A 62,602-nucleotide genomic window follows, 5' to 3' on the forward strand; every position below is an offset into this window, starting at 1 on the left:
AATTAATATCTCTTTCTCAACTATGACATCTCTCACAGAGTTAAGTTGCCATTTCCAATTAAGTATCACTGATGTATCTTGGTACCCTGAAAAACACTGGAAAGGTGTTGGCAGCAATGCCTGCCTATGCACCTACCTAAACAAGGTCTCTTGCATACTCCAAATCCTTCATCGTTAGATAATTTTTCTCCTTGAGTGGGTATTTCACATAAGGGCAGATGGCATTTAATACATTTTAAATTGCTACGAAGTTCTAAATTCACCTGAAGCAGAAATAGAATCACAGCAAACTTTTAATGAGTCCACAAGTGCCATCAGATTTCCTTTTCCTCCTCCACTGCCACCCTAAAACACACTCCGCTTGTTTCACACGCTGTCCTGTCTGTCACCACACTCACATCCTCTGGGTTTTTTCCCTACACAAATTTTATTTGGTGCATTGGTGCCAACCACATAGACCTATCCTGTCAGGAGGCATTGACACACTGACAACAGCATTTACCTGCTTGCTATATTCTCTAGGAGCAATAAAACCAAGGGGTTTTTTATTCTCTAGCAGTTGCTTTGTGTACTGAGTTTTCACAGCTGTCTCCCAAGATTTACTTTCTCATTTGAGTAAAAGTAAAAATTGCTTACTAGAGGAGTACTCTGCAGAATACCTCTGCTTGTATGCCCAAGATGCCCATGCAACACCTCTCATCTGAAATACTTTGTTATCTCATCCTTTCTGGCAAACAAACAAAGCTTGCAAACTGACAAGTGTCATCTTACCACCAGCCACGTGTGGGCTGTTTTTATGGAGTTTGCACCATAAGCCAAAGGCAGAATTACATCATATGGGTTGCAACCCCTCAGAGATTACTCTCCACTCCATTAACTTCATTAAAAATAGACCATCTGTGTGGCATAATTCTATTTATTCTTTCCAGCTTGCTACTCCATCAGGCTAAATTAAATGGGCACTGATAGAAAGAACTCTGACCACAAACAAGAGACGAAACCCTGGCTTCATGCAGAGCAGAGGATGGTGGACCAGGCGGGGAATGAGCCACAGTTCATCCTAAATTTCCCATTGTCACTTGCACTGCTTTGCTCTACTGCCCTGCCTACTCTGCATCTGGATCCCTAAGTTAACCAGAAAGGGAACTGCTCAAAGCTTTGGATCTGTGCTGTGTCCCACTGAGCTAAATAGGGTACAGAAATAACAGTGTTTGCCTCCACAGGAAGCTGGCTCTGGCTGGGATTCACAGGGATGTCTCTGCTAACAAAGCATTTTTGCCCTGCCAGTTTGCATCACAGCCACACGCCAACCTGCAAAACCAAAAACAAAATTTGACCAATTAAATTTTTCTCCAAATGCATCCTGTTTTGACTGCTTAGTTTTTCACATATTTAGGGTGGAAGCCAGGTCCTTCAATGCATAATGACAGAAACTGCATATGTTTGCTGAGAGTTTGAGGGTCCTTTGTGATTAGCTGTGATGCCACATTCAGCACATTTTTCATCCAATACTAATTTCTCTGCTGTCATCAAATTGTATTTTATGGCAGCTGCATTTCCCAAATTAAATATTTGGGCCACTTTCAATGCAAAATACCAGATGCACAGAGAAATAGTCTGAACTGCTTTAGATGAGGAAATAGAAAATGTTAATTCTATACTTAACACAGAAAGCAGCTTTCATACAAAAAACTACAGCTGCTCTTGGAGCACAGTGTTGATACTGATCAAGTGGAGAAACTACCTGGTCTTTGTATAAACTCAGTCCTTTCAAGAGGGAAAGCGCTTCTCCTCTCAGCTGGCTTTTCTTGCTCAGCTGATTTCCATTCCAATATTCTCTCTGTCCACAGGAGAACTTTTTTCAGTATTTTAAAAATGCGCTTTGGCTTGCTGCTGGTGGTATCACTCTATAGCTGCCCCAGGACCATTCAGACTAAAGAAAGAAAGAGAAATTATTACAGAAGTTTAGAAAGAGAGAAGGGAGTCAACAGAGGCAGAGGGCACTTTACGAAGAAGCTTCCCAAATTGTTTTGAGTCAAAACAAGTAGTGTTGGCTTGTTAGATGAAGCAGGTCAGATAGTGTGTCTTTCAAGCTTTTATGGAAGAAAGTGTAATTTAAGAGGATGTTTGCATGAAGGCAGGGTTGCCAAGAGATACAGTCAACAGGGAGAGAACTCTCCAGGAACATGTGGCGGAAACGACATGAACATGGTCAGAATACATAGGCAGTGGTTTGTTATCCAAACTGACAGGACTGCATCTGGAAGGCTGCAATGTTTAAAAACAAACAAACAAACAAAAACCAAACTACAAGAAATGTTTGTTTCTTTTAAAAAATGAGAAGTTGCTGCCTATGAGATGTGTAACAACGTCATCATATTCAAATGGCAAATAGCACATCAAATCAATTCTTCAAGGGCTGACTCAGATCAGTTAGTCCATATGATGAAAGGGAAACCTTTATTCCCATCAAGTTCAGTGCATCAACTCACTTTAAAACCAGCTTTGAATATTTATTGAATGCTGACACTGAAGCCCACCTGTATAGGCAAAGCTGAGTGTGACACCCCTAGCGCAGGAAATTTCAGGCTCAATAGCTGAGAGACTGGATTCAGCATTTCAGTGACAGAAAGATGAGGCTGGCACATGCCTTGAATGTGGAACCATTTGGGGTTTGATTCTTCTTATTTCAGCTCTCCCTTTCTGTGTTTTTTAATGACTTTTATGGGAAATAATGGTGATGAGCTTGAAGGGCTGATAACAGGGGCCTCTGGAGGAGAGGAATAAACACAAAGTCTAGAAATTACCAATCCAAATACTCTGATACCTTTAGGAATGCATAGGAGTAACACAAACATGGAATCCATACTCCACTGCAGTGTGATCCGAAGACGGCAGAGCAGACAGGAGCTGGGACAGTGACCACAGAGAAGCAGCACAGCCCTGCATTGCCACCTTCTCAGCTGTGCACCCACCAGCAGGTTGCCTGAACAAGCTCCAAACATTCCTCTGCTGAAGGAGCTTGATATTGTCAAACATGACAACTTGATAAGGCCTAAAACAGACAGGAGGAGGTATTTGACTATGTCTACAGACTAAATTAAGGGCTTTTGTGAGGTCTTCAAGAAGCTCTCAAAGCCAACCTAGTTTAAGATATGTTTACTATGAACACTCTAAGACGTGACTTATTAAGTACTGAAACAGCCTCCAAAACATTATGGCCAGCAGGAAAACCATTTGAATCAGAAGAGATGTTAATTAGGAAATTCAACAGCATAACAGACTCCAAGGAACCCCTAGAGAGGCAGGAGAAAGATCCCACTTTCCACATTTGCATTTCACATCTGGGAAATATGTATCATTACATCAACATTGGGAGAAATCCAGAAATAGCAGGAAGGAAAGAAACTTTGAGTTTGGAAAAAAAAGTGAAAGACAGGAGACTGTTTACATTTTGAACAAAGGGAGAGAAAAATGTCAGCATTGTCCTGCTGAGGACTGAGGATGAGGAGCTGAATTCCCAACTCCAAAAATATTTTCAGGTCCTATTCAGAAAGGGGGATGCAGGAATTTGGTGGTTGCTAGCCTAAAACATCTTCTCTGTTTTGGTACTCAAAACCTGCCTCTAGGACGTTCTGCAATAGCTGGGAAACAACTTTCATTTTTTAAACATCCAAAGAAAATATTTCCTTCTTCTATTTTTTTTTTCTAATCAGGAGCTTTGCTTCTGACATTGCAATCAATAACTAAAATTTCTTTCACGCTATTTTCATCTGCACTCTCACTAATGCGTCAAAAAGATTTCAAACATTAGGTACACTGTTATCCCAGAAGAAATGGAAAATAAATGGTATGTAGGCGAGTAGTCTGGCAAACTGCGACAGTTGAGGAATCCCTGAAGTTTGGTCACATCTCTTGGCAAGACATAGCAATAATTTTGATTGTATCCCAGTCACTCACAGATTGCACAAGAAACTTGGAGAGCTGGAAAGAAAAGGGTGGCAAATCAGTTCTCCTTATTTACCTGCCAGTAGGTTAAAAGAACAAAAATGTACATTATAAATAAATATCCACATATGGTCTAGGGCTTCCCATGATCAATATTTCTGGACACTTATGACAAACCTCTGCTAGCAACTAATGTATTTACCATTCAAAAAGCATTTAAGGACAGTGTTCCCCAGAAACTGAATAGATTCTAGTGACAATGAGAACTGTCAAAGAAAACAATGTTTAATAGTAAAAGGAGCCCAGATTATTCCCCATGTCTTGTTTATACATTAATTTTTCATCCTAGCCACTTAAATAGCACTACCCAACTTGCCAGTTGATGTAAAACATAAGCCTGATTCCTCATGCGTGTGTGGGTGTACATCCCCTGCACAGACCAGGCATACAACACATATTAAATAAATACAGTTGCTTCATTTTTCTCTGTTATTTATATAATGCTGTGAGACAGCATTCACACCAAAGCCCAGAAAATCATCTTACAATAAAACACCAAAAAAGGAAAAAGAAACCAACAGTTTTTCAGTGAAAACCGGTAATGTTGTCTAAAAGTAAATACTAAAGATTCTTCATTTACTGCCTTCTCACTTCATTATCTCATCAAACAGAACAAGCAAAAACTAATAAATATGACACAGAAATGAAATAAGAACAAAAAATGCTGTTCCTTTTTTTTAAGTCAAGTAAAAGCAGCAAGAATATCCTGGTTTGTGGATAACTTGTAGTTCTCCAACATTGAACTGCAGCTGAGAAATGACTATTCAGTAGCATTTGTATTGTATGCAAAGTAACCGATAGAGTTTTACTAATGAAGACTAAACTTATCCTAACTCACTGACAAAATACATTGCTGCACGCCCTCAAGCCAGTTCTACAATTCCCAGCTGCTTCAGGCTCTGGGGAAGAAATTTGCCACAAATTGCTGGCTAATCTTACCACTGAATAGCTCATCTTGCTGCTGAGGAGATGATCTGCTGCCTCAGGGGCTTGCACAGCTTAAAATGCTGCGGAGACAAAAGCGATGGATTTTGATCTTTCGGTGTAAGGAAAGATAAGTGCCTCCTGGCTACACCTGAATTCTGTGAGCTCCTCTGTCCTGCCATGGTGTCTGTGACCATGCCAGACAGGTGTCACCTGTGCAGCAGCCACTCTCTGGTACTGAAAAATGCTTCTTCCAAAAACAGGAGGATGAGGAACCTGAACACCGAAGATTTCATACTTAGAAAATCACAGCTTTCCCTGCATGTAGTTATACCCAGCATCCTACAAGCTGAGGAGGAACAGGGAGCCAATCCAGGAAAAGAGAGTCTTCACCTGGAGATGTATGTTCACCCAGAGCAGCCAACTCGGTGTACAGCCCCACTGGCAACAGCTCTTCCACTCCGCTGCAAGTGCAGAACACTTCCAGAGAGGAAAACAAAACCATCAGTTCAATAAGCTCAGTAGGAAGCACCTTCATTTCCAGTGAAGAAAAACAGAGTGATTAGTTTGGACAGCTACAGTTTTGGTTTTTAAAAATGACACCTTTCCAAATTTCTCCATCCCACAGGCTGGGAGCCCACTTCCTGCAGGCAAGCTGTAGCTTGCAGTTTTACTACTCACAGTCACATCAGTGTATGTCAATTAACACACTCAACAATATAGCTCATAAAATATGTATTTTGGTCTCATAAGGCTGCTGCAAAGAAAACCCTTTCCTCTTAGGAAAAAAAATGGAAAAAATGAAAATTTTAATTTTTTTTTAATCTGCTTTTAAAAATCTACATGAGACTCTACAAAGATAATCCAAACCGCAGATGTAGTACCCACCACAGGACAGTAAAGGTAAGAAACTTTTCTTCAATCCTGTGAAGTTTCTTGTTTTAGGTTGGAAGGAAGAAGGGATTTTTCTCTGTTGAATAAAGAGAGCAATAGCACATAATTTCACCTTCAAGTTCTGTGAACAAGAATGAGTACCATCATTCTCTAAATATGCACTTGTGCTAAATGGACAATATGCTCTGAGTGTTTTTTTACTAGTTACAATAGGATCATGATAGAGAAACAAAGTGTCTAAAGTGAGAATGAGAACAAGTCCTAAAACAATGCACAAAAGCATCAATGCTTTCCAGACTAAAATAAACTGTAGCAGATTATGAAAAGTTTACATTGAACTGACTTCTTAGTCTCACCATACTAATTAAAACAGTGCTACTTGTCTAATTGCTTCTGTCATTCATAATTTAACAGCAGGTCTACACTACATTCAAAAGTATAGTTAACATTTTATGTACATGTAAAACAGAGTCAAGTGCATGCATGTCACAGTTATGCTCTCTAGGATTAGAGGCACCCTCTTAGGGGTGGTTTAATCTTCCTGTTTAGAATTTTAGGCATTCACCTATCCAGCTAAATATAATCTGATTAATAAAACTCATATTCTTATGATGCCTAGGTCTATTTTCCAGAAAAATGGTCTTTTAAAATGCTCATACTCCAAGAGAGAATAGTGTAGGGAACGTATCCTGAAGTTGTACACATGGTTATACATCACGAAAGTAAAATCATTAGGTGCAAACTCAGTTACAACAGAAAGAGAGCATCATATCTTCGTGTATACAGCTAACTAACTGCACGTGCACACAACTGCAGTAAAATATCTGAGCATTCAGCTACATTTTTCAGGCAACTGCCATAATCACATGTCATCACCCTCTGACCACAGTTTGATAAGCAATTACTTCTTTCAGCAGCAGTGATGCCAGCAGAAACAGCCCTTACCTCCTACTCCCTGCCACATGTTCCCTCCTTTCAGGCCACCTTCTCAGCCCCGACACAGCAGCCCCACAGTCAGACAGATCAGAGTTAAAAGTAATCAATAAAAAAGAAGAAAAGGCACTTTTGAACCCACTGCAGTTCCCCGATGCAGTTCCCCATGAGCCCCACAAATGGCTGTGCTAGTCCAGCTCAGAGGGTGGCAGGGGGCTGCTTACGCAAGCACAGTTCACTCAGGAAACACATGCCAAATCTCTCCCTCAGGAAGCAATTGTGTTTGCACCAAAACATCTGAAAAATCTTCCCCCCCTGTGCCCAGTCTGTTGGACCTTGGCCTGGGAATATGGATCCGGAAGGGATCCCTGGGGGTGTCCTGGTCCCCTTCCTCACAGCTGCAGACAAGAACCAACTCAGCAGATCCGATCAGTCAGTGCTGTAGCAATGCAGCTGTCAGGTAAACGGTGCACAGCTTGAAGCTGAAGTCAATGTGCAAGCTGGGGCGAAAAGAAAGTTCCTGAGGTTTCCCCTCTTTACATATCAGCTGAATCAATTCTGATAAAGCTTTGTAAAATTAAATTACACACTGTGCCATATTATTTTTCATCATCACTTTCCAGCTTCAGGTTAAGGCAGTAGTTAATGATTGAATTTTAAAGGCATTAATGTAGAAACCCCTTAGGGAAGCCCAGAGAAACCTTTTGTTAAAACACAGCTTCAGTTACACTGCTGCAAAAGATGGAAAAGTAAACATTAAATATAATGCAACTGAAAAAATATAAAACAAGAACACAGTATGAGCTATGCAGCACTAAAAAAAAAATACAAAAAGACAGTAACAGCTAATGATTTGAGGTGAGCAATAACACAGCCCTAACTGAGGCATAATAGAATCACTCTGAGGAAACTGCAATTCTGTTTCACTTCATTAAGTTTCATGTTATCCTCCAATTTCCCAGCACTAACGGAAACGTTTCCTCATTGCCACTGTAGGAGCAGACCTACAACAACAGACTCAGCTGTCCCAACCAGCTTGTTAACTTAATGAAATCAATTCAGTCAGAATGCTATCACACAATCCTAAATTCATCCCAAATACCAACTTAACAGCTTACCTGTAGAGATATTAAACAGAACAGGTTGATAAATGAGTGGCAAATTATCAGAAAGTTCAAAATAAGGATAACACTCACTGTATCTTCTGGCTTTTTTTTTTTTTTTTCATTGAATAGATTCCCTGAATTTAGTCAGCCTGTGAGCACACAATTTCCTACAAGACATGTGCCACTTGGCCCGAGTCTATTACTGCACACCTGGTTGTCCTACAAGGGACTAAGAATTCCCCTGGAAATCAATTGCGTTAATATCTCAGAAGAAATATGAAGGCTGTTCAGGATAAGGATTGCTTTGATTAGTTAACTATCCCTGTGGAAGGCCACAGGCCAGCTCTCCAGCCCATCTGAGCAGCCTGTGTCTCGGGTTTTGGAGCTTTTGGAGAGCCAGCTGCTCACACACACTCTCACACACACACACAGAGGCACTCACACACAGACACATGCACAGACTCACACGCACAGAGGCACACAGACACATTCACAGAGGCACACACAGAGGCACACTCACAGAGGCACTCACACACAGACACACTCACACACACAGAGGCACACTCACAGAGGCACACACACAGACACACACAGACACACACAGACATACTCACAGAGGCACACACACACAGAGGCACACTCACACACAGAGGCACACACACACAGACACACTCACACACACAGAGGCACACTCACACACAGAGGCACTCACAGAGGCACACTCACACACAGACACACAGAGACACATTCACAGAGGCACACACAGAGGCACACACACAGAGGCACTCACAGAGGCACACTCACACACAGACACACTCACACACACAGAGGCACACACACACACAGAGGCACTCACAGAGGCACACTCACACACCCCCGTGCACGGGCATCCCGGCGACAGCCGCGGGTCCGCACACACGGGGACGACGGCAAGGTGCAGCACTGCCTCTCACACCTGCTTCTGAAACAGGTACATTTGTTCTGCTTATGCAACAGGAATAAAAGATACCTGAGTTTCCTCATACCATCTAGCAACTTGAACCGCTGTTTATCCTTAAGCGCTGTTTACCTGACTAACATCTCACCAGACCAACAACTTATACCTACGTATGCACGTATATACAGTTCCTTCATTAAACAGTGGCGTTTACATTCATTTTTACTGATTTTTCAATGTTTCCGCAGTTCTACCACGAGCCAGGCAGGGCAGGAAAGCGACCCGGCTACAGCCTCACCGCCGGGGAGCCGCGCTGCCCGCCCCGCTCCGCGCCCCGCTCCGGCCACCCCTCTGTCCCTGCTCGCTGCTCCCGGGCCCCGCAGCCCCGCACGCCCTACCTGCAGGCTGCAGCCCCTACCTGCAGGCTGCAGCCCCCACCTGCAGGCTCGGCAGGAGCCCCGCTGCCGCCGGTGCGCGCTGCCCCGCGGGGGCGGTGGCTCCGCGGGCCCGGGGAGGGGCGCGCCCGCCCCGCCAGCGCGGCCCCCGGCGCAGGAGGCAGGGCAGCGGCTCGGTTCGGCTCAGCTCCCCTCCCTGCCGGAGTTTGCCCGGCCGCCCCGGTCGCCCACCTGGCCGACTGGTTGCCGCTCCCCGCAGCGGGCCCCGGTGGGCTCGGCCGAGCGCTGCCCCTCGCCCGGCTCCGTCAAGCTGTCATGGGAGTCTCTCCTTCGTGGTACCTTCACCAACACGAAAAAGTGCGTCTCAGCAGTGCCACGGGAGCTTTCATCGCATTAAGAGGGATTTTTTTCTTCCCATGGAGGCAAAGTCAGTACTGGGATTTGTGGATCAGTGCTCTCAGGCATTTCATAAGATATTTTTAAACGGTTCCAAAGTCAGGCAACACTCAAGAGTGGAAATAACATCAGAACTTGTGCATAAGGGTGGCCCTCTGTCACATACACCAGCCCTTCCTCCCCATTAGGAATCATGCTGCAGTTTGGCAATCTTTAAATTTTCAAACAGTTCAAAACCCCAGACCAGACCAGGAGAAGGGCTCATGTAGATTTGGACCCTAGACTCTTGGAACAAGTTTCAAATTCCAGCAGCCTTCTGTTTATCCAAGAAAGATAAACTAAGTGGCCTGCTGAATACTGCATGTGTTTTCAGGCAAGATCTGGAAAGCAGCAGGTCTTTGCTCAGAAAGGACATTAAACATCCTGTGACACTTTCCATGAGAACAAAGATAAAATGGGATCTTTTCTTACCCTTCTTGTTGCCAGACAAGAGCTGCTTGGTCCTTGTCTTTCCCCTGGGACCTTGCTGCCTTCCAGTGCTTCTATAAAGAGCAAGTGCAAAGCTCCCAGCAGCATGCAAGCAGAGCCCTTGGAGGGTGGCAGAGAAGTGTTTGCCCTGCTGGTCTTCAGGAAAAGTTCAAGCATACATGATTTGCGTGAGCATGGCAGCTTCGGGGTAGATTATTAATTGGAAAAGACTTCCCTTTCTAGGTGACTCTAGAGTTGCTCTGTGCCATACAGCAGCACAAGAGAGCTAGGAGAGAATGATCTTTCCCCTCCTTCTGCACACTGTGGAATGAAGCTGCACACCACCTGTGCACATCTTCCCCAATACAGGTACACCTCCTCCTGTGGCGTGTGGCCCACAGTAGTTCAAGAGAAAAGGAGCTAGGTTTTCCCCACCATGCATGTGGTTAATAAAACTTGTCCTTGAACAAAAAAAGTGCAGCTCTTACTTTCTTGTTGAGTTTTTGATTTTTTTTCCCCTCATTTTTATAGTTCTTCAGTATTTTAGAAAGATTTTTAATCTTACGCGTATTAAACTGTGCTTCATGTTGGAAGATTTCCTTTACCAAAATACACTGCTAACATAATTGCAGCAGGCTTTATTTGAACTCCTTAACACTGCAAGATAAAATTCTGAACAGGATGGTCTGAGCATTAAGCTACCAGCCAAGAGACTGGGGATCTCAAAATTGCAGCAAACTTTCTCTGCAAGTCTGGTTGGCAGCACCTCTATGACTACTCCCCATCAGCAGGGGGAATGACAGTGGTTATCTGTATTGGCTACTGACATTTTGACACCTGGCTCAATGACAGGTAATGCTTCTCTGTGGTGTGGAAAGGATATTGAAGGATATTGTCAGAGCACTACAGCCCATTGTGCATTGTACATGCCAGGGAAACTCAGAGAGGCAACAATACCTCTCACACCCTGCTGACCTGCCCTTGGCGCTACAACTTTAAAACATTTTTGTGCTATTTAACTTTTATATAAATTCATTTTAAGCACTGAAGTATCAGAAGCTGGATATTGCCAAATCAAAATGCATGCCTTCATTTGGTTCTTGGATCAAAACTCTAACAGTAATAGAAATACCAGGGTTTGGGTTACACCCGTGTTTTACACATTCATGACAGGCTTCCTTTTGTCACAAATTCTTCTCATGCAAGTTTCAACTGCTGACACCAGATGGACAAACAACACAAAAGAAGTCACAAATAATGGCCTTAATCCTTCCAAAGTTGGAGGACTATGCGTGTTGCTTTCTCAAGAGCTGCAATCAAGATAGGACAGGAACACATGTCCTCACCTGGAGTGCCTGACCGGGCAAAGACAACACAGTTGGGGAAGGGCTTGTTTTGGTTTGGTTCCTGTGCAAACAAGAGTAATTCCTTTACACTCTTTCACACTTCGCAAACCACAAAAATAACAGAAAGTATACTACTATAGAATTCAACAGGTAAAAATAAATGTTTTTACAATTTGGAGGATGGTTAGGTGCCATGATACTGTTGATATATGGCCTTCCTATGCAATGAGTGTTCTTAAATTGAACCTTTATGTACAAATACCTGTTGGAAACTGAAAACCTCACTACCATTCTTCCACTGCCCTCTTCTCCCATCTGCCTGTTGCAGCCAGCCAACAGTACAGGGAAATGCTGTAACGGCATGCTCAGAGTAACATTTCCAGATCTGGTCACTAACACTTGGATCTACAACCTTTGGCATCCTATAGCCAAGGGAACACAGCTTCCCTGGCATCTCTAAAAATTAAGCCAAGGACTGAGGAAACTGTAGGTCCCTATGGCTCCTTCAGCCCCCTCTCTGCAGCTATAGTCCAAATTTTGCCAACTCCAAGGCAAGAAGGTAAAGCACCCACCACTTGAGAGCTGAGGCTCCTTTCTGGAGGTGAAGGCAAGCTCTGTTTCTTACCGACACAAGATTTTAGCAAGGGATCAAAAGACTGTGATAAATTCCTAAAAATATGTGGCTGTGTAAATCACGTATGTAACCTCAGATAGAAAAAAAGGGTATGTAATGGCCTCCTCACTTTTTCATGGGCACTAGCAATTCCTGGAACATAAGACCATCATTCGGCATCAGACCAAAAGATGCATTTAAAACCAGGCAGTTTCTAATGACACTCAAAACTAGATGAGGGTATATCTTGCTACCTACTGAGTGCATCATCTTCCAGAATATTGGGAAATTTTGGAAGAAGTATCCTCTCTTTCTTGATACAAATATAGGTAAATCAATACTCAATATTAGTTGAACAAGAGGATAATTCATCCTCCTTTTACTGATTAAAAACTTCCACATTTCAAATCTCCTGCGTTGGTCTCTTTATTCGTGTGTCATGGAAGTCCTTGGTCCAAGCACACACTGTAAGATTTTTGGACATATTTATATGCATTTATTTTACAAAGACCTGCATTCCAGCTAGCAAGTGCAACAATTTTTCACTGGAAAACACAGATTCATCACTACAAATGTCCTATGGAAAACACAGATTCATCACTCCAAATGTCCTATGGAAACATCATTTAACAAAACTTGGCTGCAAAAATGCAGCCAAAGATTTAAAAAAAAAAGTCCTTATATTTCAAATGACTTGCTTTGGGCAGCCTGCTAGTCTTCCTTGCTAGCAGGCTTTTTTTGGTGGAAAAAGTGAAATGAAATGTAGACATCTTGAAACTTCCCATCAGAATAAAAACTTAATTAGACATTGCACTTTTTCACAGCATGGGAATAATAAATTTGAATTAGTTGTACTTGGAAGCAAGCCTTTGCACAGCTATTCCAGTCTTTCTTCCATATTCACTGTGGACCAGAAGCTTGGACTACTTCAATCCATACAGAAATCTGACCCCAAATAGGGTAACCCCAAATATAGGCTGTAATGTCACTCCAGTCTGAGGAGACCTAACCATTTCCATCGTTCTACAGTTTTTCATAGCATTATGCTTTTGTTCTTCTGGATGAAAAGTATGGCTTGCTGTGCTCTGCAGAAGAAATGGTGTTAGCAGCTTTTCCTGCTCATCATCAACACCCTTGCCTGTCCCAGCTCTCAGGGAAACGCACAAGCTAAAGAAGGTTGAATTGGGGATCAAGGCCCGAAGGCAGTGCAGGTGGTCTTTATCCTATTCTCCAAATCAGCACACAAAACCAAGTAAAAGAAGATGGTAAACCACCACCAATTCTTCATACCTCCACAACACAGAAAACCAGTCATTTGACAAGAATTTGCTGTACCTCAGACAAAACTCTGGCTGGTGTTTGCTGACTGCTGGGGCTTTCAGAGAGAGTTCCTCATCCAGCCCAGGGTATGCTGTGCCTCTAGACAAGCTTTTGCTCCAGCTCACCTATAAAATGCACAGCTTAACACCTAGACCTACTTTCAATTCAGCTTTTACTACCTAATTGTTGTATTTGTTGTGTTCACGGGCTAGGGGGAAAGTTTCTTTGGTTTAAACTTTAATACACTCCTTTAAATAAAATATTCTCATTGATAGTATCTACAGCAAACATTTACAGAGTTAACAAACACAGAAACTATTGTCATTCCACACAGAAAGTTACAAGCACCAAAGATTTCTGTTTTATTTGGAGATGTACCAGATTAGTCCCAGGGGCACTTATGCAACACAGAATCTTACAGATAATTTTTTTTTTCACCCTATGCTTGGTGCAACATTTTTTTCCCTTCATTTGCTTGCTTTTTTCTCTCCAAGTTAAGCATGTACAGACAGAGGCCTAAACCAGAGCCAGCTAAAAGTCCATCAGAAACGATCTGCTCTGAGTAGAACAATATTTTGGTAAATATTACAACATTGATTATCCATGGCCTTGCATTTTGGTATCGGCTACGTGGCTGCAAGGCCGGCCAGGCTGCTGCGTGCCAGGGCTCTGTTCCTTCTCCCCACAGGGCAATAGTATTACCTAGCATCTCATTCCTCCAAGACTAGTGCTGCTAGCTTTATAACTGGTGACACAAACTTCATAGACAGATTTCTGATTCAATCCTGAATAATATTTTACTAAAGTGTTTTCTTGTTTGTGTTTTTAAAAAGTTCTCTGTTGTTCTGCCTTTCTTTCTGTGTGTCCCAAAGCTCCCCTTATTGAGTTGCCAGTCATACATCACTACTTCCCAGCACAGCAGGGGAAGTGGAATGGTCAGGGACTGAAAGGGAACTGACTCTCAATTACCGTCTCTCCTCCCATGGGTCTGCAAGGCAATAGGTTAGAAAAGGAAAAGCCAGTTCTTATACTTCTGTGAAAAAAATATTTCAATTGCCCAACAATGACCATACACAAGACAGACAAACTTCTATAGTGCCTTATGCCCATAGTCAATGGCCCCAACAGTGGTGTCAGTAACAGCTCTTCTGCTCCTAGCCTGATAAAGGGGCTTATAATTCCAGAGTTGGTGTCTTAGAACTTTATAGCAACGTACATAAAATGAAACTTTAAGCAAATTCCTGCAATGCTGTGAACCAGATGTTCATGAAAATCTCACATAGGCACTTTTATAATTGCCTTTCGGGTAGGAGAGCTGGAACAGAGAGAGACATTGCATGACACCTTAAGAAAATCAAGCTCCAAATGGAGGGGAAAAGACAGGAAATTGAAAAAAGAAGTCTTCTTGACTAAAACTAAGCTGACCTCTATGATTCTTCCCATGAATAAAAGGTGAATTAGTCTGCAGAGTTTGGTGCCTTTTCTGCTCTTTTTTTTTTTTTTTTGTTAATACAATTTCTTATGTGATGAGAGCAAGGAGTGGAGAGAAATTCAGTTCCTGAATGTTTTCTGCCCTAGCTGTAAAAGAGCAAGTGTGAAGTGTGTTATGGGTCAGCGAGCAGCTGAACAATCAGGAAGCAGCTTTAGCTTCCCTTGCACTGCTTTTCCCCCTCAAAGAAGAGGCAAACCAGTGATGCTTGGGGGCTGCTACACTGCACAGGCAACTCTGCTGGAGAGAAGTCTACAAACCTCCTATATTTGAAGAGAAAACTTATTTTCTAAGCTGAAAAAGAAGTGACAAACACTTGGAAATTTGGGAGCGTTTTTGGCTTATCTTGTAAATATTTCTGGATTCTTTTATGCACAGCCTTTTATAGCCAAGTGCAATATGCTGAAAGCTAGCTGGGTAACAGCATGCTCCATGTTTAGGACATAGGAACAGCATGTTTTTGTTCACTTATTCAAATAGCAGTAGGGGTGAGGTTGCTCAAAAAACAAAACAATTCTACCAAAAGGAACTAAAAAAATTTTTAAGTACACCCAGCATTTTGTAAATCATTTAGCCAGCCATCTTTGGAAATGCTAAATTCATTTTTTCATTTAGGGCTTTTTTTTTATTAATGTGCATTAGTTCACAGTTAATTTTAAAAATATAAAAAGAGTAAGAACAATTTTCAAAACAGGAGTGTTCTTACTGTTCAAATCAACACCAATAATAAGTTTTTATCTCCAGATGAAGCCTATCCAATCTTTTCAGAGGAGAAGCCTCTCACAGCTTCTGTTTCCTTGCCCACATTACACTACTGCATTTCACAAAACTGATGTTCACCGACCACATTTGGTGTGCTGCCTCCATTGCCTTCTGCTGACTATCAGGATACCAGTGGGGTAATTCCACTGGGAGGACAGAGGGGGCAGATGTAGATAACAATACCGCTATCCCAACTCAGTATAACATCTGCAGGTTGGTAATGATTTACTGCCTTACAGGAGAATTATTTCAATCGCAGCCTCCCAAATGATGCAGCTGTTATAAAAGCTTGTAGGAAAGAGCATTTTGGTCAGCATGTCTTTCCTTGGGCTTGAGACATTCATTTCTTCATCCTTACTGAAACACACGTATTTCAACTTCCACTCAACCCAGCATCTGCATTAGAAACTCCTACAAGCTGAGACCAGCTGTTTTATTTTCGTGCAACTTGCTAACATATTACTGCAAAACAAATCCTCTGAACAAGTCACAGCATACCAGTGGCCACACCATCTTGTTGGCTTGAAGAACTGATATATCTGTTGTGACAAAAGGCATTATCAAACCGGTGTCTGTCCACAATGAGACTCTGTCTTGCTCTAAGCACTGTTCCCTGACACTTTCAAAGATGCAAGAGAAAACGTGTATTTCCTTGCAAGGGAAAGGTCATCTCACAAAAGATTTTAAACCCAAAAAAGCCATTTGGAAAAAAAAAAAATCTAACATACTATATGAGAAAAGTGGTAACGTGGTTAGCTGAGACCACATCCTCATGGATGGGCATAAATGGAAATCTCAGTAACAGGTAAACTCAACCCTGTACCTGCACTGCTAAGGCTGCTTTAGTAGAGCAGCATCTGCTCAAGGGCAACTTCTGCTTCCTATTGACGCCATGATAATTTTTTGCCTTTTCTTTTATATCCTTCGTATACCTTTTTATAAGTTCTGTATTCTTAGTGCTTTTTGCCCACATTCTTGGACTTGTTTGTTCAGCTGGGAGACTAAACATTTTAGAAGCTTCATAGCTAGGGGTTAGTGTGCCCCAGACCCCAAGGTGCTCTCCAGAACACATTCTGTAAACCAAGATAGAACCATCCAGGGAAGGTTCCTTGGGGAGGGGGGCTCACTCAAGCCTCTCACTGGGGAATCTTTGATAGATCTGCTAATTAGTAAGACCTATAATGTTATACCAGATCTTTTGGAGGTGTGCATTGTGGTGTGCATTGGGGTGCATTCGACCTGGATGTAGTGCACCTAAGGATCCTTAAAATAAATACCAAGGTAAAATCCCTTTTTCCCTTCTAACCATGTTTGACTCTTGATTTTAAGACCAGGAAAAGGCATCAGTATTAAATGCCCAGATTCACTCAAACCTTTAGGTTTGAAAAGAGATGAATGGGTCACCCACCCAAAAACCTGGAAAACTATGAAGTTGTCAACTTGGAAAGACACTTCTGAAGGTGGAAGCGCCTTGATCATCACAACAAAATAAAGCAAAACCACTTAACAACAGGGAATGACACATGGTTTTAAGTAAAGCGTGATGCCAGTTCATGCTGTTTACCCTCCTTCATTCCAGGTACCAAGAGGTAGCGAGACACAAACCAGACCACGGTCCTTTTCATAGCCTCCATTTAATCCCAAATTCAAAGATACCTTTTGTACTTTAAAAACAGAACCCAGTAGAACTCCTCATTCGACTGGAAACAATCATGTATGTTTATTTTGTCATCAGTTCAACCCCATATGGTTCTCCCACCTCTAAAGTTCTGCTGTGTCCTGCCAAAAATCACTTGCAAGTATCTTGTGACAGTCTAACGGGAACAGAAGTGCTGATAACAGTGAAACACCAGGACAGCTGTGCTGAGGTTGGAATGAACTGCAAGCACCCTACTTGTCCTAGAAGTCAGATTCTTGTACTGGCCCCTGCACCCCATGCTAGCCTTCTCTATCAAACTTGACAAAGTAAATACTCTTAGTCGTCTCTCACTCCTCATCCAGCACTACAGATTTTCCCCCAGTACCTTAGTCCAAAAATCTTACTTTAAAACACGGACCCTTCTTCCTAGGGGATGCAATTAGACTTTTTTTTGTCAAAACCATTAAAAATTGGGGTTTCTTGGTGGTGGTGCGGAAAGAATGAAGAGAGTAGCATGTGATAAAAGAACAAATGTTCAAGTCCAAAAGCAGCACAGGACAAGACAATCAACAGCAATGAGTCCAATGCATTCTACTCCAACTTACCTGAATAATTACCTTACCATGTTTCAGAAAGAGAAGCTAGGTTAACAAGGCTTGGCCTGGTAAGAGGTCTCTTTAATTTATACCAAAACAAGTATTTTCAACACATACTAAACTGCAGACTCGCTGATCTCCCTTAGGGAAGGCTGCTTATTCAACCTCACCATTTCCAAAACAAAAAAGATCCAAGAATCTGGGTATTTCTAGGTTCTCATTAATACTCTTCGATAGTGCTGGAGTTGAACTTTGCCTGCACAAACTTCCAGTTTGTACGAGTTATAGTAGAGATTTATCTATGTACCTGAGCAAGGCTGTTTTCAGACTTTAGATACTTCTGGATGATGAAGTGGGGCACCTTGGGGAACCCCTTCCAACAGATGATTGTAGACAGCAACTGGATACCAAACCCAATCAGAAAAATTCAAGACAACACCAATGCTCTTAAAAATGCCCCAAAGCACTCCCCTATGGCAAAAATATTGTAACAGTGCCAGAAATCAACCACACTGTCATTCATCCATTACCTTAACTATGGAGGGGGAACATGGAGAGGAAAACAAGAGCTGGGATTAGTGGAGGTAGGCGAAGTAGCAAGTTACAGTACTAGCACATGGCTATGATGGTACTGATGGGGACACAGAAAAAAGCAGTCAATTGTAGATTTCAAGGCAACAAAGAAATAGTTTTGCAGTAGGGTTTTCTCCCTCAGGAAAGGAAGAATTAAACTTACAGTGTCATTTTCCTCTAGTTCCTCCTATTTTTTGACTTTCCACAACTCTTTATTCTGTTAAGTCTGCTAATATTTTTGCCAACCAGATGTACTCATTTATGTAGTATACAATTCAGAGTACTTTTTCCTCATTCTTTTAACTACAGCAATTCACCTATTAAGCATTTTAAATTTCACATCAGCATTTTTAAGGTAAAGTTTTATTTTGTGCTTCTCCTAGAATCGTGATCAACTTACCTGACAGTCCCTAGAATCTTACAGCTAACTTCAGGGCTACCACAATTGTGCTTTTCTTCTTCAACCACACAGCCTCAATTTGTGCATCTTTAAAGTCCTTATATATCTCTCTGAATCGCTTGCTAGGGTTTTTTTGAATGTGTGTGGGTTTTTTGTTTGCTGGGTTTTTTTTTTTTGTTTGGGTTTTTTGGTTGTTGTTTTGGGGTGTCTTGTTTGTTTTAGTTTTGTTTGGGGTTTTTTTGTTGTTGTTGTTTTTTTTTTTGAAGTAAAGGATTTTAATCTTAAAAGAACTGCTATTTCTTATTTGTTTACTCAACGTTACAGTCTTCTTTCACATAAGTTCAAACGTGAAGAATTCAAGAATACCTAGGTGACAGACATTCCCATATCAAATTCCCTTCAAAAAAAAACAGTGGAGAAAACGACGGGATCTTTCTCTGAAACAAACCAACCAAGCAGTTACATGGCTGATGTTGTGCTTCCCTCTACTGTTTATCAGAAGTAGCACAGTTACCTCTTAACATTCTGAAGTTTTCCTTAAGAAAAAACAGTGTACAAATGAATCTTCATTCACAGGCAAAACTTAGCCAATAACCTAAATCAAAGGGTTTTTTTCTTTATTAAAAAAATAAAGGCACTGAGCAGAACCATCTGCACTTATCTCAAGTTCAGTATTACAGAAAATATCAACTTCCACACACTAATATCTCAGCTTTTGGTTTACAGTCCTTTAAAGTCAACTTCAAGCAGGAGAAAGGCTTCAAAGACTAAAGCTTTGTAATGAAGACTAAAAACATGTCAAGAACCAAACAATTACCATGGAAGTAAGTAGTCATGTATGCCACAAAAAAAAGTATTACACATGTCACATCATTGCTTCCAAGAAATGAATTCCACAGATACATTAAAACTGTCAAAACAGTAGTGGTCTTTATTTCCATCAGACAAGTTAACACTTCAGTTCATTTTACCATCTTTCAACATTTGGGAGATATCTAAGTTAATGACTTAAAAAAGTGAAGTAAGTCCCCTTCCAAAAATATACTGAACTTTATACTGTCCCTCTTATGAGTCATTTACATTATGTGACATCACATATAGTCTTGCAAGACAAAATAATTTATGAACTGTTTTTCAGCCTCTCATTTGTGAGCCCTCAAGGTGTCCACAGAAAGCAAGTTTATACATGCTCTGCAGCAAGCTAAGTACATAGATTTCAAAGGGATCTCAATTCAACTTGGAAAAAAAAAAAATCTAGATAGGTCCACAAATCAGAAAAGGTAGAAAATACTGTATTGGAATAAACACTCAAATTTTAGTGTCCTGGAGGGAAAGTTAACACTAGTTTAAAAACAGAAAAGACTTTAGTCAGTATATTTCTAATTTTAGTAATTGGGCTTTTAATAATGCTGTTATCAGTCGTTTTCAATTATGAACAAGTTAAAACTCGCAGATTACAGAAAAATAAGTGAAAACAATCTCCCTTTGTCATCTAATACCAAGTGTGAATAACATCTTTACTACAGAACTCTTCATGTTGATCAGATGTTTTCATCAGAAACAGATTTTCATTTTAGTGTCAGTTGAATAATTAAAACTTTAGTTCACATCTTGTTTAAAATTTTTATTATAGAGAAGAATCAGTCCTGCAAAACCAGCTGGCAGTCTCTTCCTGTTGCAATTCATGACTACTGAAAAATCACAGTCTTAAACCCCCTGCTATTACCAAGCTTCCTCACAGTCCTTTGAAGAAACTCATTTAGCCACAGAATGGTTTGCAAATTTTTTTTTGGGGGGGGGGGGGGGGGGAGGGGCAGACAGATGTTAAATAAAAAAGTGTCTCATCTCATGAGGAAAGAAAAGGCAAAAAAATAAATGACTAGTTTTCACAGTAAAATGCATCAGCTTTGTAGTTTCATTTGAAACCAAGAACAAATCATGAAACGTCATGAAAATAAGATTAAAAAATCTCCTAGAGTGATTACTAAATGAAATTAAAATTACCACACTAATCAGTAAACCCCAGAAGAAAAGCAGATGCCTCGTATCACAGGTCCAACATTAAACAGTATCAATTTTTTAAAATAAATTCATAAAATTTGTATGTTTGGCCACTTTGCACATTTTTCCCCTAAAAAATACAGTGTACAGAAAAAAAATCTCGTAATTCCCAGTATGAATTCTGAAGTATAAGGTCAAAACCCAGAAATTAAAGATCAGCTAAAAGGATTTTAAATTATTTACAAATCCAGCAGGTAGAACTACCGTAATGGCTTCATTTCCATCCTTGTAGTGGCTTTCACTCTTATCCAGCAGCATCTGCAGTAGGAATCTCTTCAGACAGCTTCATCACTGATCATCTGTCATTTTAAGCATTTCTAGAAGAGCCCCAACAGCTCCAAAATAACCCTTTGAACAAAGGCAAAAGAAAACCAAAACAAATCAAATTCCAAAATAAGACATAAGCATGAACACAAACTTTTCAGTTCTGTTAAAGCAACGAAAGGAATATCAGCCCTACCAAATATTTGCTCTATCTAAAATACAATTTAGTAAGATCTTCTTTAGGTAGAAGAAAGGGCCTGATACTGGAAAAAGTCTTACATACTTCTCCAAAATTATATAAAAGAAAAGAAATTACAGAACCATAATACTGATGCTGTACTGAGGCAGGGAAGTTTCCATGATGGACCTGTCCATCTGGTAGTCACTTCAGAATTATGCTTGCAAAAATTAATTATACTTGGGGTTTTCATATACCAGCCCACACAAATGAACATTGCTGGCATCAGGGTCAGAAAGCAAATATGAGAAATGGGCAATGTTTAACAACACATACCACAAGATTAGCAATCAACCCAAGGAGTTAACAAGTAATATTTTCAAATGAATTTGTAAACTAAATAGCATTTATGCAGAATTTAGCTTGTGCATTCAATTCAAAGCAATGGCATTTGTCCCCTTTCAAGTTCACCAAATAAAGAACTACAAGAATTTTGTATTTACAAATAGAAGTATAAGTTCAACATGTATTTCCTCACCTCATGTTCCAAAAACAGAGCTTTTAGCTGTCCCTTGGACCAATAATCCATAGCATATGCTAGCACCTTCATGGAAATCATATTAATTCTGAGAAAGTTGCCAACAAACACCACCTTGTCAATGTTCTGTAAAATTGAATTTGAAAAACAGACGAGAAAAATTATATTCAGCTAAATTATTTCCCTCATTCAGCATGTACCTCTGCCCCTACTATGAAGTTAAATGGGAATTTTAGGTTACATTTAAATACTTCAGACTGAAAAGTCAAAAAATATTGCAGTTACTGACCGCTAAGAGATGCTGCAAGAGCAGGGAGGTGCAGAGTTTTATTCCAAAGAAAGTGAGAGGCTATTATCACAGATGATCAATATTTCCTTAAAATACTGAATAAATATCAGGACCTTCCCAACGTGACTCAAATTATGAGTGTTTTGATGGTGGCTTTGTTTTTTTAATTGTATATGGCTGCACTGAAGACATCTTTGCCCCCTGCATGGTAAATGAAGCAACTTTCTAGAGATCACTGTGATTATTAAGTCCAGATGGAGAACTTCTGAAGGGTATCTGACAAGGATTATGTTATAGATGGGAAGAAGCATCTTTCATTATCTATTATCAGGACTGTGATTGCATTTTCAAAAAGCAAGTGAAATGGAGCTGACATAATACTTGACATGTATGGCATTCCTTTGTTTCAAAGCTCATTTGAACTCAGGTTTCATTCAGGCAATTAAGATTTCTTGAACCATCAGCACTAGGCTGCCAATGAGAAAGCCACAGACTATCCTTACTTGTATGTACATCACTGCAGTGAGCAGTGGCTCTGTGTGGTGTTTAAACAATGCCCATAACCATCTCACCAAGCCCAATTCTGCCTGTTATGCACAAAACTGCACTTGCATTTTGCGTTAGTGTACCAGATGATGTTGACCAGACACTAGAACTGGTCTAGAAGATTCAGTAGGAGGCCACATCCTGGAGACAAAAGCTTTTACAGGAGTCCTGAAGAGCCCTAGAAAGGCTATCTTCAAGAGTCTTCCACAGAAGACTGCCAGAAAAGCTGCATAAAGGCTAGAGTTAGCAAGGGTTACCCCTCTGCATTGATCCAGCTCTATAAAGCCCAACAGCTGGCTCTGCAGCAATTCCTGTGCTACAGCCACAGCTGTGCCGTGTCCCGGACTGCGCCGGTGACACAGCCCAGGGAACATCCTCACTGGAACGCTCGGTGCTGGACAGAGCCGATCCCCACACGCCGTAGGTCACTCATCCAGTCTGCTGCCTGAGGGACATGCCTGACTGCCCTCAAGCCAAACACAGCAACACAAACTTTACTGAAATAGTTTAGCTTCAGTCACCTGTCTCCTTAGGCTCTGCAGCCACACCATCATGCATTCATACTCATTCCTAGGAATTTATGACTGAAAATAAGAACTTCTTAAATTTCAAAAGGCTGCTATGGAACACGGCCAAGAGCACCTTGCATCCTTGGATAAGGCAGTTTTGTCTCTGAAGTAACTCAGTACAAAGGAGGGACAAATATGCAACTAATTAATTTCCTTTAATGCCATTTCATAAAATTGATTAGAATCTACATTTCAGTTTCACATGCATATGATTTTTTCTGAATCTAAAAACAAAGCTACTGTTACCAGAAGCAATACCTAATGCAGAGTATATTGAATCTAAAAGTACTAGTCATATCTAAGTAGAATAACAGTGCATATCAACATGCAAATTTCATATCAATTTTGTTTTCCAACATTCCTTGAGTTGACAAGGTTAAAAATTGTATTGATAATATCAAGTTTCCTAGATTTTCTGAACTGAACTAAAAACAAGTTTAGCATATTTCAGAAGTTGAAATGCTACTCTTAAGGGAGTCTTGTCAATGTCCACTGCTGAAACTTTCAAAGCTGAACGACAGGAATCTTAAACTGATGAAGAGATGGTGGTGACATGCTTACTTAAGCTAATCAAATTACAACATCCTGGAAAAGACATGCACTCTTTCACTCTGTGGGGTCTCGTTAAATTGTTCAACTACCCTGCAGCAGAAAGCTGTAGTATACCTTCAATATAGAATATTCACATATCTGCCAATATAATTGAATAGGGAAATCTAAATCAATAACACAATAAAAAACCCTGCACATACTTTTGCAAGGCAGCTTCTTCAGATGCAAAATTACATGTTCTGCAAGTAAGGAAAGTATAAACCAGGAGATTGGTTTCCTTTATGCACTTCTGCTGTGCCTAGGACAGGCCATTTCAAAAGGTCTGTGGCCAAATGGTTCCAGACTATGGAATTTTTCTACCCCACTGCCAACTTTGTGCAAGCAAATTTGCTTTGAAGTTCTGCAGACAGAATATTTCATTTATTCCCCAGCCTCATTTTTTCCTGCACATATGCAAGTCATTTTCAACATAATATTAAAGCTGCAATCATTGGGAAAAACTTATCAGAAGTCATGCTTCAGGGCATAAATTGATTCTGTCAACCTAAAAGTGAGCTTTACCATAACCCTAATCTAATACATACAAGCTCCACAAAAGAATATGATATTCAACTGTTTATTAAGCTCTTACTCAGTGATTTGATTCATCAAGCTTACTCTAAGTCAGAGATATGTCTCCCAAAGGCAATTTAGTGTCTAGATTATTTAGCAGAATTATAGCATTAGTTTTTTTTCCCAAGAGCAAGCTATCTGAAGATTAGTTTACTTAAAATGATACTGCATGTTTGATTTTTCTTTTTAATAGTATGTAAAGTGACTAAATGAAGTTTTCATTCCTTAGAACTACAAAATAATTTACTTCAAATGTTGGAGAAATTCTACTTCGACACTGTGACATGAAGATTATTTAACACATCAATCCACATTCCTCCACAAGATTCTATGGATCACATCCAATTCCTAAGTAAGCCTGCCCCCAGAACAAAGATGTTAGGAACTTTCTCACAATGACTCAGAAGCATTAGTTTCATTAGCAGCCTATCTCCTCCTCTGAATGCACCGCATGTGGTTCCCTGCTGCAACTCTCTATGCTTTGATAGCCCTGTACAATGCTGCTTGAACTCCATGCCACAAGGCAACACTGTAAAGAAGCTGAAAGCAAAGAGAACACTGAAAGAGAATCATCCTGATCGAAAAGAGTGGAATTGCCCAGAAAAAAAGAAATATGTATGCCTGTAGCCACTTTTCACAACAAAGGAAGGTTATCAGTGGCATTTGATAGGGGCATACACTACAACTCATGCTGTTCAATATATTTTAAAAGTCCTCTAGAGAGGAATATGAGAAAAAAACATGAAAATAGCATAGAAAATCAAAAGATAATAAAAAATTAACAGCATAGCAATGCTGAAGAGACATCCTGTGACTGAGGAAAAAATAGCAGGTGAAGTTCAAATCAAAAAAGTGAAATGACACAACTAAAATGGGAAAGAGAGACACTTGATTATGCAGACACAATGACAGGCTCCAAATTAGCCACTTTAAGATGATATCATGGAGGGACTGTTGATCATTTCTTAGAAATGAGTTCCATGCTCACAAAAATGAAATATTATGAACTGTGAGTAAAGGAACTCTGAACACAAAATTTATCAATATACCATCACATAAATTCATTGAGCATCCACACTCTGAATACCATATGAAGATCTGATAATTCAATCTTAAAATTACAACCATAAAAAGACTGAAAAGACAAAACGAAGCAGTGCAAAAAGAGTGTCTTTTTTTTTAGGAAAGGAGACTAAGTACTAGGACCTCCTGTCTTGGAAAGAACAAGAGGGAGATGTGGCAAAGGTTTATTAAAAATCAAATTGAAACCTACACCCACCAAAAGTACTAGCAATTAATTATTTACTGTTTCTCATAAAGCCATAAGCTAGATGAGACCCATTAAAGTAATTAGATGGCAGGTGGGTGAGTTTCTTGGGTTTGTTTTGTTGGCAGTTTTTTTGGCTCTCTGTGTGTGTGTTGTTGACGAAAAATATAGAAGAAGCAGCAATTTCTTCTACCAACAGAATGCTGTGCAGGTAAAACACCTGTAAATTTTTTTTTTTTTAAACTTGATATAAATTCACTATCTGCTCAGAGCCGATAAAAGGTACTAGTTACCACATAATACTAAAGGATGCAATCTGCAGATAAAAACAAGGGCCTAAATTTTTGGGTTTGTGGTGGGGATTTTTGCATTTGTTTTTTCTTTTTTAACTGCTGGAAGCTGTAGTGTATGGATGGAACATGCATCCATATTTATCATGCCTAACAAAAAGATTGTAATAAGCATCTGATAGGAGTTTGAGGCAGGGAAATGAGCTACATTTTTCTTCTTTCTGACACAATGCAATGGAACTTGCATCTATCCAAACATTTAAAACAATACACAATTTGAACCCATCCTGCTATGGAAAGAATCCAAGTAAAATAGTATTAAAAATAAATTCTGCCATGCTATAGTAAAATCTGTAAATAACTACAAAGTAACAGAGACAATTAGTATTACAAACATTTTAATATCTAATGTATTACAGCTTGAGAACAACTGAACACTCCAGGCTGAAGCTCAATGCCTCAAAGTCATCTTTACACTCAATTTTTCTCCCCTCTCCCCTAGCTTTGAAGCTCAAACAGCCTTACATTTTGCATCAAAGCATACACATAACACATCACAAGAGTTATGACATTACATTAAACATATGCATATTTATCAAGGCCAGTGACACACCTACTATGCCAGCAATTTGCATTTTTGCATCCTGATAATCTCCCCATGTTGTTTCTAAAGGTTTTAAGCTCATGGTAAATTACTTACCTCATTCAATGCACACATGCGAGCAATAGAACCTATGTTGTTGGTGATGGTGACCAAAGTAGCTCTGGCCAAGTCCTCTTTACTGATGGAATCTCTCTTTTCTTTACTCATCATATGACCAAAGCTGCATGAGGAAGATCATGTCTTTTAATATGAGATATTTAGGAGTGATAAAAGCCCATAAAATTTTATCATTTAGCAAGCTTTGCTTGGATTTGATATCCATTCATTTGTGACAGATTTGAAATGTGAAAAAGGATCTCACTACAAAGGCAGAACAATGAGTAAGGACACTTCCAAAATAACTGTAATTTAAATAGAAGCAAACTACATCAGGCATTACTTACACCTGTTTAAAAAAAAAAAAGAAAAAGAGCAAGAAGTAGGTGAGAGATCTAAGGACAAACCCCATGATACATCCAGAGACATTCCCACATGGACACAGTGCATAGTCCAGGGATTATGCACTCAGTTTAGCATGTACAGGAAGTTTCCTAAGGGACTCCTTACAAACAGCTCAATTAACACATACCTTGACGCTACAGCAGATCCTTGAAGGCCAAAGCGCTCATAGTCTCCTCCATAAATATCTTTCACCAGCTTATCCACATTGGTGCTGTCTCCTTTTGCAGCCATTTCCAGCGCTTCTTCAAATGTCTCGCAGCCAGTGAGCAAACAGCACAGGCCCAGGAACGTTCCTCCTCCAAGGCTAGAAAAGCACATTCCCTTCAGACCAGCAGCCTGAACCAGCTTTTACCACAACTCTTTAGATTGCCATTTACAACATGCTGTACACAGGTGCCAACTGTATCTAGCAACTCCTCCCTCAGAGGAGTTGACACAGACACCGTACATTGAGTTTCTATTTAACACAAGTGTCATCCAGTGTGGTTTTAACTGACCTAGACTTGAGTCTTTAATACTTAAATAGGAGAAATTATACTCAAGGGTTAGCTAAAAATAAGGTCCAATCCAACACCACAGATACCACTTCCCTATTCGTAGCACTCTAACAAGTTTTCTGCACAAGAATAATTAGCCAGCAGAGCACTCAAATAAGCGACAAAAGAATGAACAGTGAACAAAGGTAAAGCTAAACAGGGCTGGCAGCCAAGACAGATCTTGTCCCCCTAGTCAGTGGCAGGAAGCAGTCTGGTTGGCTCCTTTTCAAAGCAAGCCCAGCATCAGCCCCGAATGTTCTTTCCCTGCAAGAACTCTGAGCGAGGAGCACCCACTTGAATATTTTGTAAAGGCTCAAGTACAATATTTACTGATTACATAAATTTATCAGGGAGTATTTAACTGTGCATAATATGTTGCTAACTCATTAAAGTTCTACTTTGGACTTTTCAGTCTTATAGACATGAACTTCAACTTACTAACCTCTACATCCTTCCTCATTCTTTCTTGGCCACTGACAAAGTTCGCTTATTTGCAGTGACTGCAGTCACAGCAACTGGAGCCACTGCAAACAAGAGGATCAGTGAGAAACCACACTTGGACTGCATGAAAAAGCACAGGAGGTCAGATAGGAACACTGTTTAGTCCATGCTCCTGGATTACTGGGTAAGTTTTTCAGAACACATCTCATAGCACTGTAATATAGACAGTATCCGAACAGAAGAAAGCTCTGCACACCAGCCACAAGATAGTATTGATTTCATCATCTATAACAAGTCAACAAACCACTGCAGTCATGTTTTTCCTTCCATAGTGGGAAGGATTAGAAGCACGCCTATTGATGACAAATCTCTGTGCTTGAAAAAGACCCAGAACTGCAGGAAATCCAATGTCCTCCATAGAACTTGTGTCCATCTGTACTGTCTAAGAAAAATAGCTCATGGCTACCATTGTGGCAAAGATATGCCCTAGGTCAGGCAATAGAAGACATACATACAAGTCATGTGCAGTATACAGGAGAAGCTTTAACATGTACCATGTACCAAAGAACAGAATGCAGGGGAGAGAAGATTCATTTGCTGGGACAGCTTTGTTCTGGTAATTCACAGCAAAAGACGGGAAACAGGTAAGAACACCAACAAGAGACTAAGGCAGGTCTAAAGTTGAACAGATCAGTGACTTCCCTGATGTAGATCTCCTCTCTGAAGGAATCCAAGGATATTTTCAGCCTTGCTACTGGCAGGCTTTTAAAAGAAATGGGAAGACATACACAGTTTGGGGCTGTAGCTACTGATCACACAGTCCAATTTCCACCTGCTCGACTGTGAAGGCGAAAAGAAAACAATTAAAAGAAACAAAAGTAAATTCACCTGGATCCTGTAACTCTTTTATAATTGTCCTTAGAATACACAGCTAGGATGCTGACCCCTGAGCCGATGTTAACCAGCAGCATAGGATATGGATTATCAAGGCAGTAAGGCTTTTTCTGGCACTGTTCAGGATCTGTAGGATTTTCAAAATAATAGCACTCTGGTTGGCCATTGAAACCAACAGAATCAACATAAAGGAGGCCCTGGATCAAACAGTCCAATTCATCCAGTTTACAGAGCTGTAGATCAGCCATCTGTAAAAGAACAACAAGAAATAAATAAACACACATTTCCTAGTATAATACAACACTGAGAAGGACAAAAGGCTCCACTGAAGCACTTTAATCACTTTAATAGTAACACATTATGCTATTTAAGCAGTACAAAGATCCAAGCATGAAGTCTGAAATAAAAGTTCACTATCTGCCTGTCAACAGGTACCTCCCAAAACAAGGATGTGCTATGCAGTAATGCCATCTAGCTCCTTTGCCTTTGAGACATTCTGGGCTCTGCAAGCAGGAACTATGTCTTCCCCTCAGTATTCTGAAGCAATAAATTTCTTTCCCCTCATTCCCGACCCAAGAGGAGCCATATTCTGCAGCTTTTGGGTAGTATCTGACATATGCCTACACAGCAGCATTCCTCAGGATGCAAAGTACTTTAGCTCATCATCCAACTATATTTCCCAACAATTTAATGAAATTTTCAATAGAAACATGATGATACGCACATTATGTTAGCATGCACTAAATATACAGTGGACTTTTTTTTTTAGTATATGTCACCAGTTAATCTGGTTATTTTTTTAAATTACAATGAGCACTTTAAAATGCCTCCTGAAAAACAGAGGCATAACCCCTGTTTGGTGAAAAACCATATAAAACATCCAAACAAAAAGACTGTCAGGCCCATGCCCGCAGCAGAATATCACTTTAAGAAAAGGCAGACAATGAGTAACAGAAGCTGACAAAAGACATTCCCTCTGCGATCTCGCAGGTCACCGTGACTGTACTTCAACAGGCATGTCTACTTGCCATAGCATTCTATTCACTAGAATTAGAAATAACATCCCTTTCTGAAAACAGGATACACTGACCAACTGTAGAAAGTTTCCTTTCCATTTTTAGGTAGAAGAGAGGGTGAAAAAACCTGTAAGGTTGTCCAAACCCTGAGGTCATTTTCATCCTCACACATGCAAAGCAGGTCACGTCTAACTCTACTTTCTAGCAAAAAAAAAAAAAAAAAAAAAAAAGCAACGGAGTATAATGGAGTTATACACAGCTGGTTCTCCAGCATTTGCATACTGCAGGATGTTTTTATAATAGCTAATGGAGCAGATTTACATGGGTAACTATGTCCTATTTTTAATTCTGGAAGCTATATTAAGTCACTATAAAGAGGGAAGATATTTCTGTGGAACAGGCACGGTCAATAGGTTACATTCTTTTAAGCTATTTAAATCTCCCCTGTTAAAGTCTTTGCTCTACTTGTACACAGCTCTAACTTGCCACAACTGAAAGCCATCCCACTCATTGGGTCCGTCCTTTTGTTTTATTTGCCACTCCTCAAATCCTGTAACAAGGGAAAAGAAATAAGACCAAAAAAACCCCAAACCAGCAGTCTTAAAGACCTCAATACAATCCAGTTATTCACAGGACAAGTGAGAGATATGGAGATCATTTCTCCTTGTTTCTGTAATTCCTCCTGCAACTTCTGCAATCCCTTCATATTTTTTTCTTGGCTACCACATAGGTACACAAATTTAAATTAGAGAAATGCATCATAAAAGACTTGAACAATGCATTTAGCTAGCAAATACAAAGAATAAGCAAAATTCATGAGAAAAAGTTTTTCAAGAAATGCTACAGAATTCTTAAGGCTACTTCGCAAATATCTTGGATTTAATCAATTTCTAACCATTAGACCAAGGAAAAGCTCCAAGATGTACACAATACAAGCTATCAACATAATAAACCCTTCATGCACTCTTTATCACAATGACCATTGCATTGAGTCTACTAAGTCATCACTCTTTACATGATTTATTTAGTTCAACAAATATTGCACATACCTAGATGACATAAGGAAATATTCTATACTACCCATGATCTTTCCCTAGGTTATGTGCTGTGCAGTGTCAGTTTCCTCACCCCAGTGTATAAGCCAGATGCAGCATGACCAAACGTGATCTAACACAGATGCACAAACGTGCTGTGAACCAGGAGCTGTTGTACAAAGACAAGTCATTAGCAGATTTATGCCCCCTATTACCAAAACCTCTATTCTAATGTAAGCCAAACACCCAGCCACAAACTACTTTCGTCTGATCCATGCTGCACTTTTACAAACAGGTAAGCACTAGTCAGAGACCTTGCAAGACACAAACAAGTAATACAAATCAGAGTTATACACTTCTGGCATCAGTGCAAAAACACAGACAAAATCCTTGATTCTACAAACTCTCCAGTCAGCTCACCGATTCTGTAAGAACAGAACAAGAGAAACTAATCATGTTCTTCCTGAAACACTACACAGAGAGGTTTTATTAGGTCCAGCCCTCCATGTATAAAAGACATACTGAAATTTGTTCTGCTTTTTATAGCTCTGTGCTATATTTAACAGTTGATATACTGTAGGCAGAGAAGTCTTATTACTGCTTTCTTTCATGTATGATATTCATAGCAGACTGAAAACTATTTTCCTGTGTTGTTGCAGCAGTCAGGTTTTGACTTCCGGAATAGGCAAGACAGGCATCAGTATTCTACGTCAATCCACCTTCGTTCAGAGAACCAAAAGCTCTGCAGCCACCAGACACCCAAGGCTCCAAATAGCTCTGTGAGCCACCACTGTTCTTATGCCTAAACAGAAATTAGGACAAAGTTTCAAGTAATGTAGGAACCCAATCGTGTACAAGAAGCCATGATAGAGCCAGGGGCACAAGTCAGTCCCTTTCCCTGCATAGAGAACTACCTTTTTGCTCACAATGTCCCAAAGCAGCAAAACTGCATTGCAGAAGAGACGTGCCTGTAACCATTGTCACAAATTTACAAGTAAGCAAACATTTCTTCCCGCTGCCATCACCTGCCCTGCCACACTCTACTTACCCTCAACTTTCAGCTGTTCAAACCCCATCTCTTTAGAGGAACCAAAGTTTATGTGCAAATATGCATAACAAAAACAGAAGCTGTGTCTAGAAGCACATTTTAATTGGATGCTTTTCCTACAGCATTTACGGATATTTTCCAGCCCTTTACAATTCCTAATGTGAAGGCAGACAGCAAAATGGTCAACTTACCCTACTCTGCACTCCTGTAACAATATTCAGTACAGTGCCTCTCTAGAGGTCATGTCAGAAATTTGTGCTATGAGAACAACTGCAGAACAAAGCAGTATACAGGACTCTGGAGGGAAAATTTATGATGATTACAGGGAAACCACATGCACATTTTTTAAAAGAATAATTTTTCTGCATTATAACCAGACTGTAGATACTCCTTTCTTTTAAGACTGTTTTTTGAATACTGGGGAAGGGAACAAAACACTTTAGACCTCAAGAAACTCTCCAGGACCATCAAAAGGAGCGACTAAGGACTTCAACCATGCTTCCAAGCAGGTGCAACACACCAAGAAAGTAGCCAACACCTTCCCCTATGACCTTAGCAACAAACTCCTGAAACTCAGCTGATTTCAAGGATACAAAAAGTCTGTTGTTACTCCATATAGATGCTATTCCAAGAAGAGTGAAAGCCCATCTCCTGTACTCTTCCAAGAAGTGCCGGAAAATGGTGTTATCTGCTGAAATGTATTTCTTTCATCCAAAGAAATGGACTTCTTTGCTGTTTGGCTTGTTTGTTTTTTAAATATTGTGCATAACGTAAAAGAAAAATAAATCAGTTGTATTCAAGTACCAAGCAGTATAAAAAGAAAAAACATGGTACCAGCTTGTTTCTGCTTTCAAGTAAGGAAGACATAAGTCAAAGACTTGGGTCCCATTTGTTTCTTATTATGGGTGAGCAAATATTTCCACTTCAGCAAGGTAAACATGAAGCATCCCAGTCTTCTAGAAGTGAGCTGAGGGCAGCCATGATATATATGCACTGGGGTTGAAGACTAATGTATCACCATTGGTGTGCAGACATATTTTCAGTGAAGCTCCAGCTCATGAAACATTTTACTCACTTTTACTGTTACCGAGCTCTGGTAAACACAAAGTCTGAACCTTGATGAAGTTGTAAGTGCATTTTTCTCTTGGACTTTCAATGAGAAATATGATTTTTTTTTCTGTAAAAAACTGCTAAGAACATAACATCTTGCAAGTTTTAATTATCAATTACAATAGCCTCATTTACTATATCACTCTGGCTTTTATGTCTGCTGGGCATTGCTCCAGTTTTTATTTCTTAGAATACCTTACAATCTAGCTTTTCCCTCCATCTCCCTCCCATTACCTCTCCCCCACTTTCATAAAGACTTTGCTTTCTTTATATTTTGATTATCTTCACTTCAACCCCCAACACTGCTACTTTATGGAGCTCTTTATGGAGCTGAAAATAACCACTCACATTCAAACCAGACAAAGTCTAATGCAAATGAACTGCAAGTCCAGCATTCACTGAGGCAGAAGAAAAGATTCACTCTGTATCAGCTTTGGGCAAAACCAGCACTCATCAGGAATCCCCTGCAGAGCTCTGCCCTCTCGCACAGCGAGCCGTAAGGATCTCTTCTCTCTCGACAGGGAAGAGATGCCCATTGTTTCTCCCCATTCCCTCTGAAGAGGTTACTTTACCCATTCCTCTGGATGCTGCTTTCAACTCCAGCCCAGCCCCTACGGCCTGAGCAGCTGCCTCCAGCCTCCACAGAAAGATTTTTGAGTGTCTCACACTAACTGTGAAAGAGTTACACAGCTTACTCATCCTACAACACAGGACAGTGAGTTTATTTGTTTTAAGATGAATACAGTCTGTAAGTCATCCTCAGGCATTCAGTTCATACCACAAAGTCAAGCCTTAGAATTAGCTAATAACTGGCACAAGAAAATCACTATCCAACAGCCAAGCTCACTTTTAAAGCGTTTTCCTTTATGGGAAGGTCAAGGCCTGAGTTTGAGTTTGTGTTGGTAAGAGATTTCCCTCTTCCCCTGTCCCAAATGTTCTTAGATTAAGTGATTAGGGTTTTTAGCCCAGATGCTGCTCCCACTGAAGACAGCATTAAAATTTCTATCAAGACAAGTCAGGTTCTACAGGTCTCTGTTAGGAAAGGAATACAAAGATCCCACCTTTGAGCCACTGCAATGAACAAAAATTTTATAATAGAGCAGGTTTTAATCAAAAGTCTGAATAGTCCTTCCTCCCCTCATCCTGGCCATCCTTTATGTTGAGTTGCTTTACAAAACTGAGTGGCAGCCTAAAAATTTATTTGTCATTACATTAACAGCATACATCTGTGCAAGTAATGTGCCTGTGCTATCATGGAGGAGTCACAGAGCACAGAGAGATTCATCTCACAAGCAGGTTAAGTCTAAGTACTCCTTACTTTTACAGAAGTGGTAATACTTGAGCATTTACAGAATATGTGAAGTGACAGTATGTAGTTGGGGAAAGGAGGGAGGATTATCAGAATTAGGCTGCAGATTCATGCATGCCTTAAGACCACTGTTACCTGAAAATAAAGACAGACAGCCATATAGAACAGTCATTCAGAAAGGAGGTAAAAAAAAGAAAAAAAAAAAAAAAAGGAAAAAACCCCCTAGGCTGGAAACAGTCCTTTTGGTGAATTACTTACTGATGCTCTCTTCAATGAACATTAAGTATAACCATATGGTTGGTAAAATTATTTCTGTGGTCTAGTTTAATGAATAGAGTCAATTTTCCTACTTCTAGGGGAAGCACTCAGATCTTCAGAATGAATCACATGATTTGCCAAGCTACTGATTGACAAAAGATCCAACATACTGCCAGCAATCAGCAAGTAGATCATGGAGACTTCTTCAGGTATCCACCTCTCCAACACTGCAGATCATATGAGGGAGGTGAAATAGCTAAACCTAGGTACCTTGGTAGATTTAGTTGCCTTTTTCTAATACAAAAAAAAGATTTAAGGAAAACAGAGTGTGTCTCACCATTTCGTGTTATTTTTTAATACACAAAAGCAACAGAGATGTCTAGATCAAACCTATTTAACACATTTAGGAATTCACAACTAGACAATGAAACAGAGGCAAGTAACAACAGGGTATTTGCCTATTTTAAGGAGAAAAAGCTTTTGTAATCTTAGAAGGCTTTCTTCCTTGGAATTTGAATGTTGTTTTGCAATATATTGGATCTTCTGTCCTAAATCTATGCAATTCTTACTGTCACATTGACAAATACTATGAAAGACAAGTAACGTAAAAGCATATACACAGGAAAATAAAGGGCCAGAACAAAAGCATGTTAGCTAGATCAAACGAGTTTCCTAGCATTCAGCCAGATTTTTTAATGAAAATAACAACAGTCACAAACATACCTTAATTCTTCCACACTGCTTCTAAGTAACAAACAGGAACATTTAAAGTCTCCTCTATATAAGTCATTTTACAACACTGAATCCTGCAATAGCAAGACTTAGACTTGGCACATATTCTCCACTTCTAGAGATGTGTTCGTGGTCAAATACTTGAAACGGGTATTTCAGAGCTTTGACAGAGCAGTCCTGAAACTGCTGTCTGGTGTCAATTCATACTCAGCAGAACACACTGATAGCCAGCTGCTGTTACAATGGCTAATGAAGTGTGACAATTTAAGTGCCAGTACCCAGAACACTCTGCCCTTTCAGGGTGACTAAGGAAGCAAACTTCCATGTAATGGATAATATTCTGCTTCTGTAATTCCACATGGATATTACAGTTTGAGCCAAGAAACACTTGCTATAAAGGAAGGTGTGGCACTGGACAGCTGTCCAAAGCACTCACTTTAGTGTGAGTGCACTTCACTGATTGCTTTATGCTAGAAAACTCCCCAGCCAGCCTTTATAGGGTTTGTCTTAAACTACCTTCAAGTGTTGCAGCAGACAGGATGTTAACAGCACTGCAGAGATGTGGAATTTCATGCCCAAGTCCGCCAGTCATTTGCTATGTGACCTCGCATTTGTGTTCAATAGCTGGCAAAACAGCCCCAACTCCAGCTATGGCCTCCCCTGCTATATTGGCTATATTGCAGCTGAGACAAGACTGATCCCTTGCTGTAGATTGCATATTTACAGCATGAAAGGCCAAAGCTACAGAGAGAAACACCCAGCTGTGAGAGCCACCAGGTAACTTCCAGTCCAGTTCTACAGCTGTGGGAGTGAGGGACATGAACTTCCTTACCAAGCAACGGTAGCTGTCATTATACAATGCAGGAAGAATGAATCTGGATAGACTGACCATTCCAAGGGGAGAGTCAGCCTCTTCAGAAAGTCCTGAAGTGACCTCCCATTGTCACTAAGAACATGACCTGAATCATTCCTAGGACACACAAAAAGATATTCAAAACCACCTGAACTGAGGCCACACTTACCAGAACTAAAACTCACCTCCTACTGTGGTGCCAACAATCTTACACAATGCGAAGCAAACAAGCTTTTAAGGACTTAATCATCAGTAGACTCTAAACTGTAAGGGACTTGCAATCAGCCTAAAGAACAAGAAATCTAGCACTAGTAGTGGACTACTACACCAATTCAGAAACTTGGTAGTCCTTCCTTGGACATGGAAACAGCCTAATATTTACTGAAAGTGGCTGCACAACAGCGTAACAGCTGGAATTCATGTTGAGCTCTTACAGCATTCTTTTTCCCCCTTAGAATCCTGGTCACCTGGTATGTGAGGATATTGATGACAGAAGGGTATTGACAAGAAAAAAACCTCTTGTACAGCAAAATTGCATGCTTGGAGTTAAAAATGAAGCACACAGAGCCAAGGACTGCAGTCAACAGCAGTTGGTGATTCAGTATGATAGTTCCCTAGACTGAAGCAGAGACAGAAAAGCCACTGTAACCTGCCATACCCAACAGCCATCCCTCAACCTCAAGATCACATCCCTCACCCTCAAGATCAGGTCAAAAGTTAGGGACAGAAGTGCCAGACCCATCAGTCAAGTAAAACATTCACATTAATCTTAGTGACACTGCTCTGGGACAATCAAATTAGTCTGTTTTTTACAGAAAATTCATGAAGATCTGTCCCAGTATAGATGGATACACAACAGAAAACTGCCTCCTGAATGCTTTTTCTCTCCAACACATTTTGTACAACAGCTCTTCCATGCTTCTCCACCACAGCCAATTTTTGAAGTGTACTCTAGTGCAAAACTTCACATTTACATCAGCTTCTGGAGTTCCCTGCAAAGCCTCTTTTTAAATTCTTGGGGATCTGGGATCTAGTCATCTCATGAACTGCCTTTCTTTAAATGACACACTCACAGAATTGAAATCAAAAGCTAGCTAGTATTATTATGGTCCCACACACTGTTTCTCCCCCATGCTCCATGGTTGGTCTTCCAGACTCTTGACTTCAGTCTGTTTGAAGGTTAATACAAAGTGAAGGGAACCTGAATCAAATCTCCAGCCTGTATGGTTTCATACCTGGTTTCCAAGAGATAATCAGTCTGCAAGTACCTATAGCGTCAGGCTTCTAGGCTGTCATAACATACTCTAAGTCGATTATGAAGCATCTGATCAACACAGCTGTACTCTAAAATAACTCCACATTTACTAAAAACATCCTGCACAGCAATACTTCAGTAGAATACCCAGCAAGTAGAATACCCTTCCCTCCCCCACCCATGTTCTCAGCAATGTCACCAATTAACAAATGTGAATTGATTCTGTTGGTCCTAATCAGTTAGGATGGACTGAAAAAAAGTTATTTTCCCAGCAAGTTTTAACAGACGGGCTCTCACAATGTTTTCCCAAAGTACTTCCCATTGAACCCATATGAACCATTCACGTACCGTTCTAAAGTCTTCCTCAAACTTGTAAGCTCCACCTCCCGTGGCACAGAGCGTAGTGTGCAAACTGGAGAAGTTCTTTTCACTACCCATCTGTATGAACCTGTGCATGGCACAGCTGGGAAAGCGGATGAAGTGCAGGTTGCCTTTGCGTCCACACATAGTCAAATTTTTCAGTTCGAGGTGGACATCACGAATGCCAGTTTTACCATAGGCTGTATTGGAGGTCAAGTATTTCCTAATGCTTTTCAGGTTTTCCACCTCCTCCTGTTCCTCCTCTGCAGTAATGTCCTTAGGTTCAAAGTAGACCAGTTTAACCAACGTTCCACCGATATCCATTCCAAACCATGGGAATGCTAAGAACAAGGGGTTTAGAGAGGCAAAAAGAGAAAGTCACTATAAATATACAGGCTAGACAAACCACTTAAATCATTTGCTGAATGACAATTCAGTGCAGTCACAGTAGCAGTATCTACTCCTGAGAACTCGGGGTCACTTATGTCCAATTCATATGCTTTAAACACATCTCTAAGTTAAGCCGTCATAAAGCCCCAGTTAAGAAAAAAAAACCCTCAAAATATTCTTGTCTGAAGAAGCAGGTTTTAATAAAATGAAAACATTTTTTTCCCAGGAAATCATTTTACTCTTCAGTCAGCACCTCCTGACAGGGCACATTTACTGCATTTCACCCAATCAGCACCAATGGGTGAGAAATGAAATGAAATTGTGTTTCACCCAATTGGCTTCAATTCTGCCAATATATGGGGGGGGGGGGAGGAAGAGGAAGAAACAACCAAACAAACAGGAGAACAAGATTTCTCAACTCATATTCCCACTGTGTAACATCTGCAATTGCCTTTCCATGCTCAGTCAGAATTTCCACGGTCACAAGGCCGTGTCTGAAGAGCAGCAATACAGAGCTCCCATTATGCTGGAGGCCTCTGGACTCCAACCCACCAGAACCAGCAGCTCTGTTGGACTGCAATACTTGTAGATAGTAGCCAAAAATGAGCTAGCTTATGTTCAGTATTTCCCACTGACAGACCTGTCCTTTGAGCGTAGACTCCCTTTGCTGGTATATGTGTTAGTCTATCATATAATTATATAAGAAATGACACTATTTGCTTCTCAGCTTGCCACAGCTGGCCTAGGTCCTCCAAAATCTTTGCTTTGTTAACAACAAGAGAAAATTACTATGGAGAACACCCAGCAGAAGACAGTAACTGAATCAAGCTGGTCTACCTGCTCCACTTTTATATTTATAGATATATATTTATATATACACACATGCATTTTAAATAGTAAGCCAGGTAACTTTATGAAGCAATAAGAAGTGAGAATACAAAATCTATACACAGGCACTGCAGATGGAGGGAGCTAGCAATGTTTGTTAGAAAAATAAAATTAAAACTACTGAGTATATGATTAACACCTAAGACACACTTGTAAAATAGCAGTCACACAGTCACCTCCCTGCTTTTTAGGGAGAATCAGGTGGACTTGCTAGAAAAATGATTTTACCAACTAGGGCATCTCAACTTAGTGTTGATACAAACTTGAAACCATAAATACCATATGCATAGCTGATTTTTCTGCTACTGAACCTAAAAATAAACAACTTGGGGCAAACACTTCAATAAGCATAGGAGGTACTTATCACACTGTCCTTCCTCATGTGATCACAGATCACTATTAAGTCACTCAGCTTCAGGCTGAAAGAGGCTTAGAGTCTTTTTTCTTACCACAAGTGTCTCAGTATCATCTGGCTGAATAATTTGAAAGTCTAAATTTCCCAATTTTTAATATGCTCCCTAGCCAAACCAATCCTTAAATGTCAGACATTTAAAACAGTTATTTCACTCCACTGCTGTATGCCAAGTAACTGAATCATCAGTTTCTCCCCCCAGCTCCCTACGGACAAACTCCAATGAAGTGGCTGTTATCTGTTGTAAGGTCTAATTTTTTTTTTTTTTTTCCATGCTATACAAGCTGCACAAAGACAGTAAAATTAAGTTTGAGGTTTGGGAAGATACATGAGAGTTCCCTCAAATGGGAAGAATTCAAAACAACTGTTTTTAAAACAGCCTTTATTTTAAAGAGAAAAAATATGTTATCATAGACTAACCTGCAACTCAAACGTTTTTGAAAGCACAAGGTAAATATTTATGCAAAAGCTGTCTGGTCCACACTGCACAACATTCCAGTGCAGTGGAGCTCAGGATGCCAATCCCATTCGTGATTTACACAAATCTTTATTAAAGCTACTGAGAACTTTAATTACCTGTCCCACTGGAACAGTAAGTCTCCTCCTCAGATGTATCAACTATGCAAGCAGGAAGTTTAATTTTAAAAGCAGCACAGCTGGACTATGCAGTACAGAACCAGCCTGTAGCTAAGTGTAAGCCAATTTCCACTATTTTTCATTAAGGGCATAAAACATGCTACACTCTACCTGCACCAACAGTTGTTTTAAAGCCATAGTGCAGATTTCATTTTTAAGAGAGGCAAGAAGCATTCCATCCTCCTATCAAACACAAGCCCAGCAATGTGTTAAGTACTAACAGCTGATAGTTATTCATAAATGACTGCCAAGACATTTCATTTTATATCTTAACATTTTGAGGAGTTATAACCAAATCATTCACAAAGAATAAGTACTGTAGAAAACAACTATGAAGTTTCTTCAACTCTGCATAGTTCTTGGGATAGCTACACATAATGCTTGCATTTATAAAGTGAGCAGAAATCCCAGGACACTTTTTGTTTAGCTTATTCTCTCTATGAATTTAAGTTCCTTTCATTTTATTGTGAGCCAAATAGAAAGAAATGAACTTTGCTTTTAGAACACCAGCAGTTTTCTTCAGCACAAATAAAGAGCCCAAGATCAGTCAATGAAAACTGATATTTCAGGTATGCAGAACAACAGCTTAGTTTTCTTCTCAACTTCTAACACCACCTCTCTGTTGGAATTATTTGCAATAATTCAACAGCCATCTTGAATGGTTAACTAATTAGGACAAAAACCAAGTCTCAAAGTTTCTAACAAGTCACACTGAAATTCATACAACTGAACTTCTGTACAACTGGAGTGACAGTAGAAACACTTCTATATTCCAGTGATTATTTTAAAATGTATTCATTGTATCTTTTTTTACTATCAGTATGTTCCAAATAAAAATGCACCACTGGCCCACCATCAGCTCTTTTCCGTATCTTTATATAGTTCATCTCAGCTGGTACCTACACCCTTCAACTTTCCTGGCACCACTGAACATGGTGCTAATGGAAGTGTGCACACAGACTGAAGGTGCTCCTGGGTTTTGTTGGCTCTGTGAATATAGAAAGATGATTCAGAAGCCACCAAAAATTAATAGAGCCTGCCCAGTACTACAGCCAGGGGGTATGAAAGAAAGGTATTTGTGTAGATAAGTTTTCCACAGACTTGAGGGAAAATGGGGAAAAAATTGTGGAGGTAGGGTTTTTTTGTTGTTCGTGGTTTTTTGGCGGGGGGTGGCGAGCAGTGTTTGAGGGTTGTTTCTGTTGTTTGAGCAATGTTTCTGTTGGTTTGTTTTAAACTGGAAGTCCAGCATTTCACTGATAACCTGAGTAAGTGTCCCTGAATTACAAAAAGCCAGGAAAGCAAGGAGGGGAAAGTAAAATCCTTCCCACCCACATCTCAGGCTAATCATAGTTAGTCAAAACTGTGTGATTTACTATGAGCAGTAAAGACATTGGATATGTTGCAGAAATGTTGTCATAACATTAAAAAATGCACTTCTTGACTAAAATTGTCTGATATGAGCCTATGAGCTGACTTCTCTCTTTTAAGTAGGTATGCAACATACCTATTGGATCAGTTGAATCTATAAGTGTGACAAAAACAGAACTATTCTACTGCATTGCTACACAGCAGTAAGTCAAAAAATAACTCTAAAATCTAGTTTTAGGTCCCATAGAACCAATACAGAAAGCATCAAGATGCATCATGTGTTCTTAAAAGTCTAGCATAAATCAAAGATTCTACTTATCTTCTTTAAAAAAATTAAATTCCCTTTATGTTAATAAACTGTGCCAACTACTTAATGGTTTGTTATCTTGAGATAAAAATCTGTACTAGTCAAAAATTTAGCTGCAGAAGCATGTGACAATGCAAACAGAAGGTATCTACAGCATTGCATAAGTAGGTAATCTGATGCACACCAACAGCTGTGTATCTGGGGCAAAGGTTCACTCATGAGAAATTCCATGATACATTTTACCTAGTTTCTGCATTAACTCTGGAGTATTAGGCTATTTCTACAAGGCATTATTATATTCAGATTTCAACACCTTAGATTTTTAAAAACCTTATGCTTAACATACAATATACAGGGGGCATGTGGAAAGTAAATATTAAATCACAACATTCTCCTCATGGACAAGAGCTCAGGAGAAGCAAGAATGAAAGGGTATTCCTGGGTCATCCAATAACATTTACCCCCATTAAAGAAGATAACCAAGGGTAATCCTTTTCATACATTTAAACAACCACCACATAAGGCTAGCTGAATCTTTTTACTCCTCAACTTTTAGAAAGAGGCTGTGCCTGAATCCTGCTGGGTAGAACATTGTTCTCTCTACCTGAGCCTCAGATTTATTCCTGACCAATCTGCAGGAGTTTCTTCTTTTGCCAAAACTGTTTCAGCTTATAAACCTCTTTTACAAGACCTATATTCCCTCAAAAGACAGGCAGAGTATTTCAATTTTTTATCAATAATTTGAATGGTGGTATTAATACTCTGATATCTTAAGTATCTCAGATGAATTATCTTAGTTTCAGCTACTTTTCTTTCTGGACACACATATGTTGAAATCCTATTATTTCCTTTACATTTCATTTGCATTGCTTGACACTTTGATGATCTAAGAACTTCCTGTTTTAATTTGGTCCAGAATAAGTGAGAGCCAAAAACAGTAACAGAGGAAAAAAAAAAAAAAAACAGAACAAGACACACATAGTGTGGCATAGTAATCTTACAGCTTCTGAAAGTTGATTTTTATTCAAAAAAATAAAGGGATAATAGCTTACGCGTATTTTTCAATTACTTCTTCCTGTTTTACACAGTTATAAAAGAAATGAGACAGAAGCATTTTTTTCCTTTGAAGGAAAATAGAATATGTAGCTCAAAAAATTAATTATATCTGCTTAGTAATTACAGTTTCTTCAAACCTTAAAAACCTAGAGCTAAATCATGCACACATATCAGGTGAAGCCTTCCAGTTCATCTTTGGTAGCAAGGGTTTATTAATTGTCTTCTTCCTCACCAGAGAAACAAACAAAACCCAAAAGTTACAACCAACCCCACAAAAACTTCAAACCCAAATCCAGAGAGCTGGTGGTTAAACAGGTGTGACCATCCACACAAATGTTTTTATATTACCACAAACTGATTTCTAAAGAAAAAGAAAACTGACACAAGCCCAATATCCCTGACAACCCATCTAGTTAAACTAAGGAAAAAAGAAAGCAAAGACAGGATTCCCAGCAGAAGCTCTCTCACTGCAGGCTTATCAGCAAAGCACACTGATTTCATGGGGAATCTTCCCTTCCGAGAGGGAAAAAGACTTGTGAACAGAGAATTCTACCTCACTTTGTCAGAAAGGAAAAACAATCAAGAGAACATATAAATAAGGGTTTAAATGAATGATTGCTGCAGAAAGATAGGTTTCATTTGTTGAAATATTGGGAAATACCAATTATCTCATCTTCTCCACCGCACAAAGCAAACCCTGCAATCAATACTGGTCTCACATACCATGTGGCAACTACACTTCATTTTGCAATCTGTCCTTAGGAACAGAACAAACATCTGCATAGGCCAGGATTAAAAGCACCAAACAAACCAGTAAAAATGGTACTGTGTAGTATTCACTAGGGGAGGATGAAGTGGAAAGATACACAGTACTAGGACAATTTGAGTAATAAGGTAATGAATTTTTAAAGATGGTGACAGTGTGCTACCATTATTTCCTGCATGACTAATACTAAATTTCAGATTTTTTCCTGTACAAAATAAACTATATATATATATATAAAAGTATATCAGCAAGCATTCATGTATTTTAATCAGCAAAGAAATTGACCACGAAATAGTTCTACAAAGCACTTCCCTCAGCTGCTGTTTTTATTAAAGCCTCATTTCACTAAACCCCCACACCTGAAGATTCAGCTGTCATATATCTTGGCTAATATAGTCAGTCACCTATGCTTTTTACTCTGATGGGCTCTTTTTTCCCCTCAAGATGGGATGGAAATTCCAAAGCCTCATTCTTTCCTAATCAAGTGATTACATGAATCCCTGAAAGCTTTATTCTTTGCTTCAAAATAGTTTATACTGTTGTGGAGAGTCTGATATGCAAGTGCTGACTCTTCTTAGTTACACCAAATCAAAATGTAAGCTAGCCCAGGTTCTGCAGGTTTTGTTCATGAAGACAACGTGAAGCAGGACAAAGACTACAAAACCAGTTTGTGACAGAGAATGGTTTGGTCATTGATAGGTTAAATTTGATAGAGGACTAAATTAACTATCAACAAGTACTGAAAGCACTCCATGATTAATCAATCAGAGAAGGGAGTATAAGCTTGAGTAGCTCACCAAAAGCATTGAAAAAGCCAGAAAAGGCACTGGCTAATATACAGTTCTGTGAAAGCTGCAGCTCTTCAAAGCTGTTTCTGAATATTTTGTTCTGTTTAACCAGGAAAGTTTTTTAAATATTCACTTCAAAACAAAGAAAAAAAAAAACCCCAGAGTAGCTGAACGCACACTTACTTCCTACTGAGTAGAAACATCTTTAAGTTTTGGCAGCAGGGAGCTGCGATCCTGACTATCCCTGATTACCCTTTTTGGAACATGCTGAACTTGTAACAAAGAAGCAAACATTTGTGGGCTTTATTTGAAGGGCTAGCAAAGTGAGAGTGAAATGAAACGGTGTACTTTTTCCCGTAGATTGTTTTACTCGCAGAGTTTACCACGGAATTAATCAATACCTCCCCACCTACAAGTAAGCAAGACTACTAATCAATCAATCATACAGAAATAAGCAAACATAAAATTAACAAATAGGATGTTTGAGTCTCACAGCCTTAAAACCAAACCTGAAATAGACAGCCAATTCACGAAGACTACCCAAATGAGAAGCATACTACAAATTTAACATGTTTGCAATATATTTTTTCCCCGCCAGTCAGAATAACTTGCTCTGGGTTCCCCGATGCACTTTTTTCTTCATTCGAACACCGTTTGGGAAAGGAGCAAACGCTAAGCCCGCAGAACCTTCCCACGCTCCAGAGCGCCCCGGTGGCCCCGGCCGGGATGGCGGCCGGGCATTACTCACAGTGTTGCTTGGGCACTATGAGCTTCATGCGTGCGGCGAGGAGGCGGCGAGGCGGGCAGGACCCTGGGCACCGCCCGACGCGCAGCTCGGCAAGGAGCGACCGCCCGCCGCCCGCCGGCGTTTGTGCCGGGCCGCCGCTCCCCGCCCGCCGCCGCCCCATTGGCGCAGGGCGGGCCCGGCCCACGCGGGAGCGGGGCCGTGCCCGGGCGGCGCCGCCGCATTGGCCGGCGCGGGGCTCCCGCGCTCCGCCCGCCCGGCAGCCGGCGTTGGGGGGCGGAACGCCCGCGGCGCGGAGCCGGGCGCCCGTCAGCCCCGGCCGGGCGGCGCTCCGCAGGGAAGGAGGTGGCGCGGGACCCGCAGGCGCCTGACACCGGGCAGGGCTGCGGCAGCGCCGCGCGGGGCGGAGGGGGCCGGGCCGGCGTCGCTCCCCAGAGCCGCCGCGGTCATCACTTACGTGGCCTATGCCGCCGGCCCGAGTCCACCCTCCGGCGCAGCCTGCATTTCTTGGCTGGGGAGCCGTGGCTGAGCGGCGGCAGCTCCGGGCGTAGCAGCAGCGGGTGCGGCGCCTCCCCGCAGCCGCCGTTGCTGAGCGGCGGGCCCGAGGGGTGGAAGCCGTTCTGCAGCAGCCCGCCGACCAGCGAGCAGGAGGCGGCGGCGGGCGGCGGCGGCCCCGCCGGGGCGGCGGGCTGGGCGCGGAGCTGCTCGCCCATGGCGGCAGCCTCTCCCCTTTGTCTCCCGACTCAGCTCCGGCTGGGCGCGGCGGAGCCTCCGCTCATGCCGGCGCCCGTGCCCGCAGCTCCGAGCGCAGGGATGCGGCGCCCGCCCCCCCGCACGGCGCAGGCGTCCTGCCCGCAGCGCGCTGCAGAGGGGCGGCCGCCGCCCTCGCCGGGGACGCGGCGACCCCCCCGCCCGGGCAACGTGCGCGCTCCCGGCGCCGCGCCCCGCACCTGCGGGCCTCCGCCAGCGGCCCCGGGAGCGCGTCGGGGCGGGGGATCGGGGCGGCCCGGCGGGGTACGGCCACCCGCAAGCTGTCCCCGGTACAACTGCGGTGTGGCCTGACTCCCGCGACCCTGGTGCATACTGGGCAAGCTGCCCGTGGGACCGGCCGCGGTGTCATTTTCGCTTCGGCGTACCCTAGCGCACCCTCATGTGACTCAGGTATCTGAGGAGGCCTCGGTGCGTGTGCTCCCAGGTACACCTTGTACCTCACGCAAAGTTATTCGTGCATCGGCAGGAACGTTCAAGTTTTTGTCTACATTGTCACGTGTCACTCAACAGCTTAGGGGGACTAGTGTGACCTTGAATGTGTTTGACCTCATGCTTTTTTAGTATCTTGGCTTTCCCTGCACAGCAATGATAATCTTGTGACTGTGATTTATTCTCTGACCGCTGAGACATCCAAGTGTAAAAACACATTTTTCTGAATGAAATATATCAAATATCAAGTGGAGATAAAATAAAACTGGGTGAACTATGCTGTGGTGTCATGTATACTTGAAAAGAAACACTAATTAAATTTTGCTTTGCACATGAAGGTCATTTCTTTATACGAACTGCCAGTAACTACATGGATGGCTGTCCTTAAAGTAAAACAGGTCTCGTAATGGCTCCTTCTTACACCTAGAATTAGTACAGGACATGGCCCCTCCACTGTAAAACATGTACAAAGAATGAAGAGCTATTATAAGTGCCTCCAGAAAGGGATACTGCATTAAGAAATGGCCTCATGAGAGTTGATGTGGTATTCTCTCCATTTCTTGCCTGGGACCAGAAAATTATGTTTAGGTAGCTGGGAGCAAGCAACAGAAAAACATGCACACCAGGTTGGGAAAATGAAGAAAGAGTGATTGAGAATAAAGTAAAAATTTCTTCCTAAAAGCCTGCAAGTAATATTCTGAAGATGATTTAAACAGAGTTTTCTTCATATCCTAATGCATAAGCATTTGTTTTAATTGCCAGCCCAAAAGTGATTGCCCTGAAGAGGGTAAGAAGGAAGACAGGCTACACACATTTACTGCTACATGGAGCTTTCGTTCTTCCAAAACTATGAAATTCTTTGAGAAGTCCCTGACTTACCTGATTATGTTAAAACTACACAGCAGAAGGCTGCTGCCTGGACTGGCACAGACCTTCATGCCTTTTGATGGCAGATCTAGGCAGCTGGCTGGGTACACTTTATGAACTTGTCAAGTCCAACCAAGGATATGAGGAATCCTTGCTGCTGCTGTCCCCAGCTGGTAACAGTTGTTCCTTCTCATCCCTGACACAGAAACTGACTGTACATACAGCCTGCCCGATATGGAACAGGAATTCAAGCCTGTTTTTCTCTGCATTTGCTGGGAGCAGACACACGAGCAGTTACTGTATCCCAGCTGAAAGGTGGCAACTTATTACCTCACTCCAACAAAAGCAAGAGCACCTTTAATTACACACTTAAATTTCCTTATGGTAGCCGAACAGTCCTTCCACTGACTCACTGGAATACTGTGCTCAAGTATTGTGTCCAATTTTAGGCTTCTAAAAAACTTTTGGAATAACAAACAGAATTAAATGAAAACATCAAGTTTTAGCCTATGAAATGAAAGATTTGGAGGGGTATTCATTCTGGAGCAGGTAGCAGCAACGGAAATACATCACGGTTGCTGAGAAATAAGAAAATTCGTAAGTGGGAACTGCAGGAAGGGAAATTTACTTTACACTGGAGGCAGACATTTCCTAGCATGAAGTTAGACAAGGATAAGACTGACCCAGAAGACTTGACTGTTCATTGCTGGCAAGTTTTTAGGAGAAGCTAAATATCTGTGAGGAACAGTTTAGGTAGAACTGATCCAGATCTGAAGCAAGGAGAAAGCATCTTTCTGAAGTTCCTTCCAATCTTTTATTTCTAATTAAATATTTCCCTAACATTTTGCTGTTAATTTTGCACAATTATGCCACAGATAGAAGTGGACTGGAACATATAAAATCTGTCAATGAAGTCATAGCATGTATTACAAGTTAAGTTTCTAACACCTTAGTGCAACTAAAGTAAATTTTTCCTCTTCCTTTTACCCTAACTTTCTAAAAAAACCTGGTTGCCAGTTCAGTTTTCAATCTAACTTGTAAGACAATCTAAATAGAATCCAGGTGCAATATTGACAAACAAAATCGAGGATGATTTCAGTTCTTTCAAAATTAACATTTACTACGTATTTTTGTCTTTCTTCTTCAACTGAAGGAGGTGGAAGCTCCTAGTTTATTTTAAAATATTTTCTATATATCTCACTGTAAACCAGCAATCTGGTGGGAAAAGGACTACAAACACATTGTATGCTGAACAATCCAGGACAAATGGACTTAGATCACTGAACAAGTCTGCTATACTGACTCACTACACATTACACATTTGCACAGCAAAAACTTCATGGACTATTCCATACCTTCCTATGCTTCAGACACTCAGCTTTCTATCATCTCTTTTTATTTGCTTAAAAACACAGAGGGCAAGTCTGTAATTCTCTGTCAGTTTCAGCAAACTACTGACTCCCTTGCAGTTAGGATACTTTGCCATGGATCAAAAGTGCTGTGCTCCACATGTTACAGTTTCAAAACCAATGGAACTGGGGGAAAAAAAAAACAAAACCACCACCCTTTCAGGTATATTATCATCAGGCAACCTGGCTTGAAATTTTTTAGGAACCTCTGAGGATTAGCTCTTCCTCCTTCTTTCCATGGGCCTCCTATATCCGTGGTCTAAGGCTAAGCTAAAATAAGTATAAAACAGGTGCAGTCCATATGTAAATCTGTTATCCAAAAAAACCAACAAAAATCTTACAGAGCACCAGTGGTGCTACTCTAATTCAAAGCCAACCAGCTGTAAAGGTTTGGTCATATTTTGGAGAGAAGTGGTGATGAGACACATGTACATATCTTCTCAAACTACCCAGACTTTTATGCAATGCAAAGAATGTAAGGAAAGAGACTTCTGGTATAGCTGCCTGAGGATTTATATACAAGTGGTTGCTGGCACTCTGCCATTCCTGTTTATATTTCTATTCAAATTATTTCCATGTTTATCCTGTTTCTATACTGCAGGCCAGTCATACTGGTTCTTACTCAGTTTTTCCTCTTTGAAATAAAGCAAATGCAGTAAAGCAGAATAACTTAACTATTGAGAACGTTCCTCACAACAAAACAGATACTGTTGACTTGTTTTAGGTATATTCACATATTGCACATATCAAATAGAAAGTGGCAAGCTAAAAGTCTGGTATTTCTTCTCAATATCTCTTCAGAACTGGAAAAAAAACCATACTGTTTTGGTGCACACAGGAGCTTTGGCAGATACATGTTTTTTTCAAGTTCTTTTTCTCATAAATTGCAGGGCTGGAAGACCAACAGTCAAACATAACTATATAATGACAAGTGATAGATGTGTAAATCAAATGGGACAAAACAGCTATAAAAATGTGTAAAATTCTTATCTGGAAAGTGCAACATCAGAATATTTAAAAATGGACCCAAAGACCTCTAGAATTATTGGTGTGACTCAGGAAAGCTAAAAAGTCTTACTATCACAACAGCTAGCTCATATGAGAATTCTGCTTCCCACAAATACTAATGCATCTGAGAGTGGGAACTGATTGCAGATGACAGAGGAAATGAATGGCATAAATTTAGTCATATGCCTAAGTCTTCGTCAGATTGAGGCCAATAAAGATTATATTGAGACCATCAGCTCCTTCCCTTTTCACCCACCTACTAGTGCAGGCTTCTTTCAATTATGCCTTCTGTAGCACTTAAACAAAATCTGTTGATGTTATGAAGAAAAGCCCTGCACAGAGTGGAAGCTCATCTCCCTCTCACTTTTATCAAGGGAGAGAAACATGGAAAAGGGCACTCTGTCTAAGCAGGAACTTTGCTTTGGCAGCCTGAATAGCCCTTAGGAGGAATGTTTTTTCTCTTTGTTGATGACAAATAGGGCATAGATGGATCTCCTGGCCCAAGTGCCAAGCTCAGTGGCCAGGCAAGGCAGCATGAATGCTACCTGGAATGTGTCTGGACAAGGACACAGAAAGGTTTGGGGTCAAAAGGACCTTAAATTCCATCTAGTTCCAACCCCCCTGCCACATACAGGGATGCCGCATGCCAGATCAGGTTGCTCAGGGCCCCATCCAATCTGGCCTTGAACACTCCCAGGAATGGGGCATCCACAACTTCTCTGGACAACTTTTTCCAGTGCCCCACTATTCCTCTGAGCAGAGAATTTCTTCCTAACAACTTCTAATCTAAATCTCTTCTCTCTCAGTTTAAAACCATTCTCCCTTGTCCAATCACTACCTGCCTGTGTAACAGACTTGACTTAACACATCTAGCAACAAAAAAGACTAGGGAATAATAGTCAGAAAAGTACATGGGTGTAGTCTGGTCTTACCATCTTGCCCATCCCTGTGGCCAGACTTTGCAGCGGTCCAGGTGGTTTCTACAGTTCTCCTCTGGCAGCTCTGAGATGAGATTAGGGATTGTGGTTGCTGTCTTTCATCCCAACTGAAAAAAAGCATGCAGCAGTCACAAAGCAGTGATAACCTTTTCTCTCTGAAGCGTTCCCTGCTAATACATCTGTTTCTATATCCAACTAGACAATTATAACTTACTTTACACTTACTCTCTCCAACTTTAACTGATCCCTGGCAGAGCTGTTGGTGCTCTTCTTTGATAGGAAACGAAAGATTTAAGTGCCTTAGTTCAGCCATTTCAAATAAAACTCCCCAAATTTGTAGCATTTAGGGTCCTTGATTATTTCTTACGAGTACCAGACAGTGAAGATAAATTAGGTGTTGGAGGCAAATAATATTTTTTTTCCCCATGCCATATTTTCTATTCTGCAGAGGACTTTTTAAAAAAGAAAACAAACAGGTAATGGATTCAAACTATTAGGTATGTAAAAAATCTAAAAAACTCATTTCAAATACACTCTCCTTTGCCCCCATAAACTCGATCTTGTACCCAAGTATTTGGCTCAGTGTACTGCTGCTTATCTTTAACTATCAAACTTAAATATACAAAATGTAATTGGAAAGCATGCAAGTTCACAATCCACTGATTGAGAAATACTGCTCATCATCATAAAAAAAAAAATTACAACAAGTGGCAGAGTACTTGGTAGAGAAAACAATGGCCTTTTCTCCTGACTGCTCCCCCACAGACAATTATCCTCATGTATGTATACATACTGGTTTTGCTCAGCTGAATGTCTTCACTTTCTTTTCAACTCAGCATTTTTATGTGGTCCTTCACAATGCAATCAGGAAGTGACAGTTTCAAAACAAGCACTTTGTAAGAAAGAATGGCTGAGAAGTACAAAAGACTACCTCTTCCTTATTCTGCACTGCCACATCTAAACAGGAGAAACTGGTTCTCCTATCAATAGTCAGCTGCACAGAGATTTTTTACTTGCATTAGTCTGTACTCCAGAGCTTAAATGCTGACATGAAATTTCCATGGATATTAATGATAATGAATCAGGTAACAACAGAGAACCTGACTTCCTATGCCTGTGTATGGAAGAGATAAAAAAGGCATCTCTTTAAACTATTCTAGCTGCACACACATACCTCCAATGCAGACAAAACTGGCTTACTCCTCTAACTCAGGAGGGAACAGGGAGTGTCCATCAGAGCGCAGAAAGGACACAGAGGTTTAACTATCCTCTTTAAACTAGCCCAGAGATGGGGATTAGTGTAAAATGGAAACACACCACACCTTTAGTATTTCCCCAGTAGCAAGGAAGCTTATGTCTGAATGAACGTTTAAGCACAGGGTTTAAATTCAAATGCCACAACTCATCTGCAGTTAAAAATTTAGTAAAATATATGCTTTCAGACAGATAAACCAAAGATTTGTTTAGGCTAAAAAAACATTTAGTACATCCTTGTGAGATTAAGTTGAAACCACAGACAATAATACACAAATGCTAATTGCTTTAAAAATACCTTTTTAATCCACATTTGCAAAGAATGAGTCTTGTGTAGGAAGGAGCTATGCTACAAATGAGAAATTTGTCCCTAAATGCTCCAACTACCTGGTAACAAAGAAGGGAACCTTATGCTAGCATTGGGTGGGTTTGCCATAGTTATATCTTCTGAATATTTCTGGAACTAGTGACTCTATCTTAAAGTAAATACGTTCTGTGCTGTGTATTTTATTTTGTTCAAGAGGCAAATTTAGAGCCTTCAGGTTTTCAAAAGGTCAATACAAACTATGTATACACTAAAAAAGAATACCAGAATGATAATCATAGACTTCTGTTTTCTTCATTAGATACATTGTGAAAAAACCCCTACAATAGAAAGCAACTTTCAGGGTCTCTCTTGCATAGGAGATGACTTGTATTTCACTGCAGGGATCTTAGTGTCACCAAAATATTTGTTTTCTTGTAATAAAACGTATCTAATACAAACACACACTTGGTCTAACGGTAATTTAAGACTCAAAGATACCATATGGGTGATCAAAACAAGTTCTTTGAATCAATTATTAACATGAGAGGGTCTAAGGAACAAATGTCAAGTACCATGGAGCACGAAAGATTTAGTGTCTTGTAACATACGGTGTAACTCCCTGGGACGTTACTTGGACACTCAGGTATGAAGTTCTGATTATACACATTTATTGTGCTTTCCAACCCAAAATGGTAAATCAGACTCCTTGATCTCATGAACACTGTTAACCAAATTTACTATATTTATCCCTAATTTTGACACGGATGTCAGATAAAGAAGCTACAGCTTCTTTTGGTGCCAGTGATCTCACTCATCGAATGAGAAAACAAAAGCATTGTGTATCTCCTGGAAAATAGGAGACAAAGATACTTTTTTTTCAGTTTACGAAACCTTTGTATATCCACTGAAAACAGAGCAGATACAGCAAAGACATCTATCCCTCATACCTTTTTCCTGACTGCTCTAAAAGTAGTAAGCACCAATTGGTTTGCTATCTCTTCATTTATAAAATTTAATGATTATACCAGAGGAGACATGTATCTTATCTTCATTTCATTTTCTCTTAGAAGGAAAGGGGAAACTAAACGAAAAACCAAAACCAACCAAACAAAAACCAAACCAACAAAAACCCAACACACACACACACACACACACACACACACACACACACATACACATAAAAAAAAAGGAAAATAAAAAGATTGGGAATGAGAAGAACAAGCAAACAAGCACACAAATCAGAAAGGAAGGCACACATACCCTATCAGATAAAGGTATAAGAAAAATACTGATGCAGTGGTTATGAGACATCAGTGGTCATGGACTGCAGATAACATAATGCCCACAAATATGACATTAGCCTTCATTCACAGGCACAACTGCAATCTGATACAAGCTGAAATTGACACGTGTGACCTAAAATCCTTAAAAAAAAAAGTTGTCTGATTTATCACCTCCTTATCATTGACAGTTTTCAGACCCCAGATCCTCCCAGAACATATACAGACATACACAGACAAAGTAAGATTTAGAGCTGATTCATTCCCACATTTTGAAGCAAAGAGCACCAGTGATGGACTCATCGTGACTATTTTCATAGGAAAGGCAAAGACAAACAATTAATGAAACCATTAAGAAAAAAACCTTATCTTTTGTGCAGAGAGAAATCAGGTTGGAACCCTAATTTCAGTGAACTAGAAAGTTTGTGATTAAAACAAAAATCCTAAAAGTCGCCATCCCTAATCACCAACCATGTTTTGATTACAAGCAGATTGACTTCAGTCACAGCATAGACTGACATAAGGCAAAAAGGAAGAAGACAAAACATAGTTCTGAATTCAAATAATAATTTTCACCTACGTAGTGCTCTGTGCACAGAGATCTTTAAACCCTTTACAAACTGTGAATAACTGTTCTTCTCACCGTCCATTTAAAGAAAGAAAAGCAACAATGCTAAAATAAAAGGTAGCAAGAGAGCTGAGAAACAACTTGTAGGCAGGTCTCACTTCCAAAATCAAAGCTATATTCAGATCAGTTTGACCCAAAACAGAAATCTAAATGCCCATGCCCCTAAACTGAAAAATTTAGTAGCAGAATTCCAGTCATTCTCAGATTTTTAACTCATTTGCCGGGGCAGGGTAAGTGCTGAAATGGAAATCTAAAAGACTTCTATTTGAAAAACATCACAATATCTCAATTTTCTTAAAAAAAAAAACAAACTCAAGAAACAGATCCAGTTCCCCAGAAGCTGCATTCTCAGGAAAACTGGGTATTAATCTAGCAGTGCTTTAGGCAGGCTGATTAGCAGTCAAACTTACATTTCATCAGGCAGAGAACCTGCTGTCTTCCATTTGGCATGGCAGTGCCCTGGAAAGACTCCTCCTTCATGCTGCTTATTGGAAACAGGATCCATTTAAGTTTAAATACCAAACAAACAAAACCCCTTGCTTGCAGTTTCAAGCAAATTAATTCATCAGTATTAGCTTCCTTTGTTGAAGTTCCTTGAGCATATTAGAAACATGCATTTTTGCCTCACTGACATTTTCTTGTCCTGCTTGTAAAATTCAATGAAAAGCTGCCTATTTATCTTTGCATGTGCATCCACACAAGTTATGTCATCTGGCCATTACCAGCGTGATCAAAGTTCCAGGCACACAGGTAACTGACCTCAAAGTACTGTGTTTGAAGTCCTTGCTTGACATGATTTGTGTTATTCTCTATGTCAATAGTTATTTTATCTGTTGCCTGCTATACTTACAACTGAACAAAACAAAGAGAATAGAAACTACTATTCAATGCAGCTTTCTTAAGAAAATCTCCTGTCTCACTACAGGAATCATTTCAGCTATACTAGCAAGTAGCCTACTTTCTGAGAATAAGGCTGTATAGGTATCCACAATAATTATGATTCATTTCTAATGTTACTATAAACTTAAATTCTCAATTTAAAAATCCTAGTTGAGAAACATAAACCTTTCACTAAAACATGCCTGACTTTACTACTCATTGCTTCAGCTGAAAACCATTCAGAACTATTAAAACAAAATTGTTTCCTATTTTCATTGTATGATGAACTCCCACCATGGAGGTAACAGGACTTTTTTAGAGTGTATGTATACCCAAATGAAATTGGGTTCCCAGGAAACAGTGACACAGAACTTCAATATGAGTTAATAACAGAGAGGAAAAACAGAAACAAAGGGAACCGAGAGGCGTGAAAGGGGAAGATGAGCAACAGACTTGCCTATTAAGAGGCCAGAAATCCCAAGTTTATAGTTTGGGTTCTCTTCCCATTGTAGGCAGATATCGGCATTAGTTGTGGTTTCATCAGATCAGACCTGCATTGTGATAGTACCTTACAGACTGCAGCCAAGGAGCAGCAGGGAGGGCATGGAAAGAAAAACAAACAAGACAGAGAGAGCGTTATGGCCAACAGCCTGGTACTATCCTCATCCCAAGCAAACGTGGCATGAATCTTCCCATCATCCCCATATCAATATTCTCAGTAATATTCATCAAACAATTTATTAAGAATCTGAAGTGAAAAGCTTAATCAGAGAAATGCTCCTGTGGTGAGGCTTCAATAAATCACTGTTCCTGGATGGAAAGAAATACATACCAGATTAGATTTTCCTCATCCAAGTACACTCATGAGATTCTTGATGGCCATGGCTGCTTTAGACACCCAGTAGCTAGTTACACCATCCTAGCTCAGAATGACAAAAACACATCAGATTAAAGAAATCTGTATGTCAAATATGCCCTCAAGCAGCACCGTGGCATAATTTGCAGCATATAGCTACCTTTGTTATACCCAAAATCAAGCCTCATGTTTAGTTGAACAACAATAGCCATAAAACTATGGCATTTATTTCTGAGTCACTTGTCTTGGGTAATTAGTTTGCCAAGAGCATGAGTCACCAAGTTAGAGAAATTAGAGAATGACTCATTTTTAACTTTATACTAATATTATCCTTAAAAATAAAAAGGACTCCTCTCTTCCCCCCAAATTGTTAAATTTTGGTTCTTTTCAAAATGCCAAAATGTGCTTTATATAGAATATCCGGATTAAATGTTGAAATAATTATCTCCTTTTTTTATAATGCCATTCACCCAGAAGGATCTCTCAGTAATTTCTGAATGTATGTGTGTTCTTCAGTGCATCCACGTACAATGAAGTGAGGCAGTATGACAGTACTTGGCAACACTATACAAAAGCACCTGACTGCAACTGCAGCCAGATGCTGTAATTTGTTTAAACAAGACAGGAAAATTCAGTTGCACAAAACTGAATTAGCAACAATGGAATTTCACCATTTACACCTCAGTTTTTGCAAAACAGGGTTTATTCTGACTGCTGAGGGTCAGATCAGCCAGTACTTAGTAGCACTCAACCTTTCCGTTTCTTCAGATTTCAGCTGTGAGCAAAGTTTCAATAAGGAAGCCTGTTTCAAAACTCTGCTCATCCTTGGCTGCAGCATGTTGTGACAACATCAGGCAGGGCAGCATCAAATTGAGAACAAGACATATAACTACCTTTGGAAATACTCTATAACTCTGCAAGCCTGTATAAGGCCAGAGGCTGTAATCCCAGCAGCCACCTGCATATTTGAGTCCTTGCTGAAGAATTGCCAAACACGCAACTTTACAAACAATTTAGCCAATGCAAGACTGCCTAACGCAAGAGAAGCAGCCCTGCCCTCCTGTCCTACCAGCATTTCTGCCTTCTCTTCTGCTGCCCCAGCATCTGTTTGGCCACACAGATCTACTTGCTGATTTGGCTAAAAATAATGGCATAAGAACGCATAAGAAAAAAGTTAGCTGCTCATTAATCCACCCTTTGAGAAACAACTGAGACTTCATGAGTTTTCATAGTATTTAATCTGCTGGTCCACTTTGAGTGAAGAACACTGTTTCTCTTCAAGGACTGCAAGGAGCACTGCAGTCCAATTGCATGGCACAAACACAGGCTCTTCTATTCAGGAGTATGATTTCATTCTATGCAGGGCAGATGTCTAGCATGTATTAAGCTCTCTGCCTTCGGTTTGTTTTCCCAACAGGATGGGCAATGCCCAGCTGGTAATACAGTAAAATGTAAATCCTGGCCATTTGTTATTGTCAAAGAACCATTACTTTCCAGTCTTTTAAAGGTATGCTGCTGGTTAAGAAACTTGTTTTCTCAATGTTCATTCCTCACCCTTTTATCATGCGGTAGGATAACCATGTTACCCAAAACTAGACATTAGTTTTGGTACCTAAACTAAGAGGCTAGTGAAGAAATAAAGGTTCCTCCAGAGGCTAATTTGGGTTACAATTACATAGCTTAGCTGTACCATGTAGCATAAGTGCACTTCCAGAACAAGAATTTAACATAGGCCCAAATCCACTCTGAGTGTTTCTCACCACAGGCTGTACAGGAACCCCAAGTTAAAACATCTGAAGGTCATTGGTGCGACTATCCCACACCAATCACACCTTCACGTGAGTTAGAGCAGAAGCCCTGAGTGCCCAAAGCCAGGATGACATCCCAAGGAAAGGTACATAGTGTCAGAGAATGGCACTAGTTCCTGAGGTCAAGACAGATGGTTGACATTTGGCAAGAATGAAAGCAACTCTGCCTTGGGTGTCAGAGCCAGCAAGACGAGTGATACTACACTCTAACATAGCCTGCTCCTTGGATTTAGCCCATGCTATTTGAGCAGTAAACTTCCTGCTCTTGATCCATGTCTTTCTGAGGCACCTTATATTTCTGAGACACAGAATTGTCCAGTCCTCTGGCTTCTGCAGAGAACTTACATATGTGTGTACACACACACACCCCTTTACTGGAATTCTTTCAGCTTCTTCACCTAACAGCTATATATATGATATGTACTTGTATCTTGGCCAGTTCCCCTATTTCAGAATTGCCTTAGTCTAGATATGTATTAACTTCACGTTCCAATTTACTTATCCTTTTAAGTTTTTATTAAGATGACAGAGCAACAATTGGGAATGTAACTTTCAATAGAATGTCTTCGGTAAAATTTTCTGGGACTGTTCTGAAAGTTCTGGGACCATTAGACAGCTATTTAGAGACTGTATTTTACACAACACTACAAAAAAGCCCAAGCAATATTCTTCAAAAAGCAATACTAAGGATTAAAGCTTGAATTTCTTACACCATGAATAATTTCCCCAAGCAACTTGGAACTGAAATAAGATTTCTGAAACCTCAATTGAAATAAAACTCAAACATATGTTTCATTTCTGGGAAAGCCAACCCTGAGATTTTACCTTCAAATTATGGTTACCCTTGTTGGTATTTATACAGCTCAGCAGATGATTGAAACAGAATCAGTAGCACATGGGGAGAAATAAAGTTTTACTAATAAGATTTGGAATGCATCTCCAGCCCTTATCCTGGAGCTAGCACACTGTCTGCAAATAAAATAGTTAACATTGTATACAAAGAAGTGGCAACAGACTTAGGCTCAGACCTGGAAGCTAAAAAGACATTAAGCAAATCTTTGCAGAACTTGGGCACAGTTTTAGAAATAAAAAAAAAAAAAAAAAAAAAAAAAAAAAAGCAGGAGGAATTTCAAGGAACCAAACAAAATTTGGATCCACAGTTCAAATATCCTTCATGAAATATAAGCAACACACATAAAAAAAATCTCATGAAGTAGCCAGTGTTTCTGGACTGTATCTTCTGTATCAACAATACAACTGCATTTTTATGACAAAAGGATACAAGAACTTGAAATCCACAGGAAAAGTAAGATGCAAGATCCGGACTACAGGAAAACAGTGCCAAAGCTCATCCTGACTTACTGCAAGTACAGTATGCAATTTATTATTCCACTGTAGAGCCAGTTCTAAGAGTATGTCCTGAGGTATCAGTATAATGCCTACTAGGAGGAAAGAATATTAAACTATTCAATACCAGCCATCAGCCTTCCTGCTCATGGATTCTCTGTCAAGATTTCCAATTATGTGATTACCAGTAACTCAAAAATGCCTCGTTTACAGGACTCAGCATGATCACAACTCAAAGGGTTGTGACCTACAGCTGGTCTGGCTGGGCTGGAGTTCATTTACTGGGGCACAACACAACCACCCCACAAACTATATTTAGCAACCATCTCTATGGAAAAGCCTTCTACGGAAGAGCTATCTGTGCACACTTGTTCCTAAAATTTACACAGCACACAATTTAAGAGTAGTCATCTTTTCTTATAAAAATACACAGAATTTCACAGAATAAAACCATTGACTGTATATTTTATTAATTACATTCTTATTTATTTTCTATTATGTATTATTATATTAACAACAGTTTTACTATTGAATACTCATATCTTAAACACCTAAAAACTAACTACACCATTCACCATATGACTATTAGTCCGATAAAACAGCTGATACATTTATAGGACAAATACCTGTGTCACAATGTGAAAACAGTTCTTACCATTTGTAGAATGTTCTGATTTCAAAATACATGACCTGACCTTAAAAATAGACATTATTTATATTAAAGCATTACAGAGAATAATTGAAACTTTTTGGTTTAATTACAAGATTTAGAGGTTGGTTACAGCTGAAATGATCTCTTTAGCTCATCAGAGAATTATGCAATAATTCAAAGAGGGACAGAAGGAATTCCACAGGGTTGGGGGAGAAACAGGAAGACACAGCAATAGCTTTTTTTTGTCTCAACTGCACTCTTTCCAAAGACAAAGTCTTGAATTATGCAAACAGAAAGAAATACATCTCAGAAAATAAATTTCAAATCTCCTCCTATCTAAGATAACACAGCTCTTGCTGAAGGAGTAATACTCTGTTTACCATGCACAGATTTTCACATGAACCTCTGAGGATTTAAAAATTGTATGTTGAGCACATGTATTACATTTTCATTACATAAAACACCAGCATGGGACCTGGCCTCACTGCATCTGTGAGAAGCACAAGCATGGTAGTGTCCAGAGGACAAGCATTAAGGCCTAAGTCCAGCACCAGGTGTTACAGGTGCCTCCAGCTGACCATCAGTGATCCCTTCCTTCCTTTCTGGGCTCCTGACTGGCTCTGTCATGTTTGAATACACTCCTGAAGTCCCATCTTTGCCAATGAGGCTATGACTCATTTTCCAAACAGTATTTTATATTCCTACAGCACCTCGAAGGAACAGCCTCACAACCATCTGTGAGCTCCTTCCAGTGAAGGTTTTCTCCTACCCCACCTGAAACCCCACAATTACTCAGTTAACAAAACTAGCTTTGAAACAGCAGCAGCATTTGCAAACTGAGGACAGAAAGCTCCTGCCTCCCCCAGAGAGGGGGGCCTGATGCCTCAGCCAACTGCTTTCCTTTGTCCAGCACCCTGCCCTAAAGCCAACACCTGTCCCCCAAGGCAAAGCCTTGCAAGCCAGGGAGCACCCATGAGACTGAAGAAGTAGCTCATTGCTTAAAATAGATGGTAACAGAAAACGTACCTACACTGCTAAAGAAAAATAAGTGAATCAACAGCCTGTGAAGCCGTAAGTCCATAAAATCAGCTGTATGTACATTAGAAGCCTGAAGGCAACTGATGGGAGTGGGGCAATGAGGGTACAGGATCAAATTAAAGGAAGCGTGAAATGCATCCACCAGACTGTGCAAGTAACAGGATAAATTATATGCACTGCCCTGAAATACAGGAATTAAAAAGGGCTGACATGGCAGACTACCAGGAGGATTACACAATGCACCATTTTCCTCCAAGACATCTCTGTGACAAGAACAGGAGTGCTCTTGCCAGTCAGCTCCAAATGACCCCTGCAGAAGGACTTGGCTTGTGCCCAGGATGAAAGGCAGTGCTCTCAGGACATGGGGAAGCACAGCAAAACCAAGAGTGACGAGAGAAAACTCAAGTACTTGGTTAATTCCCTGGGGAAGGTGAGTTGAGTACAATGAAACTGAAGCCAGTGCAGGTTTGGCTGCTACTCAGATGCTCTGAAGGATGCTGGGGAATGTTGACTGTGTCTCTAATTACTTCTGACAGCAATGTAAAAGCAAGCTGAGATATGCTGTCTCATAGGGCATCACCTCATCACCATCATGGGCAGACTATCCACAACTTTTGAAACCTGTCTCAAATACAAGGAACAGAAGTTTCTAAGGATAATGGTAACAGTCCTAACAAGTCCTTCATAAAAACCTTTTTCTCTTTTGAGTGGCAAACGTGCTACACAAGTTACAGAGAATTTGAAAAGAATCACAATCAAATTTCGGGGGCAAATGAGTTGCTGAATGCTGTTTTAGCAGCAGGTATTTTTGTTGCAACTGTTGTCATTGCAAAAACCATTTTAAGAAGAATATATTGGTAGAAAGCCATAAAGCTTATTTACATAGATAGAGTTTCATCATCTCCCACTCCAAAGTAGGCTGGGTTGGTTACATTGACCTAATGTTTTATCATGGTTTGTGTGAGGCTAGGAACACATGTCAAATTGTGGTTTAGTTTGCTCTTTTAGTACTCTGATGGGGGTCCTTTGAGATACTAGTTTAATTTATGCAGCATGTGCAGTATCATAAAAACAGTTTCAGAAATCTAATACTCAAACAAAATCAAAATATTGCTTGTACCAGGAGCTTTGTTATGTCCCAACTTAGCAAGAATAATTTTCTGCAGGACATAGACCCCAACGTTTTTAGGAATATACCTTGCAAAATATTCTGAGATCCTCAGTTTTCCTTTCCAACAAGTAGAAGCCAGTAACTTCCAAGTTTTCTCCCAGGAGCTAATTTTTCCCTTACTTTGAGAGCCATTCTTAGACCCCTCCTGGTATGAAAAAGGTGGTTTGACATTAGGTAAGTTCAGTAGTTTGAATTCTGTTTAGGATAGAAACCAAGATAATTTTGAACAGATTAGCCAGAGTCCTAGAGTACGATTTCAAGAACTTTTCAGTTTTGCTAGCAAACAATTTCAAATTCATCATCGCATCATTTTCTGCTGTTAAAACAGTCCAACTCTTACAACGTGACATTCAACGGAACTAAAATCTTTTAGTATAGCTCTCTGACTGATATGACACAGCCTCTGTTTAAGGAAAGATAGGATTTAATGTTAAAGACAACCTCACCAAAGCAGCTACTACAAAATCTGTGCAGAATTATTCCTTTACAGAATTGCTTGCTTTCGCTGGCATTCTTTTCTTCAAATGAAAAACAAACGTTTGGTTTTGGCAGAAGCTGACTACTTTCAAATTACTTGTCCTTTTATTTCAATTCAAAACTGGCAGACATTCCTTAGTAAGGTTGAAAAGATTTTCTGTCTGATTCTGAAGAGAAACTCATGGTGGTTTTTGTTACCAAATCCTATACA

The 62,602-nt window shown here is 40.3% G+C and overlaps 1 protein-coding gene across 3 annotated transcripts; it reads right to left on the reverse strand.

The window, feature by feature from the left end:
• Positions 1–19,707: 19,707 nt before the first annotated feature.
• Positions 19,708–50,801, reverse strand: PANK1 (pantothenate kinase 1). Of its 3 annotated transcripts, none has more exons than XM_082286359.1 (7): positions 50,689–50,801; positions 37,905–38,257; positions 28,936–29,189; positions 27,198–27,374; positions 26,666–26,789; positions 21,841–21,966; positions 19,708–21,208 (listed from the first exon to the last, which is right to left on the reverse strand). In XM_082286359.1, the coding sequence occupies exons 2-7, from the start codon at positions 38,238–38,240 to the stop codon at positions 21,149–21,151; spliced, it is 1,077 nt and encodes a 358-aa protein (XP_082142485.1). In that variant the 5' UTR covers positions 38,241–38,257; positions 50,689–50,801; the 3' UTR covers positions 19,708–21,148. The 3 variants fall into 3 exon arrangements, with proteins under 3 accessions (XP_082142485.1, XP_082142483.1, XP_082142484.1); XM_082286357.1 differs by lacking the exon at positions 50,689–50,801 and adding an exon at positions 45,730–46,327; XM_082286358.1 differs by lacking the exon at positions 50,689–50,801 and adding an exon at positions 45,276–45,393.
• Positions 50,802–62,602: the final 11,801 nt, after the last annotated feature.

The sequence above is a fragment of the Coloeus monedula genome (assembly GCF_965178545.1).
Source record: "Coloeus monedula genome assembly, chromosome: 8".
Classification (NCBI taxonomy): domain Eukaryota; kingdom Metazoa; phylum Chordata; class Aves; order Passeriformes; family Corvidae; genus Coloeus; species Coloeus monedula.

Excerpts from the sequence above, each read along its gene's own strand:
- PANK1 (XM_082286357.1), bottom strand. The coding sequence starts at position 45,985 with ATGGGCGAGCAGCTCCGCGCCCAGCCCGCCGCCCCGGCGGGGCCGCCG. Across the intron at positions 38,258-45,729 it reads GGGCCGGCGGCATAGGCCAC|CATTCCCATGGTTTGGAATG; the intron begins GTAAGTGATGAC and ends CCTTGTTCTTAG. Across the intron at positions 27,375-28,935 it reads AAAAGAGTTACAGGATCCAG|CCTTGGAGGAGGAACGTTCC; the intron begins GTGAATTTACTT and ends GTGCTTTTCTAG.